This window comes from Glycine soja, chromosome 13, assembly GCF_004193775.1.
Source record: "Glycine soja cultivar W05 chromosome 13, ASM419377v2, whole genome shotgun sequence".
NCBI lineage: Eukaryota > Viridiplantae > Streptophyta > Magnoliopsida > Fabales > Fabaceae > Glycine > Glycine soja.
Window position 1 is genome coordinate 19352461 of NC_041014.1, and position 72089 is coordinate 19424549.

Consider the following 72089-nt stretch of genomic DNA (forward strand, 5'->3'; position numbering starts at 1 on the left):
CAGAAATTAGAAAGGTTAATGCCCAAATTTGATATCATAATTTTTAAAATCAATTTCATATAAAATCAATCTGATGAGTGATCCAATCAAGATACTGGATTATTAGGTCAGTGGTAGAACAAGTGAGATCACTAATTGACCCATATAATTCGATTTGTATTAAGAAAATATGAAACTTTTATACTTGTCTAAATAAATAAATAAATAAAAATGATGCAGTGTTGTAAATAATTATATATAATTTATATAGTATTTATATTATAAATCATACATTTGTTAACATTATATCAACCAATATTATTTAGCTTAGTTGTAGATTTTGCTTGGTTTTGTTATATGTCCTAGCTTCAAATCATGTTGGTGTCTTTTTTTAATATTAAATTTGATTAAATACATATATATAATAAATTTTAAATTTGTTAACAATATATCATATATCATTATGTAGTCTTTTTTGTTGCAGGTTGTGGGTTCAAACCATGACTTATGGGTTCAAAAATTTAAACTGTTTCTCACTGGCCTCATTGCATGTCTGATCCAATAGGTGAATTGAACACTTCTCGATATTCACCAGGAGAGTAATTTTAAACCTGAGCAGGCAGTGAACAAGTTTAGCTGCAAAAGCACAAGGCGAATGAGAGTATGAAATTTCTGAGGTTTTCACAGAAATAGTAGTATATAAGCTCTGAGTTGCCACAAATATTCTAACACATTTGTCTTTACTTTTTCCATAAATATATAGTCTCCCTTTCTACATAGTTTTAGTCAAAACTCAAAACACATTCTCAACAAAAAAAAGAGAAAATAATAATAAATCAAAGACACATAAGTTTTGGAAAGACATTTGTTAATATTGGACGAAATAATAATTTTTATTTTATGTAAAAATATGCAATTTTTGTTGGCATTTTATTAGTTAAAGCACTTTAAAATATTAATAACATTTTAACTACTATTTGATATAATATTTATATTCATTGATGTATTGATTTTCTAGCCGAACTTTTCGATTTCAACTAAATATATGACCGATTTCAAACCGGAAAAAATAGACCTTTTACACATAGAGCAAATGAAATAAAAATTCAAAACCAAAATTTTCTTTTATTATATCACACTCTATTTTAGATAATCATGCTAGAACTTTTTAACGATTTTTGTCCTCACTAGAGCTACACAAAAAGGTAGCTTGTTCAGGATTAACCTCCAAGAAAAAGCCAAGACCTTGGATGGAACATCACTCTTCCAAAATGATTATAAGAAAAAATTCACCAATGTCAAACTATCAGAAACCTTAGATGTGATAACCCAATAGGCCGAGGCTACCAAAATGGAGGACTCGCCCTTAATCCACAACCATATGTCCTTTATCATCAAATTCAATCGGACCGTAGAAAGTAAGCCCTATATCTGTTGTACCACCACCTCCTCTCGCCCAAATAGAACTCTTCGTCATCTCCAACTCCATGTCACCCCATGATCGCTGGCCTCTGCTACATCTCCCCTACTGACCTTCTGGTCAACCACCAAATAAAAAAATATGTGGGAAGAGATCCTTTAGACATGACTTTCCAAACCAAGGGTCCTCCTAGAAAGAGGTGTCCCGTCCATCAACAATTCAACAAACCACCTTACTATAAAACCAATCGTCCCCCACATCGATCCTCATGAGATCCCGCCACCAAGACGACCTAGATCGGGCCTAACATTCCCCAAGGCGATCCAAGCGCCTATACCTATGAGCGAGCAAACCATGCCACAGAGCATCCTTCTCTGCCAAAAATCTCCACTGCCACTTAGCCAACAAACTAGCATTAAAAGTTGCTAAGTTCTTCACCCCTAACCCCTTATCCGTCTTAGCCCTACACATTGAATTCCAATCCACCCAACATATATTATCTGAGTTTGACACACCAAACCACATAAACCTCCTATGAATACTCACCAGTGTGGTTATAACGCACATCAGAGCCCTATTAAAAAAGAAAAAATAAAGAGGAAAACTTAATAACAAAGATTTTATCAAGGTGGTCCTCTCCCCCAAAGAAAGATATCGTCCCTTCCAACTCCCAAGCTGCCTCCTAAAAGAAGAAACCAAGGTTCCCACGTCGAAACCCTTATGGGACTAGTGCTTATCAGAATACCAGGATACCGAAACAAGACATTGGACAGTGAACAGTGTAAGAAATCAGAGGTGCTAACCATAAACCCCTACTCGGCATAAAAACAAAAAAAAACTACTCTTTAGGAAATTAACCCTCAAATTTGACACCAGCTCAAAGCCAGGTAAAATGGATTTAACATCCCACAAATTACCATAACAAGGCTCCCCTATGATAATTGAATCATCAGCACACTAAAGCAGAGAAAACCCCACCATCGAGCATAACTTAAGACTCCTAAAATCTCCCATCTCCCTTGCCTTCTCGACCAAACCATGTAACCCCTCCGCCACCGTCAAGAAAAGAAATGGTGCCAACGAGTCCCCCCTGGGTTAGCCCTCGCTCATCTTGAAACATCATTGTAGGGTTCCTATTAACTAACACAAACATCCTACTAGAACACACCACCGCCCTAACCCATTTCCTCCAAGTGTCATCAAAACCTAGCCAATTCATCATATAGTCGAAAGAAACCCAAATCATTGAATCATACGTAGACATGGCAAGAAAACTCGTACCCTTCCGAATCTGTCCCAACTTTGACGAGTAATACTCGAGTTAACCAGGTATGAGTTTGGGTTCAGGTTTTTCCCGATAACCAAAAGACGGGTACGGGTACGAGTATGGGATTACTACATCCGCCCCAACCCTGAACCTGAACCCGTCCCGCCACTTAAAATGTTTAGAATTTTTGCATATTTTAATCAAAAGGCCTAGAATTTTTATTACAAGTTAATTTTATTTTAGAATTTTTATGTAATTTAATATTCTTTTCTTAACGATTTTTGTAGACACATGCGCTATGATAAATTTATTGATATATAAGTAGTTAAAAATAAATGTTTAACAATCAATTTATTTTTTCTAAAATCAAATTTTTAATATTTTCTTTACAAAAAAATTATTTTTCTAATTTGAATCGGGTATGGGACGGGGTCAAGGATACTCGATACCCAATGGGTACAGGGATGAGATAATAAATTTTAACCCGTTTGGTATCAGGTACAGGTATGAGGACATGTTGGGGAGTCAGGGTCGGGGATTGAGGAGACAATACCTGTTCCTGCCCCGCCCCATTGCCATGTCTAATCATACGCCATCTCCTTCGGCAAAACACCTAAAGAGAAAAAATCCATTAGGTCATCCCGCAAGAACTCCCAGCCAGCCTAAAAGAAATTGAAATTGAACCCGTCAGGCCTAGGACTCTTATCCCCAACACAGTTCCAAACATCCTCCTTGATTTCCTCAGGGGAGAAAGGAGCAACCAAACAGGTGCAATCCACAAAGGATAATTGTATAAACATAACTCCATCAAGCATAGGCATCTCTTCCATCGGCTTTGCAAACATGGACTAAAAATGTTGCACGATCTCTCCCTTCTCCTCCCCCACGCTCCACCCACCTGGAGACCCACTAAGGAGTTCCTCCAAGACCTCTCTCTTAGGGAAGTATGGAAGTAACCAGAATTAGCATCACCTTCCCTCGTCCACCTAACTTGCGACTTCTGAGCCAACATTCTTTTCTTGGCCCGCATTTTCCTCTAGAACTCTAAGACAAGTAGTCAGCACTACTCATTATCCATCAACATCTCATTGCATAACCTAAGGTCTGACTTATCCATGACATCCACCAAAGTGGAAATCTCCATAAACAAACCACCATATACCTCATGCTGCCACACCCTAATCTTTGCCTTCAAAAGCTTTAGCTTCTCCTTGAATACAAAAGATTTCCACCCAACAACATGAACTTCCCTCCATCACTCACCTAGCAACCCCACAAAACCAAGATGCTCAAGCCAACTATTAAAGAACTTAAAAGGCTTCGAAACCTAGTCTTGCAAGCCAATTCGCAATGCTATTGGACAATGATCATAAATGTCCCTCTTCCCCACCCACTGAAAGGACGCCCCCCCACAACTTGCTCAAGTCATGAGATACCAAAAACCAATCCAATCTACTCATAGCAAAACCGTTAGCACTAAACCAAGTGAACCTCTTCCCCACAATTGCCACATCCACAAGTCCCATCTGGTCAATAAACTTCTAGAACTCTGCCTACTCCCCTCGTTCCACCTAAGAGCCACGACCTCGTCACTCTCTATTGGACAATACCACATTAAAGTCCCCCCTCCCCTAACACACCGAAAAAAACTACCAAACTCCTCTTAGACATCACCACATCAACCGAAAGTTTATGCTTACCCGCAAAGGTGCAAGCCCGGTCCCCTATCCCCCTCACGTTCAATGAGAGGAGCTTTATGGGGGAATATGTTGTCTCCCCCTAGAAACCATTGCCTCACACTCTTTGGCTTCCTGCTCCTGGATCCACCTAATCCACTTCTCATTCGCCCCCTCAGCCTCCAAACCCCAAGCACTAACCATCGACCACACACGCTAGGCCACTACATCACCAGATTGATCCACAACCTTGGGAGTAGTCAGAACACTAGCAGATCTACTTAACTCACCTTGACTAGATCACGAAACCACCCATCTCTGTCCTGGCTGGGGGTCTAAAGACACAACCTCTCTCCGAGCCTCCTACACGATCCTAGTAGTATGACACCTACAACCACTCACCTCCATCGTAATCGAAACACCAAACCCCTTTCTGCCACCTTGAATATCCACTTATAACTTGTTTGTTATAAGACTTGGAATCTCCAACTCATCTTCATCTTCCTCACCCTTTGGGTTATGTGAGCAAGAAGGGCACAAAGAGACATACCTATCTTCCCTCGCCCAAATGTCAAAAGGCACACCTACCACCTCCATTGGAACATGCTTATCGATGTCGTGAAACCCTTTTACATGCACCAGGTGTAACACCCTTTATTACGATAACAACCTTTAATAAAATATACCAAAAAAAATATGAAATCCCAAAATTATAAGAATCTAAAATACCTCATGTATAATAAACACAAGTCAAATAAACAAGTCTTCAAAAAAAAAAAACAATCCTCAAAACATAGGCATCTAAACTAGATGAACGCTAAAAATATAAAGAAAGTAGCTACATCCAACATCTTATTCCAAAGTACTAACCAAGCTAAAATAAATTTAACTGATAAAACTATGTTTTCAAGTCTCCTTAAACTCAATAACTTCTTCCTCGTGCCATGAAAACAACAGTTATATTGAGATGATAATCCCAGTGAATAAAACAACTAAAAGGAGTTCGCAAATAGTGTTGTTCTTAGTTTGGTGCGGAAATCTAAAAAATCAACCATGATATCCACAATGAATTTAAAATAAGATTATATATGTATATATATACACTCCAATAAAAATCATATTGAAACAATCAAAATTCATTACATTCTAAATAAATAAACAACAACACCTCAACTCATCCAAATAAATATAACAAACACAACTTAGTGATTCATAGAATCACAAGACTCAATTATTTGGTTCTCGGAACCAGTGTAGATCTCAAATTCTTCAAAGGATCTATAAACTCTTATCTATACAATGACGTCTCACTGTCTTCCTCACCATAGATGAGGATATCCAGAATCTCTGCCCCATCCTAAATGGAGGTATCTTATAAATCTCATCCTCATCTTAGATAAAGTTATCATTCAAATATTCGTAATTAAATAAATATTATATTCAATTATTCAAATACAGGTATAAACACCCTAGCGTAATTAAATAAATATTATATTCCATTATTCAAATACAAGGTATAAACACGCTAGAAGTAAATTCAATTTACATCAATGTTTATATACATATATTATTCGTCATTCAAGATTGGAAGTAATTTTAATTTATGAATATAATATAATAAAATTCAATATAATTCATATGTAACTGGACTTATATTTATATATGGCGGCACAAAGATTTGAAGAGAAATACACGCCTGCCAATGTAAATAGCTATTGAAAATCTCTTTTGCTAATTCTAAAGAAACTAAAGCCACACTATCTTTTCTCATAAGTTATTTAAATCAAGAAATTATCAACACATAATTTCCCTCTAGGTTATCAACTCATTAACAAGAACAAGAAACAATAAGCATCATCACTACAATTTTTGCAATTATACCAATAAGTAAACATCACGCCTTAACAAGCCGCTGGACCTCACTCGTAGGCAGATCAAAAACCACCTATGGCACCTCGCCTTGACCCCCCTCCATGGCAAGCCCCCTTCCACGCCCCCGAGTTGGCACCTTGGTTGACAGTCCCATCATTGGTAACAACTGCCAGAATGGGTTTGCTAACATCACTGCATGCTAAGTGTGCCAATGTCGGTCATGCGAAAGACCACGACGACCTGCTCGTGTCTCGCTGGTCCCCCTTCCAAGCCTACGCAACCCACCATGACCATACCCCACTACTACCCTTCTTTCCAACCTAGGTCGTCGGCATTCAAGCGAAGACAAACCCCGTTGATCACGATCCCTCCTAGTGCCTCCTCCAATCTCCTCACGTCAGAAACCTCCAAGAAACCTGCAAAACCAAAACGGTGACCGATGCGGTCACACTTGGTTAGGATTACGACCTTGGACAACTTCCCAAACAGCCTAAACACCTCCCAGAATCCCTTCCTTGCAAGTCTCGGCTTCCAAAAGCACATGGAAAACGTTGCTTTGGATTTCGGAGGAACTTAAGAGGTGGGAAAGTAAAGGCACATAGAAGTATTTGTATACCAAGGCATGTTGTTCTTTTTATATAATAGTTAATTAAAATAATAAAGTTTTAAGTGACGGTTTCTTATATAAAAAATGATATAATTTTGATAATTTTTTAACAAATATTACGTGGTAATAATAAAAAATATGTTTTAAAATGTATTGTTTTAAACATTTTAACTAAAATATTGTAATTAATAATGTTGAAATTTTAAATAAAGACTAATGATGATACACATACATTCATCTAATCTTACTTTTTGAATATCTTAGTGGCACTCATAATTTATTTTTTAAAATTTTTTATACATGTCACATCATATATATATATATATATATATATATATTCTCATTAGTTATATAATAACATATAGGATATTTATGTACAATTTTTTGAAAGCGGTGAACATGATTTTATTTTATGGAATATAAGAAAGACAAAATTGTCTTGTCTGTGGATAAATTAATTTTTTTATTATAAATATGATTTTTTTTTCAATTAAAATTTAAAATAATTTATCTCAATATAAATGAAATTAAGCATAATTTCTATTCAATATATTTAAAAACCAAAAAAGTTGATATAGACCGTAAAGTATTTGTAAGGAAAAAGAGTGTATGGAGAGTACAGAGCGACATCATCCAACGGCAATGACAGAGAAAAAGAAGGGATTGATCTGACCTTGTATGAGAAGGAGTATTCAATGCAACAATATAAAAATTAATACCTCATCGTCATTACAAAGATATTTCCAAATCTTACAGCTATATCAACTTTCTTTATAGTAGGATCTGTTTGGTTTAAAACAATAAAAGAGGTCTAAAAATAAATTAAAATATAAAAAAGTAAGATATTTTAATTAGGGTGGAGAGGTGTAAAATTTAAGCTATTTTTTTTAAAATTTTTTATCTTAAATATATTCAAGTAATATATTAAGTGTAATTAAATTAATTTCTGATCCAATATATGAAAAGACATTTGTGATATATGATTCATATAAAAAAATTAAACAACAACTTATAAAAAAAAATTTATTAATGAAAATAGAAAATAAAAAATTAAAAGAATTTGGATCAAATTAAAATTAAGAATAAAAAAATACAGACTCCACGTGAAAAATACAATTTATTTTTTCATTCTTTCCTTTAATCCTAAATCTAAGGTTTGATTATTTTCATCTTACATATATTTCAGATAAAAAATTAAAAAACTAAGATCACTTTCAAATTTTTATATTATACTTTAATTTAAGTATTTTATTTTATTTTTACTTTGGTAATAATTTCATTCTTTTAAATCGAACATATCCTTAATTTCATTCCTATAAATAAAACCATGTTCACTGCTTTCAAATTCACCTCATTCCGTTTTCCCCATCATCTTCCTCCAAACCTGCATCATGCTTTCTCAGTATCCTCTCAACCCAAACGCCCAATCTTATTATTCGACACCAAATAATCAAGTATTTTATGATCCTCGTTTTATCCATCACTACGTGCCTCCTTCTAATTTGGGGGTTTACCCTCCGTCTCCGTTTCCGTTTCCCTATGATCAGAACGTGAAAACGGTTAAAGTGTGGGCCAGGGTTAGAGGAAGGAAGCTTCTAGCTGAGAATAATGCTAGGGCAAAGCCTCTTGGTAATCGCGCAGTTCCGTTTCCAAACACCGTTCAAGAAGCTAAGACCTCTTCTATCACCACTGTCATGATTCGCAATATTCCTAACCAATTCAAGTAATCACTCTCTCTCTCTCTCTCACACACACACACACTTTTCCTGTATTTTACAAAAATTCTCTCCAGTTTTTTCTGTTTTGGGAATAAAGTGAGTATAGTTAGTCAGTTTGGTTTCATTTTGCGTTCCGCAGAGAGAAAAGAAATAAAAAAAATGTGAATTTGAATTAAAGAAATGAAAAAAATGTGAAGTGAAATAAAATAAAATATAAGAGTGGGAATCACGTTATTATTCATTTCTATTTTTTTTATTTCATCACAAACAAACACATTCCCTTGGGGTGTGAGAAGAAAAATAAGAAAAAACTTTTTCATTTTTTACGTGGAACTTATATTTTTTGTTATACTTTAATTTTAATTTTTTTTTCTATTTACATATCTGAACCCAACACTTTGTTTGTTTGTGTCTCGAAATTTGTTAGGTTTGAAGACTTGCAGCTAATACTGGACGAGCATTGCTTTAAACAGAACAAAAGCGCTGAGGATCCTAAGGCTTGGTCCAAGTTTGATTTCGTTTATTTGCCCATGGATTATGGGTAGGGTTCAGAAACAAGCTTTTTTTTTTGGTTACGATTCGTGTGTAGTACGTTTTTAATGTTTGGTTTGGTTTGTTTTTTGTGTTTCAGGAAACACGCGATAGAGAAGAAAAAGTCGAATTTGGGATACGCGTTTGTGAACTTCACCACTCCTGCTGCTGCGTTCAAGTTCTACAGCGAGTTCCAAGGTTTCGAGTGGGATGTCGCCAAAAACAAGAAGATATGTGAAATCAACGTGGCTCAGTATCAGGTTTTTTTTTTTTTTTTTGTCGTTATTTCGCAGAATGCCATTTTTTACTCTAACATCTGCAAACGCGGATCTTCATAATGGAATTTGCTTGAAATTCTATTGAGTATGCTAGTTCTATTTAAGAATAAATTGTAATTATAAGTGTTACTAATTTATTCTAATAAATTCTAAAATCTGAATATGATGTGTTATGCACATTTTGGTACGGTGGTCCTAATTTTCAGTTTTAAGTGTGTTTGGGTGAAGTAAAACGGATTTTGAATGAAAGTGAAATTACAAAATTGATTTTGGTTATTAACTTTAAAAGTGGAGGAATCTGTCTTTCAATGTTTTTATTCTAAAAAGTAAGTTAATAATAAAAGTCACATCTTAAAAGTTATTTGAAGATATCTTAATTAAGATAATAACTTGCATAGACACAATTCAAATATGAAGAGGTAGAGACGTTTAATAAAAATGTAACACGTCATTAAATATAATAAGTAATAATAAAAAATCAAAAAGAACTTTCTCTCACCGATCATTATCTCCGTTACCCATTTCATCTTCTCCATCTTCCACCGCCGTTCAACCTAGAAAATAAACGAATCTGAGAAGCCATTAAAGCCCTTGTAATTCAGCTAGAGGGTGGTGCATTACAGAATCGACAACTGGGTTTGCAAGCGCAGTGGGTGGAGGATGGTGGCTCGATTCCAATGACGAGTTCGTGGAATGAAGTTGCAACTATTTTTTTTTTTAATTAATCCTCATATTTCAAATATTATTTTTACTCTTTAAGTTGTAGATTGTATATTAAACATGAGATTCTGAGTTTGTCGATTTCGGTGGGTTGAGCGATGGTGAAATATGAAATTAAAATGAATGTCTTCCAGTTACAGTTATTGTAATGTGTTCCATTTTTTTTCTTCTAATTTCTTGTTTTATCTATACTTGACATATTTCACACGAGCTTGTTAGGAATTTTGCAAAAAAATCTTGATAGAAAGGAGAATGGTGGAAGGTATGGAGGATGAAAGAAGGGAGAGAGATGAGTCTGATGACAATGGGTGGGTGAGACGGTGGGAGCAATTGTGCCTTTTTGTTTTGTTATTTTTTATTTATTTTAATTTGATATTATTTTATTATATTTTTAAGAGGTGTCATACTTTTGTTGGATGTGTCTACCACCTTACATTTAGGGTTGGGTCTATGCAATTGTTTCTCATTAATTAAACTCAAAATACATTTTTTGACACAATTAATTTCTCTAAATATGTGAATATTTGTATTAAATCCCGTTTAAGATAATTCAATTTGATGCTAAACAATAAGATTCAATAGTAAGTTAAAAATTAATGTTAGTCACTGTTAGAATCCTCGAGTAACAGGATATGATAGATACACTAACACGAGTGAAGAAGATAAATTGTAGGTCTTATGAGTAATTGTGATGGATTTTTTTATTTGGTAATTAAAAGATACGTCATTTTCCTTTGATGTCACAATTTTTTGTTTTTCAGCATAAAAGCTTTGAAATTTTATTTGAACTGAAACCAACTGAATGTTTGGTTTCTGTGATATACTTAAAACATATCACAAATTCCATTATTTTATACCTCATTAGTCCAACTTTTGCAGGAATTATCCATAAGAATCAACTTGTAAAATGAATCTGTTTTTTCGTAAAAGGATTCATTGCTCTGACTGATACTGTTTCACTTTAATTGTTATTTGCACAAATAAAGTTGTCTTGGTTATTACTCCAATCCTTTGTAGTTGTAGGAATTACTGTAATAATGAACTTATAAAATTAGTCTGTTTTATTTTAAAGAATTTATTGTTCATGATCCTGTTCCACCTTAATTGTTAAAATTAAGTCTTGATTCAAGTGATAATGTCATTTCTATTCTGCATGTTTGTGGAGTTTTCAAAAATCTAGACATCCAAGACATAAAATGTTTGATAAAAAATACTCAAATGTTATCTAAATCTAGAGAGAGAGAAAAAAATATAGATATGATAGAATTTATGTTAGGATAAAAAGAAAGATAAGGAAAAAATGAAAGGTGTTGATAAAAATTTTAAAATAAAAAATATTTTGTGTATCATTATTCATTTAACAAATCATACTCTTTTTTATATGTACTAATGAGAAGGGAATGGTAAAAGTTTTAACCCAATTCCTACCGGCATCTAAATGATAGATATACTTTGTAACTTAGGCATTTATTTATTGAAATGATTTTGATGGTTAAAAGTATTTGATACCAAAACAAAAATGCATAATAAATTGAAAGTGTGGATTTTATTTTATTATTTTTGGGCTAATAGAAATTCATATTCATATTATGAAAGGAAATTGAACCATAGCGTAGGAAATGCCATTGACTAGCTACAAAAGGTCTTTGCAAAGTTTTATGTAAAAGTAGGACAAACAAAGTTCATTTTCATATTAAGAAAGGAAACTGAATTCCATAGCACAGGAAATGCCACTGACTAGCTACAAAAGGTCTTATGCAAAATTCATGTAAAAGTAGGACAAATAAAGAAAAAGAGAATAGACACCCTCCTGCTCCCTAAGAAGATGATTAATTTTATTTTAGTAAGATAGCCTATTTTTTGTTCTTATGTTACATGTATTGTCCCATTCTATTTTAATGGTAATGATGTCACTTCACTCGTTATGCAGGGTAAAGATACTCTGAAGAGGATTTTCCAGGGAAAAGTTTTCAAGTGCGAGAGTCGAGATTTTTTGCCTGTCCTATACTCAGGAGGAGGCCGTGATGGCTTGAACCGTCGAATCAAGGGAACTTACGTGGGAAAACATGTATTGGGTCTGCCACGGAAGAAGAACCCTAGGAACCTGTTTCTTTTAATTAACCCAAACGTGTGATTCGAGCCCCGTCCCCTTCCGTACGTCCTTTCCATTTCCATGGGAACTTAATCCTTAGTTGCTTTTTTTTAAAAAAAAAAACATTTTTTCCTAGGTTGTAGCACTTCTTTGTCTTGGACTTGGATCGTGGTATTGGTGAATCCTTGCTTTGTTTAGGATTAGTTAGGTCAGATGCATATCCCGCACTTGCAAGTTTAATATAACCCTTTATCCTCTCTCTTTTTTTTTTTTTGTTGGGTATGAGATTTTTAGGTTTCATATGGGAACAGCTAATCAGTTAGGTCCTAGGATAATATTGTAACCATGCATAGTATCTTTTTGACTTTCTTTCCCCTTCTTAGTTTTAGGTTGTCTAGAGAGATGAGATTCCTGTGTTTTCATTCTCCCCCTGGAAATGGTGGGGTCTTCCATGCTATATACCATTTTGGGTGAATTGGAAACATGGGTTTAACAAATTATGAGTTGCTCTGTGTAGTTTGTATCGTTTAATATTCGCTTGCTTTGTCTACTGCTGTAAATTGTACTTGTCTTAATAGTAATTGTGTATTTGTACGTGTTAATCCTAATCTTTCAGTGCATGATTCTCAATGGAAAATAACGTGGTGGTTGTGTTTTTTCGTGTTAATGTGTTCCGTCATGTATACTACAGTGCCATAGTACCATAGTAAGTATTGAAGAATTCATACATGAAACTTTAATGAATTAAAAAGAAAATAATACATTGAGAATTAATTTGTATGAAACTGGGGCATGTCTATTTGTTTCCGAGGTCCCGGACATTTAACTGCTCATGAGATGATTTTACCATCCTCTGGAAATTGTTAATAATATAATATACAACATATAATCAACATAACAGAATATGTTAATTTGTGTATTGAATTTCAAAAAGAAAATGAAAAGAAACATTTGACTGAAAATAGAGAAAAAAGAAATATGAAACACAAATTATTTCTTAAAATTTTCTCCTTCAATAATAATTTTTAGTTTCATAACTCTAACTTCTCTGTCATCTCTCTTGACGCTCACCAACCACCATCTCTTCTTGGCCTCTGTCCCCCTTTCTCTTTATCTCTCCTCCCCTTCTCTGATTGTCTCTCCTTCACCATTCACCAAACCTGGTCTCTCTCCCCCTTACGTTTCTCTCTTTCCCTCGTACACAAGTCTCTCCACCCTTTACATTTCTCTTTTTCCCTCGAATGCGTGTTTGGATCTTAAGGTGACATGAAAAATTAGATGAAGAAAGGATAATAGTTGAATCTAATTCATAGCATGTTATAGAGGGATTGTGCTACTATAAAGGCATGTTGATGGTGGCCGGTTATTGGTGGAGCAGAGAGGATGAGAAAAAATATCAATAATTTAGAATTAGTTTTGGGAAATTTCTTTTTTCTATTTTGCAACAAGGTTTTAAAATTAAAGTTAAAAATTAACAATTCAACTCTAAAATTAGTTTTGAATTTATAAAATTTTAAAATTAAAAGCAAACAATCAGCCCGAATAAGATCTTACTTAGTGTAACATGTTTTTTTCCCCTATATTTAAGACGGAAGGAAATACGGCTTAAAAAATTGACAAATTGGTTAAAAAATTAAAATAATTTTTTTATTAAGTTACATAAAATTACATTATTTATGATTTGTTTAATATTTTCTTATGATCTCTAAAATAAATATTTTTTTAATTTCTTAATTAATGTTGTAAAAACACAAATTAAGTTTCTTTCATAGTTTATAAAGAGTGTTGGTTATAGCTCTTTCGGCCCCTATCTCCTAAGCTGTACTTATTTTAGCGTGAGACTGGGACTTGGTAAGTTGGTATCACTATTTTCATTGGATTGTTCAGAATTGCATTGAATGACTTCTGGTTCGATTTGTCTGGTCTTGTGGTGATATGAAAAGGGTCAAATTGCTGTTCTATTTTTGGAGTTGACAACTGAAAATCATTTGGGGTACAGATGTTGAAAGGGAAGCCGCAAAAATTGAAGGATGTAAAACAAAGCCAATTAATAAGTTGCGTACGTTTGGGTGAATGAGTATACTGTATAAAATTGATTTTAAGTGATTTTGATTTTACTGAGTGTTTATATTTTATAAATTTGATTTCAAATGATTTTAGTTAAACTTGAATTTATAGGGACATGTTTTCTGTGTTTGAAAGCTTTTATTCAAAAGTAAATTAGTAAAATAATTCTATTTTTTTCATTTTTATTCTTTTACTTTCTCTATTTTTATTTATAAGATATAATTATCTAATTCATCGTTGTTAATTTAATTGATAACAATATATTAATTTGTCTTAAACTTATATTTTTTTCAAAATTATATTTATGGTTAATATTTTTCTCTTTTCTAATTATTTGTAAATTCATTCTCTTTTTTCTTTTAATTAAGAGTATTTTTAATTTAAAAATAATTAATAAAAAAACATTATAAATTAATTCTTATAAAAAAATGAGATTTTAAGTTTTAGTCTTATATAAATACAAACGAATTACAATCAAATTTGATTTTATCTATTCAAACATCACAATGGTTTATGCACACAAATAAATATAACACTATAATAATAAAAATAATTGTTTTCAATTTAACTTTTATGAATATTCAATGTAAAATTTTACACAAATATTTAATAAGAATTTACTCTACTGTCATGATATTATAATAAATAGGATGATGTAATTGGATGAATTTTCAATCCTATTATGTAGAAAGTGTATATATTGGTTAATTTATAATTTTTAACAAAAGTGATAGGTTCCTTCAAAATCCAAATCTTATAAGTAGAGGAATATTATTGAGAAAAATAGGTTATGTACTTACAACCAAAAATATTTACACTGTTATTCAATTATAAAATTATTATATATGATTACTTTCTTAACTTTAATAATTATATCAAAAATCATATCAATAATTAATAATAATTTCTTATTGACCTTGTAAACTATACATCGTTATTAAATTCAATATATTTATAACAAGAAATATTATGATTGTACTCCTTAAAACACTTCTTACTTATTATAATTTTTTTTTATAAATCTCACTTTTTATTTAATAAATTTCTCTCATAATTATATAATTATAATAAAATTGTGAATTTGATGTCTGGCAAAAACACTAAAAGAGGGCACTTTTACAAATTATTTATCAAAAATGTGCTCTTTTGCAATTATTTCCGGAGGGGGTCTGTTTTTTATTGCAAAGCGCCTCCCAGACAGGCGCCTCCACTGTGCACGTGACACGTGGCACAGCAAGTAGCGCCCTGACGCGGGCGCCTTTGGTAGCGCCTAGGGGTGAGGCACTACTGGTGGCGTCCCTGCTGCAGGCGCTACGGCTAGCGCAGGGCAGTCAGGCGCCTGCCCCCCAGCCTCTTCTTCTCACACACCCCCCAGTCTCTTCCCACACCCCCCCCAAATTTTATATTATTTATCAAAAATTTAAATTTTGTTTCATCTTTGTTATTAGTATTATTTGTTATTTTTTTATATTCCCACACCCCCCACTCCAAAATTTCAATAAGATTATTTTTTATACACTCTAAATTGTATATTTTTTAATTTGTTTATCAAAAATTTAAATTTTTTTCATTTTTATTATTAGTATTATTTGTTATTTTTTTATATTTTATTATTCTCTCTTTTTGAAGTATATATAAGTACATTTTCAATAAAATACATTTTCACCTAAAATACATTTTGAAATCCTAAAATGTTTTAAAATGTTTTTTGATTTGGTCAATTCTTTTTTGATTTGGCCATTAAATTACGATAGAGATCACTTTTGGTTTATGTGTCATTAACATTATGGTTATTTATTTTTATTTATTTTAAAAGCATTGCACGATAATTTATTTTAAAAGCATTGCACGATAAGATTGAAACGACAAATAAATAACCATAATGTTAATGACACATAAACCAAAAGTGATCTCTATCGTAATTTAATGACCAAATCAAAAAAGAATTGACCAAATCAAAAAATATTTTAAAACATTTTAGGAATTCAAAATGTATTTTAGGTGAAAATGTATTTTATTGAAAATGTACTTATATATACTTCAAAAAGAGAGAATAATAAAATATAAAAAAATAACAAATAATACTAATAATAAAAATGAAAAAAATTTAAATTTTTGATAAACAAATTAAAAAATATACAATTTAGAGTGTATAAAAAATAATCTTATTGAAATTTTGGGGTGGGGGGTGTGGGAATATAAAAAATAACAAATGATACTAATAACAAAGATGAAACAAAATTTAAATTTTTGATAAACAATATAAAAAATATAAAATTTTGGGGTGGGGGGTGTGAGAAGAAGAGAGGCTGGGGTGTGGGAAGAGACTGGGGGGTGTGAGAAGAAGAGGCTGGGGGGGGGGGGGGGGTGCCCTGCGCTAGCCGTAGCGCCTGCAGCAGGGGCGCCACCAGTAGTGCCTGACCCCTGGGCGCTACCAAAGGCGCTCGCGTCAGGGGCGCTACCTGCTGTGCCACGTGTCACGTGCACAGTGCAGGCGCCTGTCTGGGGAGCGCTTTGCAATAAAAAACAGACCCCCCTGAAAATAATTGCAAAAGAGCCCCTTTTTGATAAATAATTTGTAAAAGTGCCCCCTTTTGGTGTTTTTGCCTTTGATGTCTAGTCAAGCAGCGACAGCAGGTGGAGATTTGTGGGATTATTATGCAGGGTAATGTTTTGTTTGCATTTGTTGTTCGCGTGGGGTAGCTCATGCTGAGCTTTGGGCTATTTTTCTGGGTTTGTCCATAGCTTGGAATCATGGCTTTAAAGAATTGATTGTAGAATCATATTCATCCACTACAATTCAGCTGATTTCTAATGATTGTGGAACAAGCTATTGTGTCAGAGTCAATTAAGTCTCTCATAGTGAGAAAAACATTTTAGTCGTAAGATGTAATTTTTTTTAGATAAGTGTGGGTGTGCTGAAGAAATGGTTACACCGGATTTTTTTTAAACAAAAAAATAACCCCTCTTCTTCCCTGTTGCTTTGTTATTGGATTTTGATCCTTTTTTTTTTTCATTTCTTCTAATAACTCATAACGGTTAAATATGAGTTATTCTTATAATAAAAATATATTGAAAATATTTTTGAAAATATTTATTTAATAGTTATTTCTGGATTAAATTATAAGAATTGATATTTTTCTTATTTATGACTTGCAGGTATGGAAATGATGGATTAAAAGCAAAACAAATCCAAAAGATATAAAAAATATAAATAAGGAAGATTTTTGGCATCAAGTCTCATGTTCACTTCAACAGCTATAAAAAGGAAGTCAAGCCAAGGAGAAAAGACACTAAGTCTCAAAGCACTTTTACTACTACCTTAAGCCCGAGAACTCCTCCTCTCCTCTCTTCTTATCATTTGTTCCAATTCTTTCTTCCATCCCTCCCATTGTAAAGCCCTCATGGCCATGAGTGGCTAATATCTTAGTTAGGACTTAACAGGTCTAAAAAGCCAAACGATGCATGGTGCACTTCAAATTTATCAATGCAAAAGGAGTCACTTCCAGGTTTCTTTTTTTTTTAATAGAAAATCTAACTTTGTACAAATGTGTTGGGTTTCCTCCCTGCCAGTGCTTAGTTTATCGTCTTTAGCTAGACGCTGTGCTTTCTTCATGGGTCATTTAAGTAGACAATGCTTGTGAGCCTCTCTAATTGTCCTCCCTTGTAGATCTTCAAGCGTTGTCCATTGACTATCAATTTCTTTTCAAGATTGCTTCCTGTAGGATCTTCCAACTCAATTGCACCATGGGGTCTCACCTCTTTAATGACAAACGGTCCTGACCACTTCGATTTCAGCTTATCTGGGAACAATCTAAGCCTGGAGTTAAAGAGTAAGACCTGTTGTCCTGGCTGGAAGTTCTGTTTCTGCAGCTTCTTGTCATGGTACGCCTTTATTTTCTGTTTGTAAAGTCAAGAGGATTCATAGGCATTCAGTCTCATTTCTTCTAACTCCAGCAATTGTAATTTTCTCTTTTCTCCACATGCAGCTTCATCGAAGTTGAGAAATTTAAGATCCAAGTACGCTTTGTGCTCCAACTCCACTAGCAAGTGACATGTTTTCTCATATACTAGCTGAAATGGAGACAATCCGATGAGGGTCTTAAATGCGGTCCTATAGGCACACAGAGCATCATCTAGTTTCAAAGCCCAATCCTTTCTTGATGATGCCACCGTCTTTTCAAGGATTCGCTTCAGCTCTCTGTTTGAAATTTCTGCTTGGCCATTTGTCTGTGGATGATAAGGTGTGGCCACCTTATGTCTGATATTATAGTGCTCCAAGACTTTCTTTAACTGATTGTTGCAGAAGTGTTTTCCCCTATCATTGATTAGGGCCCGTGGGACTCCAAAACGGGAGAAAATATTTTTCTTTAGAAACTTTATTACTACCCTGGAAGTTCTGTTTCTGCAGCTTCTTGTCATGGTACGCCTTTATTTTCTGTTTGTAAAGTCTAGAGGATTCATAGGCATTCAGTCACATTTTGGTTGCACAATGGATCTGTTGTAAACAGAAACTTTGTTACTTTACCAAATGGAAACTCCCTTTGACTTTACATTGATAAGCTTGGAGATAGTTACTTTCTTGTATATAAAAAGCTACTAGTTAGTTATATGAATACAATAGAACTGGACATGAGGATTAATGAGTTAGAAAGAAACTAACAGAATAAAAAAAGAATATAAGAATCTGTGATATTATAAACAGAGATGAAAGAGTACAAAGCCAGGTACTTTAAGGAACCTGGGACCTCCAAACCCAATACAAAATTGCAAAACTAATCCATTTTCCTAACGGGTTAAGTATACTGAATGTAATGTTTACTGCCAAAAATGAGAAGAAACAACTTAGCACAAATTATGATACTACCGTAGCTTCCTCCACGCTTTTAATTTAAAAGTCCCTAGAAAACCCTTGTAGTTCTTCTAACATCTGTTTGCCAAGGTTGTTAGGTAATGGCTGATTTGGAGTTGGAACCCAAATGTGATAGTCAGGAAGTTGGTGAATTTGTTGGAGGAATCCACTTCTCCTGGTCATCGTGAGACAATTTTGGTAGTAGATCAGGGAGAGGTAATTCTAGTAGATCATGGAGAGGATCCAAATCAAGATGATCATCATTGAAGTCAGCAAATTGGTGAATTTCCAGATCTAGTGGAGGAGTCCAGTTCTCCTGGTCAAGAAGATGGTGAGGTAATTCTTGAAACTGTTGATTTGGAGTTGAAACCCAATTATCATGATCCACGAAGTGAGGCAGTTGCTGAGTTTGGAAATCTTGTGGTGGAACCCACTTCTCCTGGTCAAGATGGTGAGGTAAGGGTAGATAAGGAAGAGGTAACTCTAGTAGATCAGGGAGAGGAGCCAAATCAATATGGTCATCAATTAAGTCAGAAAATTGGTGAATTTGCAGACCTAATGGAGGAATCCACTTATCCTGGTCAAGAAGATTGTGAGGTAATTCTGGAACCTGTTGATTTGGAGTTGAAACCCAGCTATCATGGTCAACGAAGTGAGGCAATTGCTGAATTTGCAGATCTTGTGCCATTGTTAAGGGAGGCCTACTCAGCTGGTCATTATGGTGAAGTGCCAAGCTACCTTCAAAGTCTGTCAATTGTTGTGAGGGAACCACATGCAGTTTCTCTGCTAATTGCTCATTTACTGGGTTGTGTTGGGCAACTGGTTGTGAGACCAAGGTTATGTCATGTATGCTGGGTTTTTTCCTCTGTCTTTTGCTTTGTTTGACACTACTATGGTGGTGGAAAAACTTTTGGGCGTGGCTAGTAACTTGGGAGGGAGTTTTTGTCAACACAACTTGTTGTGCAATTTTTGTCCAACTACCTTTACCAAATCTCTCCATCCCAAGAAGAAATAACCTGCCACAAAAATGCAAAAAGATAGTGAATATTTGAAAAACAAAGTACATCAGATAGAGGAAATAGTAATGCTTACAAATTGAACCCAACCAATCTATATAATATACAACTACTTTAAGAGAAAAATGAAAAACAAGGGCAGGAACCACAAGGAGAATGTTGGCATATACGAAGATACAAAAGGAGACCAGCCCTGTACATAAAAAGCAAGCCACAACCCCAAATATCCCACGTTGTAACCACCATCTTTGTAACCACCATACACATTATAAGCAAAAGCATGAACTACCCCACATTGTAGCATAATCAAAACCGAAGCCAGAGGGCAAGTGTTCATCATAATAAAATTGTAACTTATCCATGAGGTGTGAATTTTTTGTTCAATTGTTTCATGCAAAGACAAAAAAAACTCCAGGCCTCTTACTTTATTATATTTTTTATCATAACAAGAAATTACACGAAAAATACATACAATATAATAGGTACAAAATAGAATTAAATATAGAGAACTAACTTCTCTTGTCAAGTTGGTTAAAATTGTTACAGTTTAGGGGAGTGATGATGATGGGTTGGGGTGAGAAGGGACTCTGTTTTGCATGGTGGAAAATGTTGTGAAAAGTAATCGTAAGATATGTTGTACCTTGGGAGCTACTAGTTTGTCTATGTTGGGATGGTATGAGGGTGGTTTGAGCAATGATGATAATGATTGTGGGGGGATGATATGAAGAGTGGGGGATGATTATGAAGAGTGCTGAGGAATTATGCTAGAACATTTTTTTTTTTGACAATTTCTCCACTCAGCTGAAACATTTTGGTTGCACAATGGATCTATTGTAAACAACAACTTGGTTACTTTTACCAAATGTTAACTCCCTTTGCCTTTTCACTGATAAGTTTGAGATAGTTACTTTCTCAGTTTCTTGAATTAGAACTCTAGGAACTTTTAAATTAAAGGCAAAATTATAAATTTGGTCTTTCATCTTGTTTCCAATTTCGATTTCGGTCCCTTTTAAAATTAGTGACGATTTATTGGGATTTAATTTCAAATATTAGAATTCAATCAATCAACCTAGTTTCATTCTAACAAACAATCATTGATCCTAACCACATGTATTCTATTCATATAGAGAAGTTACTGTATAGAGATGAGTAGAATGCTTTTGTGTTCCCATACTCAAAATCATAATGAAAACTAAATGCTACTTGGATTAACCATAATAAAATGATGATGAAAGGTTGATCAGAAAATTAGGTTTTATGATCTTCCAATTATAGAGAGACTTCTGTTAGGAAAATTGGGGGTGAACGTCATCGATTACCCCAAATTTGATAATCCCAAATTTGATAATTATAATTTGGTCCATCATTAAATTATAACATCACTAGTATCTATACAATTAGTCTTTCATCATATGTATGTATGCCCTCAGCCATACTTTTATATTAATTAGACCACTTTAATATTTTGCCTAACTAATTATATAATGACCTTAACCAAACGGAAAAAATAAGAAGGAAAAATGAACCAAAATCAAAATTGAAGAAAAATTGGGAACTAAGAATATAATTTAGCCTAAATTAAAAGCGCGGGGAAGCTGCGGTAGTATCATAAAACCCATTCCAAAAATTGAAAAGAGAGAACGAAGCACAAAAAAGAATTAAACTTTCTTTCTTTGACCCACATACCTGTGTTCCTCTTCGGTCCAACGAGTATACGTGTTTCTCCTCTGCAGCTGAGGCATTCTTGATTTTGGCTTTTGGAGTTAAAACTCGAAAGGGTTTTTGAAAAGAGAGTGAGAGACTGAGCGAAGACTCAGTTAAAGGCGCCCGCAACTTAAATAGATTTGCCCAAGTAATGTCAACCGTCCGATTTCGATGTGTGTGGCTGAGATGCGAACCTCCTTGCCGCTTGCCTGGTCCTCAACTTAAATATATCCTAATTTGTATTGAACGGAATTGCTCTATTTGTGTCCATATTTTTGTTACGTTAAATTAATTTCTTATCTTATAGGTTCCGTATTTTTGCTACATTAAATTAATTTCTTTATCTTATAGGCTGCATTAAATTCTTTTATACTTAAACTAATTTATATAAATTATGGCATCATTATAGACAGGTAAATTGATCAATTTACTGGGGAATCAATTTACTTGGAAAATCATTAAATTTTCTTGGCAGTTTTAACACCTTTTAAAATAAGTATTAAACTTAGTCTTTGGCATCAAAATTATTGTTAAATAAGACTTAATTATTGTTTTAGTCTCTCAATTTGAAGTGTGTGTATTTTTAATTTCTAAAATTTAATTTTTTTTTTGAATTTTGACAAATTATACTTTTTGCAGGACATAATAATTGATATTTTGTGATGGCTTTTCATTGTCATAAATTAATTTTTATTTTTTTAACTGCTTAAATTTATATTTTAAACGACCACAAACCACTAAAAAAATCAAAAAGTGTTAAAACCACTAAAAAAATCAAAAAGTGTTAAAAATCACCGTAAAGTGTCAATTTATTATATCAACAACTAAAAAATAATGACAAAATTCAGTGACTAAAAAACTTACACATCCAAGATTCCAGGAGTAATTAAGCCATTACTATGAGATTTAACACAACTCCAACAAACAAATGTATCATAAAAATAATGAAGTGTACAAAACTAACTGATTAATTAACTAGTTAAAAATAATGTACAATTGAACATGGAAGAAAGATTGGCAACAAGCAAATCAAAGTGCAAAACAAAGTGGCAAGTAGCATAAGCATTGTAGCAGCAACATTGCAACAATGAATTGGAGTTAACACAGACGTTGAAGTGATTCGACTGAAAAAGAAAGAGTCTTGTCACGTGACTAACCCAATCATGAATTTCTTGTCCATGCATTAATTCTATTATAATCTTCCTTAATTTCTACATGTCTCTTTATTTCAAGCTACAGTACAAAGAACTTGTATCCATATCCTTCCTTAATGACACTACCATGCTATTCTTTGTTTTGTTGCATATCTGGAGATCTCCATCTTTTAAAATTAGTGAGCATTTTATACTTCAGAAAACCATCACAAAATATCTCCTTATTATATCTACCAAATAATGCTTTTCTTTTTTAGAAGCACATACAATAATTTTCATCATATCACTTCAACTAAGCAATTAAAAGAATTATTGGATTTAGAGGGCATCATAGCAAGCGTGAATATTTTAGGAATGCTACAGCTTGTGAAAGAACTTCTGTCCAGCAATCATTGTTAATGAAAAGCATGAGATAGTCACCACAATTCATGTCCATTGATCAGAAAAGTTAGGGTAGTAACTTGCAAAATTAGGCCACTATAACACATATATCCAGTTTATAAGTACAGCAAAATTAGGAACAATCACTCTGCAAATTATGCCAAACACGAAAAGTTGAAAAAGCTAGTCATTGACCAGCCTTTCCAGTGTTTTTCTTTTCATCCTAGTTAGCATCAAATGCATAAGACAACACAAGCAGCAAACATAAGACAACGCTGAACAGTGAAGCATGGTAAATTATAACCTTATTCAAGAACCTTGGTCTGTAACTTATAGTTCATAGTTAATCTTTTGAATGGTGTAGGGAAGCATCAATTAGTTTATGAAGTTAATTGTTATATAATATTATTTAGAAACGGTGTTGAAAAATTGCAACTCCTCAAAACTCACACAAAAACGGTGTTGCCCAATTTTTAAATTAGTAACATAATCATATCACAATTTCAGCAGCAAAAAAGGAAACTAGTTAAAAATTTGAACTTGGAGAGTTAAATGACTTGTTTATCAACAAACATGCTTATATATTCCACAAACTGCTTCAATTTATTACCAGAGAGGATGATACAAGTATGAAAATACCTTAATAGCTATATTATTCTAAAAGGTGTAATTATTCCAAAACCATTACTATGAGATTTAGAGTTGAGACTGGAGAGTACCTCTATGGTGGGCCAGTGGTGGCGTGTGAGTAGGGGGGCATGCAAGTGGCTGTGCGCGAGCAGCGTCGTGGTGGGAAGCGAGACGGTGGTATTGGTGTGTGAACGGCGGTACCAGTGCGGTAGAGGTTTGCGAGCGGCGGTGTGCAACCGACAAAGACGGTGTGTGATCGCGAGAGGGAACGAGTGAAGTGAATGTTTTGTGAGTGGTGAGAGAGAAAAGCTAGACGAGAACTCAAAATCAAAAGGAGAGGGAGAAGTGAAATTAGGATTTCCTTCTTATAATATATATAAAAGATACTTTTGTAATTTAATAAATGTGGGGATAAGGGGAGGACGGATATCAACATTACTAAAATTTTCTTAGCCCTCGAATTTAAGATGCAGGAAAAATCCAAATCCAATCAACTTGATTTTTTTCTGTCAAAAATCTTAATAGGTTTGGATGGGTGCCCATGAGTCAATATTCCGTTGTCATGCCTAACTTTGATCGAGGTCAATCAAGTGGCGAATCTCCAAACCAATCTTGGACATTCTTTAGAAAGGTAAAACAATTTTTTTTTATTTCATTCCCTCTTTTTTGGATAATGTTATGCTGGTAAATGTTTTCATCAGTGTTATCAAACTCGACTCAGGCAGGTCGGTCTAACCGTTTTACCCAGAAATTGGATACCTCACCAATTCAAGCCAAGTATTAGATCATATTGTTATTGAACCAGTAAAAACCGGTTTAATTGATGTGGGTTTCAAATAAAACTGGTAACGTGATAACCCATTGAGTATTGCAATTTGTTTTTTAGAACCAAAAGATCTCCACCTTTGTTGTGCTATGTCCCACTACTATGTATGATTCCCAACACCAAAAGACTGTCACACATAATTTTTCAATATTTTTTTCACTTTTCTCAAGACTCTCAATTCTCACTCCCTTGTCACGGTTAAAGGTGAAAAAATGTGGTTGTCCCAATGGATTGCGAACCCAGCCAAACTGTAAATAGGGTTGGATTGAATCCTAAAAATAGTAGGCAAAATAGAAACAACTCTTTTTGGTCCAATTTGTTTAGATCGATATGGGGCAATTGGGGTTGAGCCGATAGGCGTCAAGTTGGCCAGATAATTGATTAAACAACATTATTATATTGTACGTAACTTGTAAGTAGGAAAGTGCACAAGCACGTGGGTACTCACGATTGTTTTCTTTTAATCTGATTTTGAAAAAATAAAAATAAATAAAAATAGATTTAATTGCATTTTTTATCCTAACTTTTAATTTTTGGTGAATAATAGTCTCAACATTTTTATTCATTTTTATTTTTTCAAAATCAGGTTAAAAGAAAACTGTGTATTTATGACCTCATAATTTTTAATAAATTATTAAGAGTTTGTTAAACATTGTATGCACTGCGCAACATATCACTACAAAATTCTAAGTTTAAGTATATATATATAATTTTATTTAGAATATTTTTTTGTTTTTTATTTATTTTTAAATTCAGGCCAATTTGACCCGATTGCTAAACATAAGGCTGGCTGGACCTAAAATATCAAAGCCCGCCCATTTTGCAATCTATTCACAATGTAACTAGTTTTTTTTTTCAAAATGGCTCCAAATTTTGCACACTTTCTAAGGTTAATTTCTGAATCAGTAGCCAATAAAAAAAATAAAATTACGCGTCCTCTACTAGTGGTTGGTATGGTACTGCGGTGATGCCTTCGGAGTAGAGTCTGGCATTTTGAATAGGACCTAACAAGGATTGCTAGTAGCATATTTTTTAACATATTTATTGGTTAAAATTCTTAGAAAATTATAAAATTATAATAGAGATTTATTAAATAAAATATGAGATCTATAAATTTTTATGGTTTTCAATGAATCAATAGAAGAAACTATATTCAAAGAGTATGTGTTTGGTTTGTTTCTATACAATTGAAAATTAATAAAAGAAATAGGCACTCTAAATACTATTAAACACTACTTTTTCTTTTTAGAATCTCTCTCTTAATTTATAAAATTAATGATATAATGAATAGCATTATCCCATCTTTTGCTACTACGCATTCTATTGGTAAACTAACATGCACCTCACAAGTGCTTATTCCTTAATTATTTATGAAAATACATTAATTTCTCCAACCCTAACTATAAGTATACATATATATGATATGATTATTGATCACACACCATATACACCACAAGATACAATTAGATTAGGGAATCAACTATGAGCCTGAATTCATCCAAGCTCACAGCCCCATCTCCATCCGCATCAAGAGAAGTAACAAGATGCACACAATTCTCAAGAGACAAGTCCAAACCCAAGTTTTGCATGACCTCATGAAGCTCTTCCCCGGTTAAAATCTCGTTCCCGTCTTCATCCAAAGCCTCAAACGCGGTGCTGAGGGTGTTGGCGAGATTTCCACCCTCCAAATCCTTGGTGTTCATCTCCAAGAACTCGTGGATGCTCAACAACCCGTCTTTGTTCTTGTCGCCGTGTTCAATCATTGCCCTAACTTCTTGCTCGCTAGGGTTGTACCCGAGTGACCCCAAGATTCCTCCTAGCTCTGCCTGCGTGATTCGGCCATCGTTGTCCGCGTCAAATGCTCGGAATGCCTCCACTAGGGCTAGGACATGATTCAGTGTCTCCATTTCGGAAGATAGAGAACCCACTTGAGCCATGCTGGGGATATTGGAGAGTGGTGTGGTGCTTAATTTGTAGTTTGTCTATTGCTAGGTCTCTCATTTGACACTATATATAAATAGTTGGAAAGAGGCCGGGGCCAAGAATTTATGCCATTTTTTTCATTTTGTGATGCTGAAGATTATAGGAATAGGATCTAATATGGTTGTAAAAGTTTATTCGTTCTTATCGTCGCATTTTTCTTTGAGAATAAAGTTAGGAAAGTTCTATTCGTTCAAATGGAATAAATTGTGTGAAATTAAACGTCTAGGGTTTCTATTCTTAAAATTCGTTTCTTAGTTATTAAAATGCAATTAAATAAGGTTGGTTGGATACGTTGGTGGAAGGTGGTGAAAGGCGCTAAACAGAATGTGGAATTGAGGGAACGGAGACGTTGAACAAAATGATATAGGAAAGAAAATGAGAAAAGATCTTCTAACTTAAGTTTTTTAGTAATAAAACACCTATTTAAAACATACTTTTCATAATTTAATAAATTCTGGATAAGAAATTAATTGATGAGTAATGTGAAATAATTTTACACTTACATAAATTAATAAATTTTGAATATGAAGAAAAGTATTTTTATCATTAAAACAAATTGTGGGATAGAGATTGTTGGGAGAAACATAGATACATAAAAAAAAATATGTTAATTTTTTTCCTATCTCGTATAATATGTCTTTTCGAATATATTATTATTCAAGAAATACTCCAATAATTATTGATACATAAACGACAATAACAATACACATACATGCCCTAAAACAAAAGTAGGTGGTTCTTGATATCATATTTCACATCTTCTCCAAATTAGGTTGCACTGCGAATTGAATCATAGGTGGTGGTCCACAAGTCAAAGAAAGCTAAGGCATCCCTTGACGTTTCTGGAAGGTGCTCCCTCGTGATACTTTCTGTGATGAACCCCACACTGTATCCCCATCCCTCCCTAGCAGTTCCAACCACATACCACACCTTGAATCGATCACAATGTGTTTTTTCCCACACATCCATTTCGTCCTTCAACAAAATATCATCCTCAGTTTTGTTCGCATAGACCTCATGCATCTTTGTGCGGTCCTCTGGGTCCTTCAGAATCGTTTGCGCCACTTGGTAAATAGGTGTGATCCCAGTTCCATTAGCCAACATGGCTAGCCTCTTGGCGAATCTTTGCTTTCTATGAACCAAGAAGTTGCCTCTTTCGGTGTACTCTATGTGGCCCAATGGGGAGGGAGTCCAAATGTTGAGACAAGAGTCCTCCGTTTGGGAACTTGGAGTGCACGCCTTGAAGTAAACCTTGATGACAAGTTCGGAAAACCCTACTTCGTCCACACTACTTGTTGGAGTGTAGGCTCGCATGCATAGCTTGTCATTGATGGTGGTGCATAGGAAAATGTGCTTTCCCACAGGTAAACCTAGAAGTTGGTCCTCTAGGGTAAGGCAAAACGTAAGAGCCTCACATCATGGGAAATCGAAGTCTTTGACACGAGTTTGCATGAGATTTTCTCGCGTGGTGGTGGTGGTGTGGTGATTAATTTCCTTAATAAGAGGCAAATTTGCGAATTCGAAATTGTCATGCACGGAGTTGTTGGGTGATGAGTATGAGGTGTAGCCTGTTCACCCATAATTAACAAACCTTATAAATCAATACATAATGAAATAAAATTCCTAACAAATTAAAATTTCTAATAATAAAATAGGATAAATTATCAACCTTTAGAACTTGTTGTGCATGATAGTTTTGTAATTTACTTTTATAATATTATTTCAAATATAATTTTTAACATGATTCTTAATTTCTAGGGTCTTCTAATTAACCATTGCCCTATTGAAATTCACATCAAGAATGTATTAGAAATCAGAGTAGAGATGCATTAATGATACTTTTAATAAACTTTCCATTTATTATTCCTTAAACAATGGTTGATTCATGAAGACACATTAATTTTTGCCTAATTTCTATACACTAACATTGTCCATCAATAAAAAAAACTTATGATTCACATGATTTTTAAAATAATTATTATAAAAATTAATAAATTTAATATTTATAATAGACTATAATTAAATGAAAGTATAAAAATTATTTATAACGACATTATATACACTATTTTTTTCATTTTTTATAGTCTTACGGTATAAAAATTCCTTAATTAAACTCATAAACAATGTATAAACCAATCACCATGTAAGATAAATATGTTAAAAATCATAAGAAAATTGATTTTTTATTTATTCATAATATATAAAATATTTTTCTTGCATAACTATTAAATTTAATAAAAATAACCTTAAATACTATTTCTACTGCCGAAATTAATATATTAAAAATTTGCTCAATACACAAGGTTGCATGTGTGTTTTTATTAGAATTTGAAATATTTCATATTTTTTATTAATTAAATTTTATTAAAAATTATACGTTCAAGTTGTTAAAAAAGAGAATGAGGTTCACATAATTTAGAGAAATCCCATATTTTTTAATCATCCAATACGTAAATGAAAACACACCTGCATGTGCTCATGAGGTCGCCAATTCGAAAATCTTGAAGCATTTGCTTTGCTTTGTCGGAATGGATGGCATCGAACTCTTCAGTGCAGTCGGTGTCTGCATTTATGAGGATGCTATCGACACCGCCAGGGTGGTCTTTGAGGAAGCGGGTGCAGTCATACACGTGGCCATGGATGATGATCCAAGTAGAGTCAGAGGTGCAATGTTTTTTGATTTTAGAGATGGTGAACATTTTTGAGGATGTGTTCATGGATTATGTGGAACCACTCTTTCTTAGGGTTGGTAATTTCTCTAGTGATTTCTCCAAATGTTTTTCCTTTACCATCCAACCACCGGGTTGGTTTGCTGGTTGGGTAGGGTGTTCAAACACTATTCCAATCTCACCCTTGTGGGGCTTTGCTACATTTGTTTTCACTCTGAACCAGCAATTGTTCATCAAGCCCTACACATTATTGCATTCCGAAAACATAATACAAAATGCTTCATTAGACTTGCTTTAGGTATTAAAAAAAGTGATAAAAAACTTTTTGGTCTTCTAAAATATGTAAAATTTAAAATTAGTCCTTCAAAAAAATTTCACCCCATTTTAGTCCCTCTAAAATTTTAATATTTTAATATTGTTTGTTGAGTATGTTAAATATGTTAGTATATCTAGTACGTTAAGCTAACATTTTAACTTGTACCACTACCCTTTTTGAAAAAAGAAAATAAATTATTGTAGAAATGATTAAACAAAATTAGTGTTCAACCTTATCTGTCACCTATGCAGATTTATTAACAGAGTTAACATGCTGAATGAACAGTAACATGTTAAAATTTTAGAGGAATTGAAATGACAATTCCAAATTTCACATATTTTAAAGGGATATAAAATATACTTTATCCTAAAAAGAAATCGACAAGTATTTAAAATAAGAAAGGATGTTTAGTGAATAACTAGAATAATGGGATGATTACATTATTAATACATTTTAATGAAATTTTTTAATAGAATAAATAGTTCATATATAATTTGTAAACGAAGTTTCACCTAGGTGTGTACGTACCATAAAATTCCAAATGAGTGTTCAGGCTGGGTGTTGAGGCCTTCGTCTCAAGCTCGAATGCAATCTCCTTGGTCCCAAGCAGGTTCATCACCTCCAACTCCAAAGACCAGAAACACCAGCACCAGTACTTGCCATATTTGTTCGGTTTCTCAGTACGGTCCAATTTGCACACGCGTCACGTTTTTCTAACGTCCAGTGTTACTTCCACACGTGTCAGTTTTCTTCCACCACCTGCATGTACAATGACACACTCACTTTAATTTACATCCAAGCATAAACACAGTTTTCTTTCTTCAAGTTATTGTCTACCATATTGTGTTATTACAGCTGCAACACCAATCCAAATTTAGGGTTTTATTCAGTGCCAGCAGCCACTTGAAAGATAGGCCAGACATTATTCTACTTTTCACGTACACTTGTAATTATAATTGTTATTAGTATTATTATTATTATTTGGTTAAGAGTCTTTAAAATATTGATTAAAAAATTAAAAAAATATATTTAATATAAAAATTATACGAAAATGCAAAAAAAATTGTGAACAATATAACTTTTTGTCTCCCAATAAATATTTTACTTTAAATTCTTTAAAGAGTATCCCGAAGGCATTGATTAACATTCTCCTTTGGTTAATAGTTGTTCAGCCAGTATATTTTTCTTTTTCTCCCTTCATGTTAGAGCCTTATTAATTGTTTCAATATTTTATCTTTTTTTTTCTTAATAGATTTTCCCAAATTTTAATAAAAATTGTTTGATTTAATGTTAAAAACACTCCTGCTATCTTATCTTGTGAAAATTTTGTGGCCGATAATTCACTCCACTAGTTCCCTTATGTTAAATGGTGTTAATATTACTTGTTCCTCAAAAGAACAGGGAAGGAAAACACTAAAACTCACCAGTATATGCGTAGCCTTTGAGTAGATACTGCATAGTGAATGAGTTGATGGGCAAGATCTCCTGCATTACAAGAAAAATCGTTGTTATTGACGAAATATTTCTCACGAAATATATTCCGTCAGACATGTCAAAATTATCAACGAGAAATTTAATGACGGAATAATTTTGTGAGAAAATATTTGAATTCCCACGGACAAATTTTTTATTGGAAATTACTAATTATCGACAGATTTTTACTCACTGAATTAAATCCTTCGAAAAATGAAAGATGGATTTTTTCTACAGAATTCCTTTCCGTCGGAAATTAAAATTATACCCAAAATTAAGCACCAAACCCTAATGCGATTCAATCACTTTCCATTGATGTTTTTTTTTCAGAGGTTTCGCACCCACCGTCTCACTAGCTCCACCACTGTCACGCCGTCATCACACGAGCTGCCCACGTCTCCATCATGACCATCCTTCCACGTCACGCTGAAGTCGCGGTTGTGTGGTCACTGTTTTCGCACGTCGTGAAGCCGTCGTGTAACCCACATCGTCGCGCCGCCGCTGTCAATCCCTCACCGTCATCACCCACGTCACCGCACCCACCCCGTTGTGCTTTGTTTTCCATTTTTGCGTTGTGATCAGGTACCCACATCGTGAAGCTGTGAAACACTGTCACAGTTGTGCTGTCATTTCATTTTTGTCTGATGGAAATGCCATATTTGTTGTGACTTCTGAAGCATCATTTGTTTTCTTTCTTTTGTCTAGTCATTTATGTTGTTATCTCACCCTTTCTTCTGAAGCACCATTCTGTTTTTCTGTTACTACTATCTTGGAGAGGGAGAAATGCTTGGTTGTTGTTTTTATCTTATCTGGCAACCTAAAGGTTTTATAAACAACTGACCAACTGTAAAAATGTGTGATATATACTTTGTAGTAATAGGAAAGATGGCTATTGGTGCTTCAGAATAATTTTAAAGTTATTTTAGAGGATGGACTAATGTCTAATAATTTTTTAGGCCGCTAGATAAACTACTTTTGTTTGCATAACTTATACAATAATTAGCTTTCAGTTTTGTAAAGTTGGAATTGACAATATATATGTTAGGCATGAGCAGCTGTGCAGCTTAGAGCATGTTTGGCATGATCTGGGATCCCCCTCTATATATACCTTGGGGTCAAAGTCATTTCATGCCTGGGACTCAATGTGAGAAGTATAGTCTCTATTTGTGCTTTGGTGCCAAATCTCTAACTTTAATTTGAGCAAAGATTTCTTTTTGTTGCCATATAAGTTTCAAACATTTTGCATCTAAAAGTTGTCTGCAACCAATTAGAGTGGCTGATTTAATTTTAGTGGCAAACTCTACTATACAATATTCTGACATATAGAATACCAAGCAATTTAGTTAGGTAGGGTGCTGGTTTAAATTTTTTATTTAAATTTTTTAAAATTAAAAGACCTTTTCATGAAAATTAGTTTTTATAATTTAATTATATTTTAATACATTTCAGAATTTATAGTGTAAATTTTTATATTACTGAAACTAGTTTTTGATATATATATATATATATATATATATATATATATATATATATATATATATATATATATATTTGTATTCAATTTTTCATAATATATTTATTTTCGTAAGCGATCGTATTTTTATTTTAGTATAACTCATGTTGTGTCTTCTTCGTTCTTCTTCTTGCTTTCTTTACTTGTTATCTCTTAGGGACTAGTTTAGTTGAATTGAGTTGAGTAATATCTAATCAAATTAATTACTCATTCATTCCTATTTTTTTTACTGCATCTTGAATTTTAAGGCATCTATTGTATTATTTATATTTTTTTAATATGTCACTTTTATATACTACACGTGAATAACATTTTCCCGGAGTAAGAGTATACAAATACGTAAAGATGAGAATCCACATTGGTGATTGTACCAATACTCTACTCTATGTTCCACTTTTACCATAATTTTTTTGTGATTATTACAAATCTTATCTTTATCTTGTCTTATATGTTAAAAAAAATATAGCAGTATATTTTTTTAAATCAAGAATGCATTTTATATTCCTGGTTATCAAATTCACAACAATTCTAACAAGGTTTCAAATTGAGTAATCTCAAATGCGTTTTGATTTAAATATTACTCAATTTGGAACCTTGAACCTATGAATAGTTACAGATTTGGTAATCAAGAATTAGGTTTTTGCATCTTTTTCTTTGAAGTCTACCAATGACCAGACATTAAGGTTGGTTGATTGTGTTGACAAGTGTTATATGATGGTCTTATTTTAACTTCAAATTTCTCTGAGTTCAAGAGTTGCACAAAGTGTAGTGTATCGTAAGTGGTAGGATATATATATTGAAGCAGCGAAGCTAATAATTACACCGTGGATTCAAGAAGTTTTTCATAGGTTATGGCAGTTATAAATTATTTCACAAGAACTTGGTTGAAAGCTGATGTGGTGCAAGGAAAGGGATGCAAGGTTAAGGCGTGAGGGAAAGGGGTGTTTGGTAAGATTAATAGACAATGAAGGACACATTTATCCATTTAATTTCTTTAAAGTTTCTTATGGGGTGCGAAAGAAAATAGTGGGGTGCAAGAAGCATTTACCGAAACCCAAATATCATTCGGCCTGCTCCAAATGCTTATCATATGGCCTGTAGTAAATTTGTATTTGTCATAGGCCACTGCAATCCACATGTCCCAAGCTCCTATATTAGATCAATTTTCAATGTAGCAGCCGAAATAATTTTCAATTTTTTTCTTCAATTTATTCAGTTATTGAGTTTTCGATTCAGTTATTCTGATTCGTATTGAATTAAATCAGTTTCCCTGGTAACAACCTATTTGAGGTATTCTATTGGATGAGTTTCTTGTCAACAAAGTCTTCTCTCGTATTGAATTTATTCAGTTATGAATTTGATGATCAACCTCTGACTAAGTTTCTTCTTTATCAACCTCTTATTGTTCTTATAACTAATAACATTTCCTTGACACCTTTTGATCTACTCTCGACACTGTTATTGAACCGTCAGGATACTAAATCATTAGATAGGGTTGACACCATGACACAATAACATTCATTGGTGTCCTTCCTATGATCATATTATACGATGATGCAGCATTGAAAACCACATACTTCACTCGGATGGTCTTTTCCATCTTTTTATCTTCCAAACTTTGTTTGAAGTTTGACAAACCCCCAAACTACTACACAATCACCGCTAAACCCAACAAGCGTACTATGGAATGGATATTGGCATCCTAATAAATGCTTTTCGGAAAACAACATCGACCGAGCTTCCTTGATCAACCCTTTTAAATTATAACCAACCATCGTTGTAATCATGAAAATAGGATAACCTTCATATTGCTTATCTCGTCATAATCCTCACTAGTAAAATTTATTGTTGGATGTTTACAGGCTTCCACATTGGTTGATCAGTATATCACTAGCATACTTTTATTTCTCATCAAGCTCATTGGTCATCCCCCAACAAATCCTCCCACAATGGTATTAAAGTCGCCCAACACGGCTCTTTCCTGATACTCCCCTCCTTTTCGAGTTTGAATCTCATTCTCTTTATGAAGAATCTTTAAAACCTTTTGTTGTTGAGGTTCCACCATTGTTTCCTTGTCTATATCTCTTTTGGACATACTATCCTAAATATCTCTCCTTTATTAACTTCTCAATCTGTCTCACCAATGTGAAACAATTGTTGGTTTGTATGCCTAGTGGAATTCAGAGCATTTTCCCCAATATAGTTGGATCAAGTCTTACTTTCCTTGAATTGAGCCAAAAAAATTCTTTGAGAACTCATAGAAGCTTATGATAGATCGAAAAGCTATTCTAGTAAACCACATTAGTATAATGTCTTTAACCTTGTATTTGAATGGAGGATTTAAAAATTTCTATAGAAAATTCAAATACACAACATTTTAATTATCTTGATTTAAATTCTTTTCATTTTATAAATATTTTGTTTGGATGAATCAATTTAATTTTTTGTATTTGAATTTTCTTGTTTGGATAAAGCAATTCAATTTCATTGAAATTCAAATTTTTATTTTTAAATATTTATTTAAAAATTAAAATTTTAATATTGAATAAAAATAAATATTAGTCATTTTTTAAATAGTTAAATATTCCAAATAAATTTAATGCTAGAAAATATTTAATAATTAATTTTTTAATATTTAACAATTAAATAATCAAAATAATTTTAATTCTAAACAATTTTGAATCTCACACATAGGGGTGGGAATAGGCCAGACCAACCTACAGGGGCCTACAACCTGGCCTACATAAAGTTTGGTCTGAACTGATTAAAAGATTAGGCTCAGACATTTTAAAAAGCCTATTAAATTAAATAGACTAGGCTTAGACTTATTAAAAAGCCTGATAGGTTGGCCTATATATATATATGTATATGTATATGTACTTATATTATTTTTTGGGTACAATTAATTTTTTTTAAACTATCAAACTTTGATTACACATTACTGCTCCATAACTTCTATTCCTATAATCAAGTAAGACTTTGATTACAATTTAGGTGTGAGTCATGTGCCCTTTTATATTCCTCATTATTTTTATTGGTTTTCCTTTTCCTTTAACTTTCCTATTAGGTTAATATTAGAGATTTAATGTGAAGAAGACTTTTAAAAAGGCTATCAGGTCAGACTAGACTTTTAAAAAGGTCAAGCCGAGCCAAAATAAAAGTCTTTGATAGGTTATAGGCTATGCTCAGGTCTCAAAAATTCTTCGTAGGCTAGGCTCAGGCCTTTCAAAGTTTGGTCTGGCCTAGCCTATTCTCACCCCTACTCACACAACATTCTGGTATAAACAAACACAAAAAAAACGTGGATTACACAATATTGCAAAATTAAAGATAAATGTTATGTAATTCCTTGTTCAATCTAATTCCTTTTTAAAAATGATTTCAATTATGTAGTCTCATGATAATTTAAAAAAAACCTATTAGAATTAAATAATTACGTAATTTAAGGACAATCATCTCATACAAAATTCAAAAATATTGATATTAATTTCATTGTTCGTAAGAGAAGAAAATACTTCAATCCATATCAAACCTAAAATCATATATCATCCATATTGATGCCACTTCACTGGTAATACTCAATCATTCAAGAACTATTTTGCAAATTAGAGGATCCAAAACAAACAACATAATCAAACAATTTTAAAAGAATCAACTTTTTTTTCTTATTTTCTAAGAATGTAACTCCTCTATTCCTTGTTCACTACAAGCACACAGAAGAAACAAAATAATATAAGTCACAACAGCAATGACAGATAACTTAGTATGACATATGATTCCATTTAATAAAAAATTAACTAAAGTGGTGGTGCAGATTATACCAAGGAAACCATCATAAATATAATAAAATCATCACAAATAAAAGTTCTACTATAGTTAAAATATCACTTCAACTAGGCATAAAAAAGGACAATTTTCTAATTTGAAAGTTGAAACTGAAAATGTAGAGAATAGGTTACTCACCGAGTTTCATATTGCAAGATGTGTTAAAACATAATATGTCTTTTCTTAAATTGGAAGGGCTTTCACGATAGCTAATTGCTTTGGATTGTCACCTGACCACTTAATAGCTTTATCCCATTGTTGTCTATTAAGATCTGGTATTAAAGCTGTCTCACGTAACACTTCTTGAATATCTTCATCATCGACTTTACCATCCATTTTTTCTACCATTCGATCAAAAGAGTTGGTCATTTTATCCAAAGAAGCTGTTATTCCTTCTTTTTCTCCCATCCTTCTCTTGTGAGATTGCGTGTCAAAAGAAGTTGAACCTTGTCTTTTTCCTTTTGTATTTTCTTCTAAGTCTATAGTAGCACTAGCACCTAAACCCATGAATTCCACTTTATTTGTTTCTCTACTCATCGCTTCATCATCATCCATAGTAGTTTCAGCTCCATGACTAGTGGCTCTATCTTTAGCGCACAAATCCACTATATCATCACAGTTTTGAAGCACCTTGGATCGAAACGGTTTAGTCGATTTATGCAACTAAAAAAAAGAAAAAAAATCTAATCCAATTTGCTTTGAATAAAAAATAGTAATATATAAAAGAATACTTACAATGCAATATTCATTCCAAGCATTTTCAATCCTTAACTGTGATCATGTGCTTAGTGTCATCCCAATCAAACCCACACTCTGGTCAAGGATGTCAGTTACAGTACCATACCACGATCTCTATAATTAGATACGGTTTTTGACATTCTTGATGTGACATGAACATTGAAGCTTGTAGACAACACCGTGGTTGCAACATTCAATCCTGACTTTTTCCGACCTCCATCGTCCTTGTTACCCAAATTCCTATGATTTCTCAGTACATCAATCAATACACGTTCCATCTCCAAATTCCATGTAAAATAACTTCTTATTTCCTCATTATTTTTTCCTGAAACTTTTTTTTTGCCCATCATTTTTTCATTAGATGACTCTATTAAAGTTAATGTCAGTTATTTAACTTGCTCATAACAAATATTAGATACAACCTACTTTATTCATTTGACTAGTCCATTACACAATCATAGAAAATATTTCAAGCAAAGTTTTATGCAATAGCAAAGTACACAAAAGTCTTTCTTCAATAGCAAAGTACAACAATAACAAAGTACACAAAGTTTGTCTGCAATAACAAATTACATATAAAAAAGAACTATCCCTAAGCAAAGTTTCTTCTAACTTGATAGTTAGCAAACATATTCATAGATAATGTATCTCGAAATCTTGTCCAGTCCTCAGTAGCTTGAATAGTTGTGATATCATCTGTGACATTATTTTGAACTATTTCCTTTTATTGATGGACTAACTCTTCATCAACAACAGACAAGAATTCTAAGTTTTGAACTTCTAATAGTTGATTAGTTTGTCGCTCGTCTCTTATGAAATTGTGTAACACAAAACAAGTATTGATAATTCTTATGTGTCTTTGTGTAAAAAAATGAAGGACTTTTTAATATACTCCATCTTTTTTTCAAGATCCCAATGACCTTTCTATTGCATTTTGGGCACTTGCATGACGAAGATTAAATAATTCCTTGTAACTTTGAGGGGCGTTTCCAATCCACTCATTAAGATGATATCTAGTCCCTCGATATGGTGCTAAAAATCCTTGACCATCGGTATATCTCACATCCACAAGAAAGTACTTACCTGCAACATTTAAAATAAAAATCACAGGCTTAAACTAGAGAAAAAACTATTTTCAAGGAATACTACCAGTTGGAATTTCAAGTTTATTTTGATGACGTAATCCATCTCGTAATACTTGAAAATCTCTTGCAGACCCTTCCCACCCAGGTAACACATAAATAAACCTTAAATCTGGATCACAAACAGCTAACACATTAGTAGAGACATCACCATTTCTATTACAATATCTAGGTCTCTCATAAGGAGAAACTGTAACCAAAATATGTGTCTCATCGAGTGCTCCAATACATCTGTACAAACAAGAAAATTTTATTAGATTCTAAGAAAAATTTATAATTAACTAATCTCTCATAACAAATGATAAACTTACCTCAAACCATCTCCACTTGTTTGCTTTTGCACCTACTAAAGTACAGGGTAAAATTCAAATAGTCTTGGCTCACTTTCATTACTGCTCTCAAGACATCATTGAATTGCTTACTTATGGTTTCTTTAGATCTACAATAACTAAATTGCACTACCCTGTACTTTAGGTTGTGAGCAAGGATATATAAAAATATTGCTACTGCTTCGGTTGTTGGAACATTTCTTGTTCTTACTAATCCACCCCTCTCTTGTAAAATTCTCCAAAGGTTAAAAAATAAACTTTTACTAAGCCTCAGTTGTTCAATACAATCTTGCTCTGTCCATCTATAAAGACGGTTAAGGAAGCTATGACGTTCTAATTCCCAATTATGGGTTGGTTCCTTAACAAAATAATTATTATGCTACCATGTTACTACACCAATGACCATATGAACAACACAAGCAGTAGCTATTAAGATTATCTTCTTATAATCTTCTCTTTTACGTTTTCTTGAAGTAATTACAGTGTCAACTATGTTATGATCCATTTTTTCTCAATCCAAACTACATGATAATGATATAAGATAATTTGTGCACATACTGTTTTGAGATTTAAAACAAAAATCTTCTTACAAAATACACATACCAATACTAGCATTGCATGTGAATAAGTATCTACATACTTTTGGAGACTCGACACAATTACAAAAAGAACTTCATAAGAAGCAATGATATAATAACTAATTTTGGCATATTCAGTAAGATTAAGATAGTATAAATACTGCAAAAAAGATAGAATGCAACTAATCACTTCAAAACAAGTTAGACTTTAATAATTCAACAAATAAGAATAGGTCAAAGATCTCTATAGTACATTGCTTTCTATTTTTTAGCCCCCTTTTCTTTTATTTTATTACTTTCTATGGAATGTTTTTGCCTTTTTGGTTTGGCCAATGGTAATGTCCCTGTCACTATTTTAGAAGAATTGTGCATTTGCTCATATGCATAGAAAGGCCAGAACTTGATACAAGATGCATGGAGTTTGCAATATGTTTTAGAAGAATTAAATATAAAGATAAGAATATATATATATATATATATATATATATATATATATATATATATATATATATATTAAAAAATTAATATATTTATGCCAAAAAATAATATATTAAATCAATATAGTCCTACTATGCTCAAAGAAAGATGTCTTGAGTCTCTTGACTTTCCTGGAACCAAGACAGTCAAGAATATGCCACCCTTTGGAGCTACTGAAGAAGACTTGAGTGGAAAGCAAAGTTCAGCTAGCAGTTATGATAATGAGGAGAAGATATCAAGTGAGTGATAATATTTATCTTGGAGAGATCAAAGATACTACCTCAAATTCCTTAAATGAGCCGGTTGAAATTATAAGAAGCAGTCATGAGGAGGCTCCAACCAATGAAACAGTCAATGATGTTCCAGAAGATTTGCTATCCAGTGTGAATACACAAAATCCAGATATCAAATCTGAGTCACTTGGAGCTCTATTGAAGTCACGCAACACGGGTCTTTCATGATACTCCCCTCCTTTTCGTGTTTGAATCTCATTCTCTTTATGAAGAATCTTTAAAACCTTTTGTTGTTGAGGTTCCACCATTGTTTCCTTGTCTATATCTCTTTTGGGCGTACCATCCTAAATATCTCTCCTTTATTAACTTCTCAATCTGTCTTACCAATGTGAAACAATTGTTTGTATGCCTAGTGGAATTCAGAGCATTTTCCCCAATATATAGTTGGATCAAGTCTTACTTTCCTTAAATAGAGCCAAAAAATTCTTTGAGAACTCATCCAAGCTTATGATAGATTGAAAAGGTATTTTAGTAAACCACATTAGTGTAATGTCTTTAAAAGTTTCGATGAACTTCTTATAACATACAAAATCACTTTATCCACTTATAAAAAAAATGTGTCTAGACGACCAAAAAATGTCTATCAGTATTTTTGGAGCCATCAAATGGTTTTTGTGGCTAGAACACAAAAGTTTGTCGAGATTGTCTCGAGTTGGATATTTCCTTACTATAGCTGAGAACTTCTCATCATGTCACCCTGACTTCAAACACTATTCCATGTCTCAAGGCTGTAATTTGATCTTGTAATTTTGCATTTTGTTCTTCCTTCTCTTTTTATTTTATTTTATTTTGTTCTACCTCCCTACTATTTCTTTTCATCTTCTTTGTTTGTTGCTTCAACTAGGTTAATTACTGGAATCAATAACTATTATAACAAAGGATTATCCTCATAATGATGATGGAAATTTATTTTTTTTAGTCGCCACCATCTTGTTAACACATGCTACTCACTGAAAAAAGAAAAGAGAGTCAATAATAGTTTCACTAAGTCTTATGGTAGGTGCCAAAATATTCCAGTTAAGGAAAGATCCTAAAAATTATTCGACTGTAGATCACCTATGTCTGGTCCATTCAAGTTGTGTTTTGACTCTAGTTAAGTATTTTAAATTTTGTTATGAGTGTTCGTTCTCTTTTCTAATTCTATTTTCGTATTTATGATTCTGAATGTATTTAAGATTGAAAATGAATTAGGTTATTGATTAATTCCCTAATTCAAATCCTAATTATAGATTAATTGGATGATACTTCAATATGATTTGTGATCTTAATGTAATTAAGGATTAGCTCGATTGAATTACTTCTAATTAGATTGACTACTTTGGAAAATTTTGATAATTCAAATTGTTTGGATTTGGTGAATTGGATTGATGCTCCTTAAATCTGCTTCATAAACCTATTATAATTTGTGATTTTGTTTCTGCATTTTAATTGTTTGCAACCTACTCAATGAAATCCCTTACTTTAAATTATAAGTGGACTGAAATAGGAACCTAATTGGATTGTATCTCTGAATTAACCTATGTTATTTCAATGCTGCATAATTGTTGTAATCGTAATTTATTTTGAGATGATTCTACAATCGTTATCAATAGTCTTGTAAGTTAAGTTATTTTTTTTTTCTTCTTAAGATAGTGCATCCTCTCTTTAGATTAACTACCAAATTGTAAATAAACAAAGTTCTTATTTAGAAACTATTCAACCCATCAACTCACTCTAATCCAAGGAATATAACTACAAAATTAGCAAGAGAGCAACTCTTCTCACTACCCACGTGTGTTTTAAATATTATTTTTTTAAATGTCCTTTACATGAAAACATGATTCTGTTGGCAAATTACACAACATAATCATGTTTCCTTTGTATAAGAGGGAGTGCATAAAAAAATACAAAGAAAACAAGATTTTGATATGTATTTTGTTAATGGAATTATGTTTTTGTTGTGTATTTTTTTTTACACTCTCTTTTCTACAACAAAAATATGTTTTTATTATATGGTTTTTATGATTTTTTTTATTAATTATAAATGCAAGTTTCTTAATTAAAACTAAATTAATTGGATAGAAGTTATCATTTATAAACGTAACCGAATTCATTATTATATGGATTTCCTTTATATGAATTACCTTTATTAATAGTAATCAAATCAATTTATGATATTAATTTGATTACAATTAAAAATGGCAACTTGTGTCATGATTAATTCAAATTTAAATAAAAAGTAATTTATATCATTATTAATTTGATTATCTTAAAAAAGGTAAGGCGTATTATCATTAATATAATTTGTATCATAATAAATAAAGTAAAAAAGGTAACTTATAATTTTTTTCTGTAAAAATGGAAGACAATGTTAGAAAGTTTACAATAACTAATCATCATGTTCAACCTATTAAGTAAAATCCCTTGACAAAGTAAATTATATGTAAATTAATTATATATTTTTTCATAATAATTTAACAAAACAAAAATATATTTATGTTGAGTAAAAGGAGGTCCAAAATAAATTACACATGAAAACATGATTCCATTGATAAAATACATAATTGAATCATATATATAGCACTTCCTCTTAAATAACGAATTTATTATGTATTTTATCAATGAAATCATGTTTTCATATGAAAGGACATTCTCACAAGAAAAAAATATATTTAGAGCACATGCGGGTAATGCTACTAGTAAATTGGGTGGTGCAAATAGTAACTTCCAATAATAATCAACCTCTTCGTATCATTAACGATTTAAATTAATGATTTCTAACTCATGTTTTGTTTAAACGATAAATAAAGGAAAAAGTAAGAAAATGAGAAAAAAAAAGATAGAAAACAATGTGAGAAATTTAACTTATATACTCAACCATAAATAATTATAATAATTAACAATATGATTACCGAAGGATTCATTATATAATTCACAATGAATCAACTGAACATTTTCTTGGTTTCTTTCGCATAAAAGTTTAAAGTAGCTGCCTTTGACACAATATATATGCTTTTAAGTTAGTGCTTCTATTTTATTTAGTGATCTGCTTTCGTCATTGATTGACACAACAATTAATCAATTAATATGATTTCAATGTTTTAAAATGAATAAAAACGACAAAAGTACGAGCTTGCTGCGTAAAGATTTGACTATTTCCTCCCAACGTCCTTGGAGATCATTTCCAAATTGTGTGGTTTTTATTAATATTATTTGCTTGATATTAATGAGATGGCTATAGCTTGCATATAAATTTAGTTAGATATCCTGACGTTATAGATCAATTTTTCCATTCATTAATTAAAACTAGTCAACAAATTCAATGATATATGCAGGAATTTTTTATTTATTTTACACGTCTAGTTAATTAAAAAATAAGTTATGATTTATCATGTATTAACAATTAACTTTTCTTTAAAAAAAAACTATTAACTTCAGGGACGGATGCAGATAATAAATATCAATGTGACTAAAATATAAAAGAAATTATAGACTAAAATATATTGAAAATAAAAAATAATGTTGTTTAATGAAATGTATTTACAATGAAAATCGTTTACTACCCATTTTTTGAAAATAAATTAAAATAACATCATTGTTGATTTTTCCAAGAACATCTCTTTCTATAAAAGTTACAAGATGATCATTTAACCATTGATCACCCATTTTGTTACATAGTTGACTCTTCACAAACTTCATAGTTGAAAAAACACGTTCCACGCTTGCAGTTGCTACCGGCAAGACTAAAGCCAACTTTAGAAGCCTATAAACTATATCAAATGTGTTGCACTTTTTTGTTTCCACAAGCTTTGCACAAAGGTCTGAAAGTCCTTTTAACTTTGTAAATTTTGGATCACATCGAACATTTCTAACATAATTCTGAAGCTGATGTCGCACCACCACTTCCGACACATCTACAAAATCATTTGGATAAAGTTCAACCATCCTCAACAATTTTTTCACATCAAAAGCTTCAAATGATGATGAGGGACTCAAACATGAAACACATTGTAAAAGTTCATTATTCTCTTCATCAAACCTAGCATTGAGCTCATGCAACTGCAAATCTAAAACACTAAATAAACAATCATGCTTATAATGATGCAAATTAGAAACACTAGAAATGGTAGCATGTCGTCTAGGTTTCTTCCCTTGCACATACAGTGCATCCAAATCAGGCATATCAATATCATGCTTATTGCAAATTTCCATAACCTTAGATATAAGTTCTTCCCATTCATCATTCCTCATTTCTTGTAATTCTTCTTTGGTGGCTTTGACAAGTGATAAAGCATTCAAAAGATTTTGATCACGCTTTTGTAGCGCTACACTTAAATCATTTATAAATCTTAAAATCTCAACCATCATGTATAACATGAAAATAAAATCAAAGGACTGAAGCACATCTAGCAAAAGCATAGTTTCACCATATTTTTTAAATGACGTATCTTTCCCGACTTCTTCAAGTACCTCAATAATGGCACCATATATAGTCATCAAACTAGTGAGAGTCCTAAAGTGGGAACCCCAACGAGTGTCACCCGCTCTAGCAATAGACGATTCTTGATTTAATCCACTACCAGTCTCTATCTGACCCTCTTCAATCAATTTAGCAAATTGAGATACTTGTTTGTCCCGAAGTAATTCTTGTCTCTTATTAGAAGACCGTATGAAATTAACAAGCATATTGACCTTACCGAAAAAACCACTAACATCTTTGTGAGTCTTAGCACATGCAACAAGTGCCAATTGAAGTTGATGGGCAAAACAATGCACATAATAAGCAGATGGATTTTCATTTTGAATTAAAGTTCTCAAACCACCAAACTTACCTCGCATATTGCTAGCTCCATCATATCCTTGCCCCCTTATACTAGATAAACTCAAGCCATTAATAGACAACAACTTCTCAAGTGCCTCCTTAAGTGACTTAACACTTGTTTCTTTAACACTAACAATCCCAAGAAACCTTTCTTTTACCTAACCTTCACTATTAACATAGCGAATAACAACAGCCATTTGTTCTTTACCAGCAACATCATCGGATTCATCAATCAAAACACAAAATACATCATTCGCAATATCACATACAATTTGTTGAGTTATTTCACATGCACAAGCAGCAGCAAGATCCTTTTGAATCGTAGGAGCAGTCACAAAGTTATTGCCCATAGCACAATCAATTACATTAGCTATCTCTGGGTTAATTTCCTTTAAAGTGTCCACCAACTCAATAAATGGCCCCTTAAATAAAGAGTTAAAGGACTCGTCACTCCCTCTAAATGGCATGCCACACCTCAAAAGAAACTTAGTAGCTATAAGAGATGTGTTTACACGAACACGATATTCGGAATTCATTTGTTTAGTTTGATTAACAAATGCAACCTTAATACTTTGGTTTGGGTTCATGAGAGCATAACTCATATGCACACAATCAACATGACTATTGGAAGAAGTAGCATGATTAGCCAATCTTTGAGAATTCTTCCAATCACTAAATCCCTCGGTCACAAAGTGATCTCCCCCGTATTTAGAGACATTCTTAAATAAAACAACATGGCAAGCAAAATGCTAGGTCCTTAGATTCACTATAATCAATCCAATCATACAAATCAAACCAATTTTTGCCAAATCTACGTCTTTGATTACCTTTAAGAGACCAAGGGTAAACGAAATTATGAGGAGGTTGATGACAACCTATTTTTAAATAAGCTTTCCTTACCTCATTTTGGATGTCAGGGTGATAGCTTGAAATTGGAGGCCTAATTCCTGGATTTATTTCCAACAATTCATAATCAACAACTTTAATACTCTCACTTGGATGTTGAGTTTCTGATGCTTCTAGATTTACCGAAGTAGATTTGTCTCTAGAAAGCACAGGAAAAAATTTCTTCATCCTATAAAGAGACAATGAAACCACTAAAATTAGTTAATTATCTAACTCAAAGCCACTGTTATCTTTAGCTATGCATTAATAATTTATTACAAGAAGTTGAATTTTGAGGTTTATCTGGTGAAAAAGGAAAAGGACCAAGTCCCTGAAAGAGGAAGGAAAAAGAAACAAAATGCACAGAGCAAAAGCAATTTTCTTATTGTTAAAATGCCTATCTCAACAACTAGATTTTCCAATTCCTTCATGAAAGCATAAATAAGGGAATGGATTAAGTTGAACACTCTTTACTCCTTTGTTCTCTCTCTCTCTCTCACTCTTTGGTTAGTCATGGCATCCGTTGTAACAATTTGCTAGTATGTTTGTTTTAAGAGCTAAGACCTATAACTTTTTATTGTTAATTATGAACAAGATAATATTTTTATTTTTATTATTTTTAATTTGAGAATTTTTATATATAGTTAGTATGAATTATATAAACTGTATAAAAATTTTGAAAATAGTAATCATATTGGTATGCACTATCAACTATACTACTATAGCAATTTTGGTGTCAGCTGCTACGCGTCTGTTATCTGGGATTGATAGAAATAACTAAGTATGCCTACAATTAATATTATGTCAATAGTTGTGATGCTATTAGCTCAAGAGTTAAACAAGAAAGGAGTCCAACAAGGCATGCCATCAGTTAACATCAACATAAAAAAAAGGTATGATATATAAATTAAGAGGTTTATCCTTTACTAATTGCATCATTACAAAAATAAAAGTTCAGAAGATTTAAATGTTCTAAATGCTCTGAACTCAACTTTATTCGCATGCTCTTTATAAATTACAAGATGTGCAATGTGAAATGTAATAGTAATAGAAAGGAGTTTTGGAGCATTATTTTCAATGCACCCAAGAAAACTATCAAAATATTGAAATAAGAGCTCTAAGCTTTTATAACAGAAAATAAAAAGTCAATTTAAACATGAAAGTAGATCAGGAAAATTGTATTAAGCCTAAGGTAATATTGGATTTTATTAATCATCGCACATCAGAAAACAGGTCCAGGTAATGTTGCAATACATCATAATGTATATAAAGTTTACCCAGGCTGGTTATTTATGCTAGGCTCAGTATGATAAGAAATGCACTAAAGATAAACCCCGTTACACTCTTTGTTAATAACTCAATATTTCTAAGGAAAAGGAAGGCATATGATGATCAGTAAGAGCAAGGCTATTAATAATCTAAGCTATATTTGGAGGCCTAATTCCTGGATTTGTTTCCAACAATTCATAATCAAGGCTGTTAATAATCTAAGCTATTTCATGGAAATCTTGCCTCAACAAAGCCGTGGAACGGTGGAAGGGAAGAGGCGGAGAGGCCGAGAGGGGCAACGGCGGCAGCAGCGCACGGCGCAATGGAAGAAGAGGCGCAACTGCATAGTTCACCGTGAACGAGAGAGAGAAGGAACCCTAGGTCAGGTGCAGCCATGCAGCACAGCATCAATGAACAAGAGAGAGAAGGAAGTTTTATTTTAAAAAAACCTATTAATCAAAACGACGTCATTTTGAAACCAAAAAAAAAAACTTAAAAATTTTGGTGTGGCTATAGCCACACTCTGCCTCAGCGTGGATCCGCATTAACTTAAATGATTAACGTGAACATTTTATTTTATAATAAAACAATACAGATTGAGTTTAAAATGACTTCTCTCATCACATTCTGTTTCGTCATATAAATTATTAATATTCATTCTTTCTGTAGTAACTTTAATTTAGCTTAGAGTTAAATATCTATGTATTGAAGGTATAATTTTTTTACACTATTATCTAATAATAAATTATCATTTAAATTATTTTTAAAGGTCAACAACCTTATCATATATAATAAATTATGATTGGATGATTTTGTAAAAAAATATTTTTTGTATATAATTTTTTTCTTTCTTTATTTTAACTATATATGAGAGTATATTGACATTTAATTTTACAGACAAAATACAGAACTTATATATCTGGATTCGCGGAACCTTTCCTTAGTTATCTTTAATCTATGTTGAATTGAATTAACATGATTAACTGCTCCACACCCGGCTGTTAAAGTGTATTTGTATAATTAATTAAATTAAAGAAAAGCAACAGCAACCGATCCAGTCAAAGAGAGAATTACTCCTAAAGAAAAGAAAAGTAAAGTATAATACTTGAAACGATCGACAATCAATATCAACGTTCTAAGAAAAGAAGAAAAGGGTAAATTAATTTGATTAATATATATATAGACAGTTCATCTCCACACAATCATAAGTACTAAACCAATTAATCATTAATTTGTGAGGTATTAAATCTGGTTTTTATTTATCTAAAATCTTAGATTCAAGTTTTATACATAAAAAATATGATTAAGACCCAGAATTTCACTAAATATGTATTTGTTTTAAAGAGAGAAATAATATTAGAAGAAAATTTTATTATTTATTATAGGGCCCACACATATTTTATATTTTACTTTAACTTAAAAAAATATTTTATTTTTTTTCTTTTCTAATTTCATCTTTTAAACCAAACACACTTAAACTTTAAAATTAATTAATTAAATTTTTCAATAAAACTAATCATCACTCAAACTCATAAAAATTTCGTAACAATAAATAACCCAAAAAAACACGTACGTTCCCAGATTCTTTTCTTGAAAATGCAATGGAAATTATTAATATTTTATTTCAATACATCTACCTGTGAATGATAATGATATTGGAGCTAGCAAGATTCCTTAATAGGACAAAAGTGCTTGAGTGAGAAAGGACGCACGAGTGTGCGCAGAAGCTGGATCATATAAAATAGTAGGGTGACCTTTCCGTGCACCAAACAACACATTAATAGTTTTCTTGACCTAACCCTAATGTGAAGGGTAAGGCCATGCCATGCATCCTCGTTCGATCGGTTCGCTGCTTCACAGTGTCGTGCAGTGAACCTGAATATCGTACTGTTATGGTCCCAACTACGAAATTAGTAACTAAACAGGTTACTTTTAACATAATAATCCCCATTCTCTCCTCTCTAGAGTTTTCTGTTAATAATAAATTACTTGATGCTTAAAAAAGTCTTAAAAACACCTGTTAAAAATAAAAATAGAAAACATTGAAGAAGAAATGCTATGTTTAAGATAATATGAACTTAATACATGGATCTTCATTAGCATTACTTAAATAAATTAATAGCAATTAAGGAGTTCGGTTGATTGAAAAGAATATGTAAGTATTATAAAGTTTTAATATCATGTTTAATTTTTACGGATATAAAACAAATAATAGCAACTTTGTAATATTATATGGAACATATTTCAGTAAAAGAAATGTTATTTCACATTATTAGTCACCTATTCCATGGGTTTTTCAAGTTTCATTATTTTTGTGGAAATATAAACAGTGCCAAATTTCTTTTAACTCGTTATTATCATTTATAAACAGTGCCAAAAGTCCATGATCTCATTTTTTACATGTGGAGGGTAGTTAAATAGCCAGGGTTATTTTTCTGTTATAGAACTGAGTTATGTAGGAAAAGGGTTCCTTAATGAATTTTTCTATACTGCAACTTGGTATCTTATACAACTCTTGTGTATTTGGCAGGCTACTTCAGGTACCTGTTTGGTTATTAAAATATTTATCCTTTTGCTAATTAAAAAAAACCCTCAATTATGTGAAAGATTATTTATCATAATTTGATAATGTTTTCACGTAAAATTAACATATGTGACCACCAATATACACATGCATACCTTTCATTGCAAATCAATCCTTAAAGAATAAAAAAATTAAGAGAAATTATTTGTATAAAATAAATATTTACAATATGCTTACAATTGCATAAAAGTAGAAAGGAAAAAAAAATATGAAATAAAATAGATGCTGAATTGAAGAGAGTAGATAGGCATATATAACATTAATTTATTTACACTAAAGTAGTAAAAAAATCTTGACTTACCTGTCTACATTAAAGCGTGAGAAGGGATGAAGAGTTACTTCCCAACAATCTCGGTTCATATACAATTTTTCACTTCTTTTTTTACCCTTATAAAGAATGAAACAAACATTAATACTCCAATAACACCCGATACACAAACAAATACAATACACAACACAATCTAGCAATCTAGCTACTTCTCCATGCCCTAAAACACAAGCAAATCGTTCTTGATATCATATCCCATTTTCTCCAAATTAGGCTGCACTGCAAACTGAATCATGGGTGGTGGCCCACATGTCAAAGCCAAGGAATCCCTCGACGCTTTTGGAAGGTGCTCCCTCGTGATACTCTCTGTGATGAACCCTACACTGTATTTCCACCCTTCCTTTGCGATTTCCACCACGTACCATAGCTTGAACCGGTCATTATGTATCTTCGCCCACTCATCCAACTCCTCCCTCAGTAATATATCATCCTCTGTGCGATTCGCATACACTACATGCATTTCGGTGTGGTCCTCTGGGTCCTTCAAAATCGCTTGCGCCACTTGGTAAATGGGCGTGATCCCAGTTCCACCAGCCAACATGGCCAACCTCTTGGCGAATCTTGGTTTTCCATGAACCATGAAGTTGCCTCTTCCGGTGTATTCTATGTGACCTAATGGGCCCTTCACGTCCAACATGGATCCAATGGGTAGAGAGTCCAAATGTTGAGACATGAGTCCTCCATTTGGAAACTTGGGATGCACACCTTTGAAGTACACCTTGATGAGTAGATCAAAGAAACCCACTTCATCCACACTACTTGTTGGAGTGTAGGCTCGCATGCATAGCTTGCCGTCGATGGTGGCACACAAGAAAATGTGTTTCCCCACGGATAATCCCAAGAGTTGGTCCTCTGAGGGTAATGCAAAACGGAATAGCCTCGCGTCATGAGAAATGGAGGTCTTTGACACGAGCTTGCATGGGATTTTCTCGCGTGGGTTGAGAGCCACACTACGTGATGGTGGTGTTGTAGATTCCTTAATAGGGGCCAAATGAGTGAATTCGGAATTGCCATGCACGGAGTTGTTGGGCGATGAGTCTGAGGTGTAGCCTGTTCATGCAAAATTATCAAACCATATAAAATATTAAATAACTAAATAAATTAAATTCTTAACAAAATAAAATGAATTTATTTTCTATATCTAAATGTACCAAGGTAGATTTTTTGTAGGAAATTATTGTAAAAGTAAAAAAAAAAAATACAATATATAACCATTTGTTATTGGATGACAAAATAAAATATCTTTGATCAATTATTAATATTTCATTAACTTTTGTAAAGTTGTCTTAAAAAATATCTTCTACTTATTTATTATTATTTCACAGTCGTCAATACCTATAAATTAAACTTATAAGTAATGCATGCACTGAAAGTTAAAGAAAGATGCAACCAATGTATATTACCAGTGGTGATGAGCTCCCCGATTCGGTAATCTTCAAGCAATTTTTTTGCTTTGTCAGAATGGATGGCGTCAAACTCTTCGGTGCAGTCGGTGCCAGCATTGATGAGGATGCTGTCAGTACCACCGGGGTGATCTTTGAGGAAGCGGGTGCAATCATAGACGTGACCGTGGACAATGATCCAAGCAGAGTCAGGGTTGGAATGTTTTTTCACTTCGGAGATGGAGAACATTTTTGAGGAAGTGTTCATGAATGGTGTGGAGACACTCTTTTTTAGGGTTGGTTTTGGCTTTTGTGATTTTTCCAAATGTTTTTCCTTTGCCATCCAGCCACCGGGTTGGTTGCCTGGTTGGGTTGGATGCTCAAACACTATGCCAATCTCACCCTTGTGGGGCTTGCACACATTTGTTTTCACTCTGAACCAGCAGTTATTCATCATGCCCTACACATTATTGCATTCCAAAAAGATAACACAAAAGGGTTCATTAGACTTTACACTATTAAAAACATATTAAATGAAATTCAACAAATAAAGAGGATGCAAGGTGGTTATGAAAATCAAAATATAAAGGAAGGTTTATTTACATATCAGTATTCGGCTTTTCTTCAAGTGAAAAGAATTGTTTTCAACTGTGTCTTTCAGTAAGTCAGTTCAATCAAAGTAAGCCAAAAAATCACAAAATTAATGATATTTCTTTAGTGGGCCGTTTTCTCCATCACTGGATTGCGTCAAAATATATAGTTAAGTCTTTGTTGAGACATGGTGACTAATTTGTTTTAAATGATGAAACTTTTCTTGTTTCATTATTTTTATAAAAGTCACAGCCACTAAACCAAAAAAATCTTATATAGTTTTCAGAGTATTATAGATAAATGAGATGCCATATTCATACAATAAAATTAGATAACAATTTATATAAATCTTTATTTAATTTCTTCATCAAATCATTTATCTTTATGCTATATTTTCTCTCTTTTCTTTTAATCTCTCCTATTTATTATATTAAATATTGTATGAATATACTCTCTAGTCTCTATATAAATTCGCTTTTTTACTATCATCACTATATAAATTCATTAAAAAAAACATATTATATAAATGTATATCAGATCAAATTTATATTATTATGTATAACGAAATTCAGGTAATTAATAAGTTTGGCGTTTAGAATATATTATTAAAGAAAAGGTTGATCATTTCTCCACTCAAGGAGGCCGCGAAAATGACAGGTGTTGACGTCAAGTGAAGCCGTCATAAAATTTTAATAAAATTTGTAAAGCGGAGTTTCTTAGATCAAGATGATCTATCTTAATTGATGAGTACGATATGTGAAAATAATAAATTCTCTGGTATTAAATTTAATTTTTATTGATAAAAAAAAGAACAAATTTCTTAAAAAAGTATTCGTACCATAACATTCCAAATGAGGTGTTCAGGCTGAGTGTTGAGACCTTCATCCCAAGCTCGAACCGCAATCTCCTTGGCCCCAAGTAGGTCAAGCACCTCCACCTCCAAAGACCAGAAGCACCAGCACCAATACTTGCCATATTTGTTAGGTTTCTCAGTATGGTCCAATGTGCACACGTGCCATGTTTCTCCACCATCAAGTGTTACCTCCACACGTGTCACTTTCCTTCCACCACCTGCACGTACAACGAGACACTCTAACTTTAATTTGCATCCAAACATATAAGTATATAACACAGTTTTCATTCTTCAAGTCATTGTCTACCAGTTGCATGATACAGCCACAACTCCATTACCAATCCAAAATTGGGGTTTTATTCGGCGCCAGCCACTTGAAAGAGAAACAAGACATTATTCTAATCTTTCACACTTGTAATTATCTTTTTATTTGGTTAATACTTGTACAACCAATTCTCTGTTAATTTTTTTGCTTGATAGACTTTAATAAATTTTATTTATTTAATGCTACAAAAATGCTTTATGTTATTATCCTGAAAAATTTGTGGAGGATAATTCACTCCATTAATTAGTTCCCTTATGTAGTTAATTAAGTAGTGCTAATAATATTGATGTACTTGTTCCTTTCAGGAAAAGGAATGAAAAACACCAAAACTCACCGGAATATGCATAGCCTCTGATTACGTAAGGCCTCTGTGTAGTCCATGAGTTGATGGGCAAGATCTCCTCGTGACAAGGCGTAGTTATCACTGAGTTTATATTCAACTCGTTGATGATGTATTCTGGCTTGTACCACCAACCTACAAGGAGACACCAAAAAAAACGTCATTAATTTCTGTCCATGAAATTATCTAAATCTCACTGTAAAAGTACCACTGTTCATTTTCAACCTCATGCAATATTCCTAGGCAAAAAGAAGTAACAAAATTAAAAACCATTAGAGTTCGAAGAAAGACATATTATACCTTCGTCATTAGCAAGTTCTGCATCAACATGGGAAGGGAGTACTCTATTATCCTTATAATGATAATGACTATCGCACTCATGCTCAGTAACGACAATGCGTTTGAGCCATTTCACCATTCTTCCACCGATGAACCCCGGAATAATCATGCGCACGGGAAATCCATGATCCGGCGCCAACGGCTCGCCGTTTTGCATGAACGCGAGAATGATGTCACGCGACGGATCCATGGCCATCTCCCTCTTGACGCTGGTTCCATACTTGGACCCACCGCCCCCGGGGAGATCCTCGGCGCCCTCGAAGGACACGTACATGGCGCCCTTCATACGGGCGAGGATCCCACAGCGTTTCAGCACATGACGCAGCGGGACCCCCCGCCACACGGAGGTGGAGGCCCCGGCGGCACCCCAGTTGAAGCCGATGCTCTGCTTCACCATGTTATGCTCTTTGCGCCGATTTCCCGCACACACTAGTGTGGCGGGAAACTCGCGGTGAGGGAATTCCCTCATAAGTTTCTCCATGGTGAAGTGGGTTGATCGTTTGACCAACCCAGTCACTTCCACGGTCCATTCATCCCATTTGATCTTGGGAACTGGACCGTGGTTGCGGACGTAGTGGAGTGGCGATGGGGTGATGAAGCCGTGGTGCATAAGGCGGGGGAGTGGGGCCTCCGCGTTGAAGGGGTGCTTCCCTGTGAGCCGCACCATGGAGGCGTTCCGCGGGATCCACTGGTCCGCGGTTCCCTCGTCTCGCGGGTCCAACAGCGACGCCTCGGTTTCCGCGTTCGCTTTTTGTATCAACTCCTTGAGATACGAAGCGTCGTCGTTTTGGTCTTCGTCGTCGCTGGATGAGTCCAAATCGAAATCCGACGGGAGAGGGGTATTGAAGTCTGGGCCGCAAGCGCGAACGACGGCGTTTATGTGGGTGCCGTATTGACGGTTGTCGACTGAAGCCGCCATTGTGAGAAAAAGGAAATTAGGGGCTGTGGTGTTGGTTAGTTTTTCCTTCTTCTCTCAGTGTCACTTTCTGGTGAAAGAGAAAAGGAAATTGGTGTTCTAAGCTAGTAGGTTGGGAGTATTTATAGAGGGAGGGAGGGGCGAGAGCATGAGAGAGAAGAAAAGTGACTTACGGAAGTGTAGTCCTCCCTTCGTTCAGTTCTTCTCCTTGCTAACGTTATTTCTTTTTTAATTTTTCACTGAAATATTTTTTTATGTAGTACGATATTTTCTTTTGTTTTTTCTTGTGTTCACGGGGGAAAATAAATTTTGATTCCTTTGAAGTTTGATAGATAAATAAGTTAAATTTGATAATATATATATATATATATATATATATATATATATATATATATATATATATATATATATATATATATATATATATATTAGTTAAAGTAGTAAGTGTAGTTATAGGAAAAAACTCGGAAAAAATATAAATAAAGGAAGATGTTTATTGTTTGTAATAATTTTATAATATTTGTAGTAAAAAAAAAATTAATGAAGTCTCGATTTTATAACACTAGTCAATAAGTTTATCTTTTTAAAAAATTAGTGGAAAAGTGTTTTCATATCAATATCAAAAATAATTTTAAACAAAAAGTTATTTGACATAGTGAAAAAAGAAAAGAAAAAAAATTGAAAAATGACATATATTAATTAGGTGTTTATAAAACCTGAGTGTCCAAAAACGATTGATATGTTAAGGTTAATTAATGCATATAGAATAAGAAATACTTAATGGATGTAATTATATTTAAACTAAAATGTTCTTATTTAATATTTTGATTTAGATGGCTCTTCCTATTAATAATGTGATATTAAATAAAGATATAATTGAGAGAAAAATCTTTAATTTTACTTTGAATGTTTAAGAAAATCTCCAATGGATAGCTTAACATGAGTGTGTGCAAGTGGGAGAGAAAATATGAGATGTTAAAGAGGGAAGATTTGTGAGTTAAAAAAATTGATTTTTTAAAAAAAAAGGTTAAAATGTAATTTTTGTCTCACTATTTTCTTAAATATGTTCTTTTAGTTCTCCTATTTTTTAATTTTTCACTTTTAAAAAGTTTACAATTTTAAAAAAATTCACATAGTCAACAAGTCTAGAATTAATAAAGGGATTAAAATCATATTTTTTTAAAAGTGAGGAATGAATTGTCTCAATTAAAAAATATAGAGACTAAAATTATGAATTTTTTAAAAGTGAAAGATAAAATATAAAAAAAAACTTATTGATAGAAAATTTATCAAGTTGTTTTAAAATGGAACGACATGTATGAACTCACTTAAGAGTTGCTAATTTGAAGATTGAAGAGCATCGGGGATATATTGGCCCTTTAACTTTTTTACTTGAGACTAGCTAGAAGGTTGTGTTTCCTCCATATTTTCGGCTAATTTACACACATCTTATACCCATGGTCTTAAATTGACTTATCACTAAATACCAGCCCATTTTCTAAATGTGTCTTGAGACCTCAACACATAAGTGAGTACGTTGGTTGTTGTCTAAAAACTAAAATTGACAATTAGAAAGATAAGATTTTATAACATCAAGACATCTTTCATTATTTGAATCTTCTCCAATTAATCAGCCCGAGTTTAAAAATCTCCCTCCGGTCTAAAAATGGAATAAACACACTTGTTAATTAATAATTTAAATATCATTAAGCGATATATATGAATAATCTACAAAATTGAGTTTTCAAAAATGTTTTATTTTTTGTTTAACAACCTTCCACAAGTAAAAAGAGAATGCAAATGCATGCTAAGAAAGAAAGAAAATAAACAGCGAGAAGCTGGCCGGTAGTGAGATTGTTAATTTGTCAGCCAAGGTGGTGCGTGACTTATGGACATGCATTCAGGATTGCCCAGGATTTGAATTGACATCACACAAATATCATTATCCAAGTGACTCCTCCAGACTTGTTTTGTTATTAAAATTAATTTTTCTCCACATATATGTTTTAATTAAAAATTTACTCATCCAAAAAAATATAATTTTTTTATTAAAATTAATTTGAATATGTTTTTAACTATATTTATTAATTTAAAATTAATTTGATGAACACAGTTTAACGCTTTTTTTTAATAGCCACATAAACTGCAATGTACGTTAATATAACAATAATGTTTTTGCTAAAGAAAAATTAGAAAAAAAAATTAATTTTAAAAAAATATTAAATTATCTTTCTTTCTATGTTTTAATTCAAATATTATTTTTTATTCTAATTTTCTTTTTATCGTTCTAAACACAAATGGGAATTAATTGTTCAATACATTGTACAAGATAAAAGTCAGATAAGATATAGTTGACGACATATCATGTGTAATATATATAAAAAAAAATTACATTATGCTTTATATATTATTTAATATTTAATGTGTCATACGTAACTGTAAAATATTCATCTAGTTTAGTGTTTATTATACTATGGGTAGTTGAAGGGAGAGGGTGGTGGTGAGTTCCAATTCTTCCCATCGTTAAAAATTAACAAATTAGTAATTAACATTTATCAATAAAAATATTGCATATATAAGATTAAAAATTTATAAATAAAAATAACCTAATATATATGTACATTAAGTTAAAAATTTATTTCTGTACGTAATAAAAACTAATGAAATTAAATAAAAAGAAATGTAGATCTTGTAAACATTTTGTATCCATAATGCATGTATATATACCAACTTTACATCTTTAGAATAGGGAGAAATAAAATAAAAGAATGGTTTTATCGTGGTTGTATCGTTTGGTCGGCCATGCAAACACTGAATGTACGTGATTTTACTACCTTCAGCTATTAAATAGTAATTCTTATACGTATAATACTCTATTTGTTCCAAACGGATGTTTTAGCCTTTTTATTTTAAATTTTGATATTTTATAAATTATTATTATTATTATTCATCTTTGCTTGCACTTACAACTCTTTTGATGGAAAATTTACAATTTATTTAAAAATACCTCAAAAAATAATAAATCACATTTATGTAAGAAAAGTCTAAATTAAATGAGTTAATATTTACACATGTTAAAAATTCTTTAATCTGTATTCACTAACCCTAAACTTCAATAATTTTAGAAAGAATATGATTTTGTCAAGAAACTCCTTAAAAAAGAAAAACATCTTTAATTTTCAGTTTTCTCGAAAAGTAGCAAGTAGATGCTGAAATATGAATATTTTTTTTACAACAACTGAAATATGAAGTTAATTACTAGTGTAATTAATTAATTAATACATGCACGTAAGTGATCAGGACATTGATTGGCTAGATGGGATCTACCTCTGTAACCATCTCTGCCCACGTGCACAACAAACAAACATTAAACCTCCTACCATGTTTATATGGTCTTGCTAACCGGTATTCCAAAGGACACTTCTTAAAAAAATAAAAAGAATAAAATATTTTAGTGAAAATTATTAAAGTAGAACCAAAAAAGATGGTTAGTGTAATTTTGTGCATGTTAATAAAAATGTTTTTAGTTAGTTACATAACTAATGTCTAACAGTGGACTGATGAGGCCTCCTTATTATTACCATGGGTTTTTTCTCTCTCAAGGATAACACTTTTGTTAAAGCTTTTGATACTCGTCATCAACAACTTAATTATGATCCCTGGGACCCCTAGACTTGTGTATCAAGGCAGAGAAGGAATGCAGGAATTGTAATTCTTAATGTTGATGGAAGTGTTTGTTGGAGTATAAGTGTGAGATGAAGTCTTATATTGAATAAAAGTAAAAAAGTTGAGCATCATATAAGTGAGAAAAAGACTCATAAATCTAAGCTTAAGGTTTTGGGTTAAAGTGTGATGTCAATCATATGACTCATTGGTGTAAAATCTTTTAGGGGTGTCTTACTCCGGGTAGTAGATTATGTCTTTCACTTTCTGTTGGTTTTCTTTTCTTTTAGCATATACGACACCAAGAAGAACTACTTAACCAATATTCCTAAGGTACTAGTTAACATTTGTCTATCTATATTATTATTGTTTTGTTTTTTATTAAATAAATATTTTACTAATAAAGAGTAATCTAATGTTGTATCATTTGATCGTCTTGGGGTGAATCTTGTTATATAAATAATCAATTTTCCCATTTTTTAGCTAGATAGAGTCGTATATCCTTTGATCGTCTTTAGATTGACCTCTTGTGATCCATCAATTTCAATGTCAATCAACTTGGCTCATGACAATTGACATGACTTATAACACAAGAAGCACATCTTTTTATCATTATAATGACATAATCCATTATCCTTGAAAATAATGGAATAAAATCTAATTACATTTTATCTCTAAGAATCACGCGATATGATCAAATCATATATCGTCTTTAAAGATAAATATAAAATTTATGCTTGACTTAAAATATATATTATAAAATAAACCTTAATTGTACTTGAATACTTTTTAAATTTTAAAATGTATTGCAACTATATTTAATATTAAGATTAATATATTAGACCAACAAGTCAGAATAAATCTATCTTTTTTTAAAGATATAATTAGGTCTTAATCTACTTGTGTTTGAGTTTACAAAATTAAGCTTGCCAAAATTTGAAAAAAGATAGGAATATAGATAAATGTCCCAACTCATCCTATGAACACCCTACCCTACAATGAGCAATGATGATTGATGGCACCAAATTAATAAGCATCCTTTTTTAGGGCAAAGTATTTTTTATCGTCATTTTCAATGAATTTTTTCATTTTTTTTATTTTTTTAACAATTAATGATGATTGTATCCATTGATTTTGAATCGTAAGTGCATAGCAGTCAAATGAGGGTGTAATTAAGATTTAAGAGCCAAGTGCTCGTGGCAACTAGTTTTGAGTTGGCTGGCCGATTGATCCCTACATTAAGTTTTTTTAATGCAAAAAAGTAAGGAAATTAGGGTCAAACCGCAACAAGATTTCCATAATTAATCAGCATTATCTAAATAAGTAATGAAAATTTGTAATGGTTTAGCTGAAAATGTCCACCCAGCATTTATATATGGAGCACATGTTTATTACTTTTAGGGCACAATTAACTATTATTAGACATTTTAATAATTTCATAACATTAATACTCCATCCATCCGTACTAAAATAACTAAGTATTGCATTTTAAAAAATATTCTAAAATAAATGTTATGTTAATTTTTAATGTAACATTAATTCTTTTCCACTAATACTCTTAATAAGTGTTACTTTATTTTTTTAATATAATACAAGTATTATTCTCTTTAATCTATTTAATAAGATTAATTTTATAAAATCATTATTCTTTTTCATTTATTTACTAATTTTTCTTAATATGTGTAAAATAATTTAAGATGATACTTATTTTGAAACAAAAAAAATAACCACTTATAAGACACATTTAACTATTAGTGAATATAATTACATTAATTTATTCTTAAACACTTGTAAGAGAAAATTAATTACCATTAAATATTGCAATAATCCATCAACATTACTCCCTCAAGTGCCAAATATATATAAAAAAAATTGATTCACACTAACTAAGAAAATTAGTTAATCACATTTAATTGCATCAATCTCAATTAAAAATTAAGATATTTCCCAACTTATCTTTCATTGATTAGAACCGGATATTAGTGAATAAAAAGGAAGTAAAGTTAAATGAAGTAAAGTTAGTTAAAATTTTCTTATATTTAAGATAAAAATATTTTTTTATATATTTAAAACTGGATGGATTATTAATTACTTCTAAGATATATTTCACCATTAGTGCAAATTACATGTTGATAATTGTATACACAGTCACATAACACATTCATGTACTCATAATTACATTTGAAACAAAGTTAACTATTACTCCCATTATTTAAAAATAGATTGTGTCTAAGGTTTTACACATAAATTAAAAAAAATAAGTACTCCATCTGTCTCATTATAATTATTATCTTAGATTATTTTACACAAATTAAAAAAATCAATAAATAGATGAAAGAGATAATAATTTTACAAAATTAGCTTCATTATTATTAATTTATTTTTTATTTTTATAACTCATATTATTAATATTATAAAGGATATAAATGAAAAAAATTCATTAATGTTACATTGAAAGAAAAAAATGACTAATTTTGAGACATTTTTTTTTATATGACAATTATTATGAGACAAAAGAAGCATTTCAACACAATACGGGAACAATTTTACTAAACTATATTTACCTATTTTCTTGTCTTTAAAGATAACAATATTTATTAAAAGTAAAGTTGAAATAAATTTTTAACATCTCATTGAAAACTAAAAACATCAATCGATATGGAATTTTTGTTTCTCATGCTAAAACATCAATCAATTAAGAATATAGAGGGAGCATTAGACATTTCAATAATTTTGTGATATTGTTAATTACTTATGAGACATTTAACCATTATTAGTGCCATGCACAAGAATAAAGATTAAGAATCATACACACACATTCATTTATTTTTAATTACTTGTGAGACAAAGCTCATTATCATTAGATATTTCAATAACTTTGTAATATTTTAACAATTTATGAAACAAATTTAATCGTTAGTGTCATAAATATATATAGATTAATAATTTTATGCAATTACATTTGTTTATTATTAAACACTTGTGGAATATGTGTTTTGTTAATAAAGAAGAAAAAATAGTACTTGTGAAATTTCATGAAGTAAAGTTAATTTTATATATATGTATATATAAGAAATGGAAAGTAAATGAAAGAATTACAAAACCATACGTTAATCATTACTCATAATGAATGGAATGCATCAATATAATTAAACACTAATGGACAACCAATGGTAAAAGTCCAAAAGAGAATTCAAAAAAGAGGCAACCGGGCTGAATAATACCATCCTAAATTCTAGCTATTTTTAAAGTTTGGGGAAGGAGCACTTAAACATAATAATAAGGGGCATTTTTTGCAAGTGCGAAGTGGCGCATCGTGCTCCCAATAGCCAAAGAACCCAAACCAAGTAAGGAAGCAAATAATAGTGAGGTACGTACGTAGCTAGCTAGGTTTAATTTGTGGTTTACAATTTGGCAACGGTTTTGGATCGGAGAGAAAAGGAGGGAGACACAATAATAACCAACTAGGGGAGGCAACTTGGTTACTTATGGGGTTAAATAAGCAAAGGTTGGCTCTTAGCTGAAGCTTGGAGTCACCTTGGTATGTGGTGGTGGCTCCTTATTCTCTCTCTCTCTCACTCACTTTTTTTTTTCTTTTGTTTTCTAGCCAGGTTCAATTCAAATTCAAATACCCTTTTGTTAATTTCCTTATCTTCCAAAAGTTTCTCGTCGTGGAAAAGGTCACAAAATTTTTTTTGATTGTTAGATATCTAAAATCAGGTACAGTTACATACAATGTGAACCTCTGACGGGTCTGCTAGATAGTAGTCAATTAATTTTTATAAAATTGGAAATATGGTGGTCCATGGATGAAATTTTCATAGGAAAATATGTTACACCTTTTTTTTCCTTTTTCAATATCTTATCTTCTTTATTCACGAGATGCATGCTGTCCACGGGAAACCTGGTTAATTGCTGAACTAAAACTATTAATTTTATTTTTTATTTATAAATTTGAATGAAATAAAACCAAATAAAATTTAGAGAACTTGTACTCATACAATAAATATGTAGAATTGCTTTTACAAAAAAGAAACAGAAAGAGAAAAAAAATCGTGGATAAGATATTTGATGTGATGAAAAATATAAACAAATAAAGTTATAAAAAATGCTGAAGAATAATGTTGTACAAATAATATAACTCTAACATACAACACATATTTATTTTTTATATCATAAATTTGAATTCTCAAGTGAGTGAGACTCTCTTTTCTCACTCACTAAAAGTTGACTAATTTTCATATTCATCTCTTCTCTTATTATATAACGATTTCTACACATACAAATTATAAGAGTGAAATTAGCTTTTTAAGATTTTATATTTTTAAATATAATATTATGAATATGTTATTATATTTTAAATTATAATAATTTTAATTTTAATATTAAATTATTATTATTATGCTAGTAACTTCAAACTCTATGTCTAGAAGCACATATGATATAAATTATTTTTTAAAAATATATTAAATAAAGTAATAAATTAAAATTAAAAAATCACGTGACAATTTTCGTAAAAGAATCTTTTATAATAGATAGATAGCTAGATATAGATATAGAGAAATTTAAAATATTAAATTTAAAATTATGATCCACACCATTCGTATTGTAGGGATACAAGCAATAATTTAATATATTTGTTTTAAAATAAGTTATAAATCAAAAAATATGCTATAGATAGAGAAGTGATAAATCAATATTTATTCTAACACGGTATAAGTGATAGATCAACATCTAAAAATATATGGTTAGAAACTGAGAGAAAAATTTCTCCTAATAACAATGTTTCTTTTTCAAATATAAATTTATGTTTATTTGAGAATACTATAATAGAAGTTGATAGAAAAGTATTGAAAACAAATTAATTAAATTGGTTTGGATTTTTTTTTTTGGGAAAAAAATGTAAATTATATTAAACCCAAAATGATACAATAATAAACGGGACATACCCCGCAGTTAAAGAAAATCAAAAGTCTCCCTAATACAAGAAGACATATATCAAGATGCTAAAACAAATGCAACAAGTGCACTTGTCTATACATAAGAAACTTAATCTTGCTAATAACCTCTATGACAGAAAATTGATAATCTTCAAAAATCAGCTTGTTCCTAGACAGCCAAATGCAGTAGACTGTAATTGCTATAGCCAGACAACGTAATTTTCCTTGAACACCTGATGTGGATCTGCCCCTAATTAAAGAGTCAGTAATGCGCTGTAAAGAAGTGAAACGCCTGCGGAAAGGAGCCAAATCACGAATGTGAGCCCAAACTTGGAGAGATTTCCTGCAAGAAAAGAACAAATGAGCATTTGACTCAGACTCATTTGAACATAAAGGGCAGAGGGAACCCTTGTTCAAAAAAGCAACTTTGTCAAGAGTAAGCAGCCGATTCCTTTTAGCAAGCCACAAAATGAAAGACATCTTAGGGGGGATTGCTGGGTTCCATATAACAGAACACCAACTAACAGTAGGCTTGACACCTCTAATGTATTCATAGACTTTGTCAACAAGCAATTGTTCATTGGTGCTCCAAGATTGAATCATCTTTTTGGCCTCTTCCGTACTTAGCTCTTTAGAGATAATAAAGTCCCTTATTTGAATGATTTTCTTTATCAAAACTGAATCTGATGAAGAAGAATTGTAATTCCACACATCGCTCCCTCTAAAATAGTAATGGTGAACCCACCGAACCTATAGAGAATCTTTCTTACAATGAAAGTCCCACAGGATACGGGAAAGAAGCGCAAGGTTCCAGTCCTTGAGATTAAAAAGGCCTAAACTCCCTTCTTTTTTCGGAGAACAAACTACTGACCAAGCAACCAAGGGCTTGTGTTTGCCAATATCCGCTTTGCCCCACAGAAAATTACGGCACGAAGCGTTGATCCGGTCCAGAATAGATTGCGGCAAAGGAAAAATCCTCATCCAGAAATTCACAATTCCTTGAATAACCACTCTGATAAACTCTAACTTACCTGCATAAGATAAAGACTTTTTGCTCCATCCCTGAATCAGGCCAGTAATATTGGAAAGTAAGGGAGCATAATGACATACATTTAATCTAGATGATAAAAGGGGAACACCTAAGTATCTGAAAGGGAAGTCACCCAAGCTAAATCCAGTAAGCTGCTGAATATGAGAAAGCTCATGAGGCCTAATACCGGCTGAGTATATGGCAGATTTATCAGAGCTGATGGAAAGTCCTGAAACCCTACAGAAGTGTTGAAGCTTGGCAAACATAGTTGACACAGAAGGGATATCTCCTTTAGATAGAAGCATAATATCATCTGCAAAAGCCAAATGAAATAGCTGAATACTTGCACAGTTGGGATGAAATTTAAAATTGGCATCTTCCTTGAGGCTACTCATATCTCTGGAAAAGTACTCCAAACAGAGCACAAACAGATAAGGGGAGAGAGGATCCCCTTGTCTAAGACCCCGCTGTCCTTTGAAGTGACCATAAATGGATCCATTGACTGCCACACTGAAGGAAGTGGAAGAAACACATTCCATGATCCAAGTACAGAACTGGGCTGGAAAGCCAATGGACTTAAGCATCCAATCCAAGAATTCCCAGGAAATGGAATCATAAGCTTTATGCAAGTCAATTTTCAGGAGGCATCTCAGAGAGGATCTTTTTCGGGCATATTTGCGCAAAATCTCTTGAACTAGGAAGATGTTGTCCATCATCTTTCTGTTCTTAATGAAAGCAGTTTGAGTTTCCCCAATAATAGTCTCAAGCACTGGGGCTATGCGGTTAGCCAGAATTTTAGATACAATCTTGTATAACAAATTACAGCAAGATATGGGTCTAAAATGGTTAACCTGGGAGGCCTGATCATGCTTAGGAATAAGCGCAATAATAGCATGGTTGAGCTACTTTAGAATTTTTCCAGTTGTAAAGAATTCATTAACCGCTGCAAAGATATCATCACCAATGATATTCCAAGCCTTCTTGAAGAATAAAACATTGAAACCATCTGGCCCAGGAGCTTTATTATTATCCATCACAGAAATAACATTCCAAACCTCTTGCTTAGAAGTAGGACAAAGTAAGGCCGCAAAGCAATCGGTGGGAACCTTAGGACCCCTGTTGCAGATCGAAATGGAAGGAGTTTGGGTTAGCTCATGAGCACTAAACAAATTCCTAAAGTGATTCACAAAAGCAAGGGCAATTTCATCTTGGGAGGAAGTGTTATGCCCATCCTCTAGCCTTATGGCAGCAATAAACCGACTGTGTCTGTTGCGCTTGATTAAAGCATGAAAGAATTTGGAGCATTTATCAGCATGCAGGAGATATTTGTTTTTGATGAGCTGAACAAACTTCATAGACTCCACTTTTCTAAGCATAATGGTTTGCCCTCTAGTGCGGTTTGCCAGAGCAAGAAGGGAAGGATCCTGAGGATTTTGCTTTAGAGAATTAAGCACACTGTTATATTCAGCCTCAGCTAGCTCTACTCGGTTGGAGATGTTGCTGAACTCCTGCTTAAAAAGATTCTTCAAGGGAGCTTTAAGAGCTTTCAATTTCTTACAGACCTTGAACATGCTACAGCCATGAATATTTTGCTTCCAGCCATCTGCAACAATTCTTAAGAAATTTGGATGATCCACAATAGCATTGTTGAATTTAAATAGAGAATTACCTCTAGGCACTACCAACTTAGTGGTGACAACTAGAGGAGTATGGTCTGAGATAGAAATAAACTCCATAACTTCACAAGCAGAATTTCCAAAGGAATTGAACCAGGCCTGGTTACATAAAGCTCTGTCCAATTTGCTCCACACCCTGCCATTAATCCACGTGTACAAGGGGCCATGAGTGTTGATGCTCCCCAACCCCAGGTCAAAATAGCAATCAACAAAATCTTGCAACTCATAAGCATTGGGCTCAGCTCCATTGAAACGGTCGGTGGGAGACAGAATGGAGTTAAAGTCACCAATGAGGAGCCAGAGGCAATTCATATTAGCATTGATACTATTCAGATTCATCCAAAGAGATCTTCTTGCCATAATGGAGTGAAGACCATAGATGAAAGAAACCTGAAGGTGCTTGGCAGTGTTTTTACAATCAATAGCACAATGAATCAATTGGGCATTTGACTCCAAAACAGAAAGATGAATCTTATCTTGCTTCCAGAGGATAAGAATTCTGCCAGCATTATGAGAAGCAAAGTTATGGGTGAAGTGCTAGTCATTAAACTTTCTTCTCATGATTTCCTCAACTGAAGCCTTATTCAACTTTGTTTCCAACACAGCCATGACGTTAATTTCCTTGCAGCGAAGGAAGTTCTGCATCGCATGATGCTTCAGAGGCAAATTAAAGCATCTGATGTTCTAAGAGGCAATGATCATGGATTCGGACGGGAGGAAGCCTCCTCGACCCTAGTTACAGCTTTATGATTTCTTCCTCTTTAGACATCAGCTTGCATATCCTCAATACGGGTTGTCTTTATGAGTGACACTTTTTTACCTTTTTTCTGGTGTTTTGTTTTCACCTGAACAAACCCCTCTTCTATAGGATCATCCAACTCAGTGTTCCCTGTTTCTTTGAGGTCAGAAGAATTTTGAAGGACAGGAACATGATTTGCAACCAGAACATGTTTTCTGTGAGGAGGGACAGACAGATTAGTCTGGACATTCTTTGGATTATCAGAGGGGCCTGCTGTATTGGTATGTGGGGACATTGCTGAATCACCCACTTGTGGCTGGTCCAAGGTGGGGCAGGCTGTGATGAGAACAAGCTTATTTGCAGTGAAAGTTTTACAATTAGTGAAGTGGTGCCCAATCATCTTGCAGTGAGTGCAAAAAGAAGGTCTATTTTCATACTCAATCTTTTGCACAAAAGTCTTTCCTTTAGGAAGTCTAAATCGCACTTCATCGATGAGCTCCAAAGAAGCATCAACCTCAACTAAAGCTCTAGCAAAAGAAATAGACCCCTTAGAAGCAGTAAGATGGTCAGATCGAATGGGCGAACCAATCTTGGACAGGATTTTCCCTAAGGCTTGAGGGTTCCAAAGCTCCAGAGGTAGATTTCTGAGTTTAACCCAGACAGGGATCTTGCTGAGCTCTTCATTGCCAAAGTCAAAGAATGCTGGCATAACCTTCAGCAGTAGGGGTCTTTGAAATATGAAGTAAGGGCCTGCAGAGAGGACTTGGTTCAGATCGTCCTCAGACTCAAATTTAAACACCAGCCAACCACTTTCATGAGCTGAGTATGAAAACTTGACTCCCCATTTTTGGCAACAATCCAGCAGAGCTTTCTTTCCTGGGAATCGACCAGCCACATAGCCAATAAGGCTATGTCCCCAAGCCTCTTCCAGAGGTTGCAAATTTGTTTCTTCCAACAGCACTTCATCATCAGAGGGTGGAGGGGAGAACTTCATTCCAAAACCTTTGGAAGGACTTCTGTTATCTTTGAATAGATTAACCCAAGGAGTGGGAGCCTTATTGTCATCTAACTGCGGTGATGACTTAGAGCCACAGGAGTGAGATGAATCATCATCAGTGGTTGAATCATTGTCCCCTAAGGTGCAAGAAACCTTTGGGGAAGATTTAGATTCAGCACTGCATTGCGACAAATTATCAAACACTTTGTGTGCGACATCATCAGTTTTTGCAGAACTTGTCCCTGTCTTTTTTACGAGCACCTTGCCTGAACCAGAGGTAGTACCCTTCACCATAATTTGCTTTTGCAGCTGAGTGCGATTGACGACCCTTGTTCTTCCCCATCAAGAGCAGTTCAAACTGGCAACTATTTCATAGCCCAAGATGAGAAAAAGTGATAGGGTACGTGATTGGAAAACACAAGGAAAAACTTTAGAGACCGAGGCAGTTAAAACTTCCTAGGATCAAAGAAGGAACCCCAGCGTTTGTAGATAGCAAAAACCCACTCCGTCGGTAGCCAAGCCACTGGATAACACCCAAGGACGGAAGGAACCTCTTGGTTTGGATTTGATTGGTTTGGATTTGATTCCATTATTCAATGCACCAATCAATAAATATGCTACTCCTAATAAAAGTCAATTTCATTACTTTAGAATTTCAAAACCCTATAACACCGTGCCGATTAATCCTCATATCTTCGGTATGTAAGCGTGATATTTTTTTTCTCCCCTTGTCCGTTCAATGCTGCTTTTGTGGCCACGCATGTTCAGCTGTCATTCCCCTCGGGTGAGTGTGTTTTATCAATGTCTAAATAAAAAATTATAAGCTATTATTGAAGGAAAATAATCAACTTTGTTCATGATATTATACGCCATTATACAACTAAGGCAAGATTGGCTAAAGTGGATTGGTGTCCAAATATTTCAGACTGTCGCTTTTAATTTGGCGAAAACAGATACCGATTAAAATTTCAGATCATGGCCTGATTTTCGTGCTTTCAATATATTGCGTTTTGAGAACGTGCATAAAGGGAAAAGTTCACTCGTTTGCCATGCACTATTTGATTACTCCAAGTTTCAATGATTATTGTTAAAAAGACTCATTTACCTTTTTCTTTTCTTTATGTCGATTTTCTCTATCTGTTGAGCACATCTCATTCTCATGTAAAGGAAACTACAAAGGCGTAATGGATGACATGACACAATCAGGCGATGTCAAATATCTGTTGAATTTTGATATTCAAAATCTTGCAAAGCTATATGTGTTAGGAGAAAAAGATAAAGCACGAGAACGAAGACAATTTAGAACTTGAGCGATGAGCAACTTGGTCCACAAGTAAATTTCGTCTTGTTAATCCTAAAATTTTTAATTAGTTTTTGAAAATACATTTTATATATAAAATAATAATTTTTACTAAAGACTCTATTGGCAAATAAATCTTTAAAAGTGATACATATAATCTATTTTCAATTGTAAGTTTTTTTTTTTAGTTGAACAAGCAATCATAATTTTCAACTTAAGAGAGTTGTCTTGTATTTTATGAAGATGATAATAGTAATTTTGATAATGATATCCATATGTAATGATGATTATTTTCAACCATAATTTATAAAACAATTTCTAAGTGTTTCAATAATTAATAGTATTGATTTGGATGATTTTTCTAATAAGATTTTGATAAAATACAATATATTTTAGATGAACAAAGGAGATTAGATGAAACACAATTTAGAGAAGAAATTGAAATTTGAAAAGTAAAAGATTCAAAAAGATGCAATAAAGTAAAAGAAATATGAATTCATTAAAAGTGAAATGAATATGTATATTGTAACTTATGAACTGAGAGTCATTTTCGAGTGTGTTGTTATTGGTGTTTGAAGAATTAAGTAATAATGATTCAATCCAACAAAAATGTTTGTCAAAGGTTTTTATTTATAATCTAACTACAACTAACTATTATAAGATTTTGACACATATACAACAAATTCATGATTGCCTAAATTTAATGGCTCCAAATGTTTTCACATAATCATTTTCATCAACCACCGTAGCTGCTTTTCGAATTTGAATTCAAACTCTATTCCGAGTGCCCTTTGATCTCATGTGTTTAATATGTCTCATCAAGAATTCAAACTTTATCGAAACTTATTATTTTCGATAACAATATCAAGATTTTGAGATTCAATACACAACTTAATTTAACCTTGATTTACTATCTCCTTGTTATTGAAATAATGTCTCTTGAAATTATCTGAGTTTCATTACTTAGAAAATTTTACATAACAAAGATAACAAGTAAATTTAGCAATTCTTGCAAAGCATATGCATTTGGAGAAAGCGTCAACTGAGGTGAGGTCTAATGTCTGGCTAGTAGCTATATAGACTATTTGGAGTTAGAGGAATGCTATTATCTTTAACAGGGACCTGTTGTTGTTGAACGTGTGTCAACAGTTGTCTGTTAGTTTGTTATTTTTCATTAATTGTTTGACCAAGTTTTTAGGATTAGCTGTTTTATTTTTTGTTACTTAGTAGTTGTTATGTTAGTGGTTGGTTATTGTTATGTTAGTGGTTTGTTATTGTTATCTTAGTGGTTGTAATTGTTTAAGAAGTCAGTTAATATTGCTTCTTTCTGTTATAATAAATTTGTATTTAAACACATGATCATTCAATAAAAAAAGGTGTGCATTCATCTCCCTTAATTTTATGAGTTACGCTTAGTTTATAATAGATTGGTATCTAAAGTCTTCTTCCTAAGAAGGACCTGTGAGTGAATTGAGTGAAGCCTGTCACAAAAAAGCCTAAACAACTTGGTTTAATTCATATGATAATTGGATTCTGAAACACCATACACATGCAACACTAGCACCACATGTGTTTGATGGTGACAATTATCAATTATGGGCAACGAGAATGGAGGCACATCTAGAGGCAAATGATCTCTGGGAAGCTGTTGAGGAAAACTGTGAATTTCTTCCCTTACCAACTAATCCAACAATGGCTCAGATAAAAAAATCAAAAAGAAAGGAAAGCAAGAAAGTCAAAGGAAAGAACTATTTTGTTTGCTTCTATCTCAAAAGAAATTTTCACTAGAATCATGATCATCAAATCATTATATGAAATATGGAGTTTCCTCCAAAATGAATGCGAAGGAGATGAAATGATTAAAGAAATGCAAGACCTAAATATAGTTAGAGAATTTGAGATGCAAAAAATGAAGGAGTCTAAAACAATTAAAGAGTGTGCTAACAAGCTTCTTAGCATTGCTAACAAAGTACGATTGCTTGGTTCTAATTTTTCCGACTCAAGAATAGTGGAGAAAATACTAGTGACTCTCCTTGAAATATTTGAGACTACTATTACATCCTTGGATAATACTAAAGATTTGTCAAAACTTACCTTGACAGATCTTGTAAATGCTTTACAAGCCTAGGAGCAAAGAAGAAAAATAAGGGTTGGGGGTTCTGTGGAAGGAGCATTGCAAGTTAAATTGCAAACTAACCAAGGAGAGAAAAGCAAGTGGAAGAAATACAAGAATAAAAATTTCAACACCCAAGAAGCAGTAGCTAACACTAGCAACAATAATGGAGGCAACAAAAGATTTCTTCCTTACAAGTACTGTGACAAAATGGGTCATCCTCCTTTCAAATGCTGGAGAAGACCTGATGTTAAGTGTGAAAAGTGGAACAAGTTAGGGCATCATGTGAGAACTTGCAAAAGCACTTTTCAACAAAATAATGTGGCTCAAGTTGCAGATCAACAAGAAGAAAAGCAATTGTTTGTAGCAACATGTTTTACAAGCAGCAACTCAAGTGAATGTTGGCTAATGGATAGTAGTTGTACCAATCATATGACCCATGATCAAGAGCTTTTCAAAGAATTGGACAAATCACAGGTTTCAAAAGTTAAAATTGGAAATGGTGATCTTATCACTATTGAAGGAAAAGGAACAATAGCCATTGAAAGTTGTGCAAGTACAAAATTAATTTAAGATGTTTTGTATGTACTTGAGATTCACCAAAACTTGCTAAGTGTGGGACAATTGATTGATAAGGGGTTTAAAGTCATCTTTGAAATAAGCATTGTTTGATTAAAGATGTCAATGACAAGGAAATTTTCAATATCAAAATGAGAGGCAAAAATTTATCATTTGATCCATTGGAGGAGGAGCAAGCAGCCTATCCAGTTACTGTAAACAATACAGAAGTCTGGTATAAAAGATTAGGCCATTTTCATCGTGCAGCTGTTGAGGAACAATGCACAATCTCACTCGACCATTATGCAACAAATGCTTTAAATAATGTAGATTC

The 72089-nt window shown here is 32.7% G+C and overlaps 5 protein-coding genes and 2 pseudogenes across 5 annotated transcripts; 1 reads left to right on the forward strand and 6 right to left on the reverse strand.

Moving 5' to 3' along the window:
- The first annotated feature begins 8156 nt into the window (after positions 1-8156).
- LOC114381017 (protein terminal ear1 homolog) lies at positions 8157-12691 on the forward strand. The gene is made up of 4 exons (XM_028340191.1): positions 8157-8544; positions 8967-9080; positions 9171-9330; positions 11999-12691. Exons 1-4 carry the CDS (start codon positions 8213-8215, stop codon positions 12200-12202), a joined length of 810 nt encoding a protein of 269 aa, XP_028195992.1. The 5' UTR covers positions 8157-8212; the 3' UTR covers positions 12203-12691.
- A 6203-nt stretch (positions 12692-18894) lies between these two features.
- On the reverse strand, positions 18895-22309 carry LOC114382016 (probable transcription factor At5g61620). The gene is made up of 2 exons (XM_028341247.1): positions 21782-22309; positions 18895-20095 (listed from the first exon to the last, which is right to left on the reverse strand). The coding sequence occupies exons 1-2, from the start codon at positions 21835-21837 to the stop codon at positions 19216-19218; spliced, it is 936 nt and encodes a 311-aa protein (XP_028197048.1). The 5' UTR covers positions 21838-22309; the 3' UTR covers positions 18895-19215.
- A 3717-nt stretch (positions 22310-26026) lies between these two features.
- LOC114381245 (probable calcium-binding protein CML29) lies at positions 26027-26791 on the reverse strand. The gene has a single exon (XM_028340461.1). It carries the CDS (start codon positions 26725-26727, stop codon positions 26254-26256), a length of 474 nt encoding a protein of 157 aa, XP_028196262.1. The 5' UTR covers positions 26728-26791; the 3' UTR covers positions 26027-26253.
- A 699-nt stretch (positions 26792-27490) lies between these two features.
- On the reverse strand, positions 27491-37585 carry LOC114381670 (annotated as a pseudogene).
- Positions 37586-38366: 781 nt separating this feature from the next.
- On the reverse strand, positions 38367-40374 carry LOC114381671 (protein ALP1-like). The gene is made up of 5 exons (XM_028340910.1): positions 40174-40374; positions 39382-39516; positions 38761-38792; positions 38506-38680; positions 38367-38390 (listed from the first exon to the last, which is right to left on the reverse strand). Exons 1-5 carry the CDS (start codon positions 40372-40374, stop codon positions 38367-38369), a joined length of 567 nt encoding a protein of 188 aa, XP_028196711.1.
- A 3271-nt stretch (positions 40375-43645) lies between these two features.
- Positions 43646-46001, reverse strand: LOC114381077 (annotated as a pseudogene).
- Positions 46002-49891: 3890 nt separating this feature from the next.
- LOC114381160 (nitrate reductase [NADH] 2) lies at positions 49892-54835 on the reverse strand. Its single transcript, XM_028340346.1, has 5 exons — positions 53785-54835; positions 53479-53619; positions 52805-53037; positions 51397-51835; positions 49892-51043 (listed from the first exon to the last, which is right to left on the reverse strand). The coding sequence occupies exons 1-5, from the start codon at positions 54740-54742 to the stop codon at positions 50154-50156; spliced, it is 2661 nt and encodes an 886-aa protein (XP_028196147.1). The 5' UTR covers positions 54743-54835; the 3' UTR covers positions 49892-50153.
- Between the last annotated feature and the right edge of the window lie 17254 nt (positions 54836-72089).

Coding starts and splice junctions, on each gene's coding strand:
- LOC114381245 (XM_028340461.1), bottom strand. CDS start 26,727: ATGGCTCAAGTGGGTTCTCTATCTTCCGAAATGGAGACACTGAATCAT.
- LOC114382016 (XM_028341247.1), bottom strand. CDS start 21,837: ATGCCTCAGCTGCAGAGGAGAAACACGTATACTCGTTGGACCGAAGAG. Junction 20,096..21,781: donor TGGACCGAAGAGGAACACAG/GTATGTGGGTCA, acceptor TTTTTGTGGCAG/GTTATTTCTTCTTGGGATGG.
- LOC114381671 (XM_028340910.1), bottom strand. CDS start 40,374: ATGGTGGAACCTCAACAACAAAAGGTTTTAAAGATTCTTCATAAAGAG. Junction 38,793..39,381: donor CACATGCAATGCTAGTATTG/GTATGTGTATTT, acceptor GTACTTTAGTAG/GTGCAAAAGCAAACAAGTGG. Junction 38,681..38,760: donor ACAAGTGGAGATGGTTTGAG/GTAAGTTTATCA, acceptor TTGTTTGTACAG/ATGTATTGGAGCACTCGATG.
- LOC114381160 (XM_028340346.1), bottom strand. CDS start 54,742: ATGGCGGCTTCAGTCGACAACCGTCAATACGGCACCCACATAAACGCC. Junction 53,038..53,478: donor CAGAGGCTATGCATATTCCG/GTGAGTTTTGGT, acceptor TTGTACGTGCAG/GTGGTGGAAGGAAAGTGACA. Junction 51,836..52,804: donor ACCTCATTTGGAATGTTATG/GTACGAATACTT, acceptor AATAATGTGTAG/GGCATGATGAATAACTGCTG.
- LOC114381017 (XM_028340191.1), top strand. CDS start 8,213: ATGCTTTCTCAGTATCCTCTCAACCCAAACGCCCAATCTTATTATTCG. Junction 9,081..9,170: donor TATTTGCCCATGGATTATGG/GTAGGGTTCAGA, acceptor TTTGTGTTTCAG/GAAACACGCGATAGAGAAGA. Junction 9,331..11,998: donor TCAACGTGGCTCAGTATCAG/GTTTTTTTTTTT, acceptor CTCGTTATGCAG/GGTAAAGATACTCTGAAGAG.